Raw genomic sequence first — 72089 nt, forward strand, 5'->3', positions numbered from 1 at the left:
CTTCCGGCTGATGGTGCTGATGTAACATTCGCGTCAATCAATGAGAATTATTATTATTAGTTTTACTACATTTTCGGGTTTCGTATCTGAAAAAGAAAAACCGGAACCCTTATTACGGATCCATCAGTCTGTCTGTCTGTCAAGACCCTTTATCTCGGGAACGCGGGAAGCTATCGAGTTGAATATAAAACGATATACTTACTCAATTCCACAGTCACTTGAATCTGTGTAAAAATCAAACTTATATTAACGGCACTAAGTTTTTCAGTTACACCAAAACCGAGAGTGTCGTACGGCACACTATACACTCACCAAATTCTGACCCTTATTTTGCTTATAAGATGGTTTATTTTATATAATCTTATAGCTTGTTTCAATAGATACATTCACTCAAATCATCCTAATTTTAAGCAATCTATTAATACACGTAAAATAATATGCATTGAAAGAACGCTGCGCGCGCGCCGATCTGAAGCATAACGCGCGCGATCAGTATCCCGGAACGGAAAGGTTCATCAGCACATACCGAAACAGCGGTTTTTTTGTAAATCAATTAAAAAAATTGTAAATATAATTTCTAAATTTTATGATCATCGTGAAGTTTTGGGTCTACTACAAGTAATTCATACCACTTAAGCATAACTTTCAGGGAAACATTTGCAGATGCAGAAATCAATATTATTTTTTTTTACTTTGGGCCAAATTTGGTGCCGTTGAGAATAATATTATTTAAGAGTATATCAAAAATATAGTGTAACTTGTAGATAATTACTAAATGACAATAATCAGGAAAGAAATCGAACACAACTCTGTAAGAAATACAAGGACTCTCTAGGTGAAATAATTTAATCACAAAAGCATTGCAATTTAAATATGTTGATTACTATCTTATACAAGCAGTTAAGTAAATAAAGTCATGTACAATGATCATAATTAGTTATGGAACTGATAATCCCTGAAGAGTTTCGCCAGTAATTCCTGACGGGTTGGATGCACTGGGTGCTTGTTGCCTTTGTAACTATCATCGTTCCCACCTGAAAAAATATATTGAGATAATACACATCGTTTACCTTAATTGAAAGATAAGTTGTAACCAGTGGACAAGTTATGTTCTCTTGGGTCTCTCTCATGTTCTCATCTTAGATAATTAGATAACGTCTAGATCATAGGTTCTCAACGTGGGCGATAACGCCCCCTTGTGGGCGTTTGAGACTTTCGGGGGGGCAGTAGAAGACTTTAGACTTAGAAAAAATTAGGGGGCATTGAGATGGCGCAGATGGGGCGTGGGTATATTAATAAATATAGTCTAAAAAGGCAAAAAAATATACCTACGCTAATCACGTACTAAAGTAAAATAAATAAACATATTCTCAAAGTGGGCGGTGAGCAAAATAAGGTTGAGAAACTATGGCCTAGATTAACTATGACAGCTGTGAATAAATTGAGTTTAGAACTAACCTCTATTTTGAGCAATTCACGCACACAAACACAAAGTGTCATACAAATCGCGAGTGTACGACGTAGCTTGTCACGCACACTAAACTAATATTTCTGGCCTGTTTTTATCGGTTGTTTAACAGCACGAGAATATCTAGACGTATAAATTATCTGATCTTCTTATATTATGTTATATATTTCATCACCAGATATGTCCGATGCCTGGAATTCTAAATAAGAATAGAAATGTTGTCATAAATACATGCGGGACGATTATCGCTTACAGACATTTCCGACGGACAGACGCGACGCGGACGGTCCGGATATTGAGGAACTCGTGTATTTACGGATCCATTTAGAATCTCATAGCGAAATATGAACTTCAGATATCTTATTGAAAAATTAGCAGTTCATTAAAAAAAAGATTAACCGGTGAAGTGTAATAATTTTATTGGTATAGTTACTGTTTTAATTGCTATTTAGGTGGGTACATATCACTGCTTACTGATTTAGACTTTAATTATTGCAACTATGTATTAAGATTACAAGGCAATTGCAGTCATAGTAACAAATCTTATCGCCATTCGTATAACACTTATCATAGAGATATCGTCGTGGATATAGTCTCTTTATCAGTCTCGTACCATCAAATGATATTAATTGTGTTTGCGAATGCCTGATGATGATTTTTTGATTGAGATGTGTATTATACATATTATAATAATATTCACACACACTTAAGGTTTGACAATAGACAAACCTTCTATAAAAGCAGTCAGATATACTAAAAGAACGCTTAATGCCTTTCGCGTTCAGTACAACAATGGTTTCAGGTTGATGTTGGGGCTGCCCCGCTTTTGCCGTGCTTCGGCAATGTTCGTGGATGCGAGGGTGGACGGCTTCCATGCCATCCAACGCAAAAGAACCGTGTCTTTGCTGAGGAAGTTTCGGGGTAGCCCTAACATCATTCTGGAAACCATTGCTAGTCATTATGATGCGCCAATTATAAAGGCATTTATGCGGCTTCCTGTGCCTGTTTAGTTATAATTATACTAACATAATTTAGGACATTTTACTAACAATTATTATGGAATTTTTTTCTGAATTTAAATTATTATTATTAATTATTCTCTTTTTAAATGTGACATATCTGTAATTTATCTGTAATTTAATTAATATCAAATTAAACTCAACAGTGTTATGTAATTTAATTTAAGTTAAGATTGTTTGTATATCTATGGGTAATGGCTGAAAGTAAATGATTTATAATTATTTTTGAAAGCTCTTACAGGGTATATTAAATGAGGTTATAGTCGCAGTCTGATTTATCATTTTAATACCCGAACCCCACAGCAGCACAGCAATATAAATATATTTTTTTAATATTAAAGCCCTCTAAACTCCTCATGGGATCTTAAATTCTTTTTATATTAAAACAAAAATAAAAACGTAAAGATAAGGTAAATACCTCCCACTTGAATATTTTCGTAATATAAAACAAATAATGAATATTATTCCTTTTGTTTTGTTTGTCGCCATTGTTTGTTTAAGACCAAGGCTACTCAACATTCTTAAACTACGGTATCATTTTCTTTTATTTCGTCCGCAGTCGTTCTTTGTATGAGAACAAGCCCTTTGGTCTTCAATATTCTCGTGTACTGGCCTAACTTCTTGATTCATCAGTGGATCCAAATATAAGTTTATTTTGTAAGTAGCTTTGCTTATTGATTAGGTTAAGTCAGAGGTTTGATATTCGTAAAAAACACTATTATTTTACGTTATTTTAAAGTTACCTCCACTTCTTACTAAGATAAGGGGTCTGCAGTGACGGACTTACTGACAGATAGACAGAGGGCAGCACGGCACCCCAAATTATATTTATTATATAAATATGTTTTATGCGGTGGGGTATTTTGACCATATTCAGTAAAAGTCAAATTTTCAAAAAATTCATTTCGTTCAAGCAAATATAACCTTCACACAAGTTGGTAATCCAACACCTTTCGAAATCGGCAAGTGCCCCCGGACCGCGGTATGCCATAGCCTGTCAAAGCGGTCTATTTTACGTGAATGAATAGATTGCTTATAATTATGATGATTTGAGTGAATGTATAAGAAAGCTATTGAAACAAGCTATAAGACCATGCACAATAAACCATCTTAAAAACCAAACTATGGTCAGAACTTGGCCAGGGCGTAGTGTGCCGTACGGCATTTTCGATTTTGTTGTATCTGTAAAATCTAGTGCATTGCGGCACTTGCCGATTTCAGAAGGTAGCCAGCAACGCTCCTGTGAATCCTTTGGTATTTTGAAAGTGCAAGGAGACTCATGCGCTCATTTCTCCTCATTATCATATATATAATAAATAAAAAAAAAATACAAACCAGCAGCACTTAAAGGTCCAGTAGAGCAGCCTGCGTCCCACGGGTTAACACATCTCTTGCCAGGATTGAAGCCACCATTTAAATAATCATCATCGCCACCTATATAATTCACAAAAAAACATATTGTGTAACCAGTTTTGTTTGACGACTTTCGTAGTGAAGGGGAAACATTAGTGGGCGTTTTTCTATACAAACGCTCTCGACTGTTTTTCCTATTTTAAACTTAATATCATCATTATCCGTGTCTCTCTGTTTTGCTTTTCTACTACTTCAAAAAGGGCTAAATCATAAACAGAGATAAAATAAATATAAAGAGACAAATCCTACAAAATCAAAACAGTCTGACACAGAATATTTCCCTTTCATGTAGTTATCAAAATTTCATTAATATTGGTTAGTTTTTGGAGGAGTAAATTTCCGAGAAGGAAACCCTGATTTTTGAAGTGAAAACTTCATTAGCAGCGTTGTGATTTGAAAGTCGATGAAACGAATTAGCGAGACAGTAAAAAGAGACAGAACACATAAATTCATAAAATTTAACGTGGGTGAAAATGAGATGCGAAATATTATACAGTGTTTTGGTGCCAGGCGATCAAAGTTGAAGAAGAGATTGTCTTATGTATGACACGAGTATACCATAATATATTCTGACGTCATGTGCACGACATAGACACCAAGAGAACATAAATTTGGTAGCGGTGATAGTAAAGTCTTTCATAGCGGTTGAAATCATGTGTCATCCTAGCCACATGTACCAGGACTTCATATGCAGTTTAGAGGTTTAATGTAAATTTTGCTTCGGATACACCGATTCCGTTGATTGAATTTTTGGACGCCAATTTTATTTGAAATTGTGCAGCAGTCGCACTGTATCAACAACAAGATCAAAAACAGTAATTGACACAGTATTCCAATGATATTTTGACCATATTAAGACCAAAGTATTAATTTCATACTTTAGTTACCATAAGCCTCTTATATCATAATTGCACATTGCACACACGTCTTTATTTTATTCAGTTTTAGTCGGAGCCGCATTTGTCCTTTTATATGGCCTTATCGCACTCATGAGTGTCTCGACTGTGTTAGCACGACGGTATGTTATTTTAGAAATCTTATATCTGAGAAACGCCTCAGCTAATATTCGAACGAGAACGGTTGTATGGAAAACTTGCTGCTAATGTTTCCTATTAGGGAGTTCCTAGGTAAATATAATCAATCGAGATACTATTATATTGAATACATTTTTCCCTTAAACAGACAAACAGTGACAGCCCTGGTAAAATTTCTGTTATTAATACATCGAAGGATTGATAATAATATGATTAAATTATCTGTAATACAATAAAGTTGGTGCACTATACAGTGAAGACCGGATTACAGCCAGTCTGTTCAGTGCTCGATAAAAGTTTGAGATGAGAAGACGATATTTACAATTTGTGTGTTATAAAGTTCTTACCTGATCCAGGAAGTTGTCCATTATTACAGCCTTCGTCCCAGACGTTTACACACCATCTACCTAAGGTAAAATAATTATATTAATCATAATTCACAAGAGTTAAACGAAGCCAAAGTATATGAATCTCATCTTAAACTTATTGATTATTATTTTCAACCCGTGGTATTCGTAAAAAGTTTTCTTACTGAGGACTAGAGAAGTAATAAATAAACTAATACTATTTCCTTACTAACTATAATATAATGTCTCTAGTCTCAGTTTGCCTCATGGCAAAGGCTGCCTCTAACTCGTTACAATGAGTCTTGTCCCCTATTAGTTCTGTTCTGCTCGTCGCCAGTAAGCCCAATGTCTCCCTTATTTTGTCTTCCCACCTATTGGGTTCTCTACCTCCACTTCTAGTTGAGTTTCTAGGATACCAGTTTGTCACTATTTTGCTCCACTTTTCATCCGTAGTTCTCATCAGGCATATCTGTCCATTTCCATTCTAATATATCAACTCTTTTCAGTTTATCAGTTAAATTAGTTAGTTCTCTTATTTCAATATTTCTAACCTTATTACTTTTTCTAAGACCGAGGATACTTCTTTCTGCTACTAATTTGCTAATATTCTCGTCGCTTAGCTTTTTCATTTCGGTTTAGTCTAGGTATCCATTCCTTATGTACTTCTTTAAGTTCCCCTCCCGTTCGGGTGATATCATTATCATCACCATCATCAGCCGGAAAGATTTCCACGACGATCGGTCCTGCGCTGCACTTATCCAACGTATTCCGGCGATCTTGAACAGATCGTCGGTCCAACTTGTGAGGGGCCTACCAACACTACGTCTTCCGGTACGTGGTCGCCATTTGAGGATATTATTGCCCCAACGGCCATCTGTCCGTCTGCCACTCCAGTCTTGTAATCATTAGGGCTATGTCGGTGACTTTGGTTATCCTACGAATCTCCTCATTTCTGATTCGATCTCGCAGGGAAACTCCAAGCATAGCCCTCCCCATTGCCCATTTTTCGGGTGATACTATACTTTTTGAGAATCTTAAATGTTTTGGTTCTTCGATCTTTCCTGAGATTCTATTTAATCTAATTTTTATAATTTTACTGATTTTAATAACTGCAATATTGTTATTTAACGGTTTGTTTATTTTTGGTGGGAGAGCAATAAGTTCTTTGCTTATTTATTAATCGGAAAAAACATAAATAATTAATTTTAATTAGAATGTTGTAAAAACGTTGCGACAATTTTTGACTCTTGCGATTTCCTATCGCGTTTTCATTCATCAATGAGGGTTAATGTCCGGCTAGGTTGATTTGTGATGACAGCTATGTCTCTGTTATGTGTTGTGTTAGGTAACCCCTATAAAAACAGTATGCTCCTTCCGCCCCATAAACAAATATCAAATGTAATTAAAAAAAAAAAGTATTACCAGAATCTTGTTCTGCAGGATGGCACGATACAATACTGACCAGCAGCAAATAACTTAAGCCGAGAAATACTTTCATTTTAATGATAAATCTGGTTACTGGCTACACTTTTTCAGAATCTGTATCGCAGTAATAAATATTTGTCAAAGTTCGGCTTTATATAGTTAACGGTCAAGTATGGAAGTTAATAAAACTGATATCATCCACTTGAGATAGTTTGGGTTGGTTATTTTGAAGTGTTTACGAATTGAGGCGGACTTAATTAACATATATATGAATATTTTGATATATTAAAATCACGTGTTGTGTTCAGCTGCAATGGACGCCTGAATCACATCGAGTAGCGACAGTGGTTCCCAATTTATGAATTTATCAAAACCTACGAAAATGTCTATACCATGAAAAAAAATTTATTAAAAACTTATTTCTTAATTATTATCTTCAAAATTATCTACATTGTGCCTTGTAGCATTAATTTTAATTACGCACTATTTGTTCGTTGTGTCTAAGGTGTCTTTTTCTTTACAATAACGATATACTATATAAGCAGCTCTAGTAAAATAAAGTTTGTTTAAAACCGAGCAAAACTGTACATATTAACCCGAAATTGTAATATTAATGAAGCAAATAATAAAATATCCTTAATGTAATGGCGTTCCCCTAGTCCTCAAACATTTCCGGCAGGCAATAAACCTGTATTCAAAACTCGAACATGACGACCGTAAAAGATCAACATTCATCAAGTGTCTCAAACCTTGTCTTTTTTTTTTGAAAAAAAAAAACGACTCAACGATCAAGATATTTATTAATTAAATTAAATTTAAAATTAAATCAAAAATTATTCTTGAAAATCTCAAAGTAACATTTTATCGTTTGTGACAATTTCGGAAATTTTGATGTGGCAAATGTGTCTTTTAAATCAATATTTACTGCTTCACTATATTATTACAAATCCTTTATTTATACACAATCTCTGCAAAGTGGTGCAACAAAATCGTAAAACGTTTCAACATACTTGATTGATAATAAAAAATGAGAGTAGGTTAAACATAAAAAACTTCAAGAGTTCATGAGTTCAGTGGATGCATTAATTTATACACACTGTAGATAAATATAGGTATTATAGGAAAAATTTAAACTTTTTAAGAATTTAAAGAAAATAACTAAAACAAAGGCACGATTCTCGATGACAGGATCATCAGCCACAAGACGTAGGGCCCCTTCACGAGCATGGAGGCGTTTATCTAGGAATTTAATAAAATAGGTCGTGTCCTTTCCAAGACCATCGACAAAAGCTATTAAAGAGGTTTGGGCTGTCCACCTCCATATTACTCAGTACTTATTACGGCTACTCATTACAAAATCTTCTTATTTAATCGATCAATTGTTTTACCAAGCAGACAATCAATCGAAATGAAGTATAATTTATCTTAAATTAAAATGAAATGTTACATTGTTGATAACCTAGTTTATATAGTTTATACAGGAGGTTATCGTTAATTCAATTTACATCAATTCATTACTATGACAATAGAATATTGTCCCAAGTAAACAAAAGAACTATGTTAATGATTATTTACATTTAAAAGTACATTTGCCTTAAAATAGTACGCTTTGTAGCATACCGTCGCCAACATGATTTGATGAGTTTGCATGATTTTCGAATTATTGAACAATGACTGCTGGTATCAAACTACTACCCTTTAAAAACTACTATCAGCACACCGCGTCATGCATGCGGTAGAAAATGAGACATACCACATCTTTACGCAACTCCAAAGAATCAAATTGATCGGAGATTACTTGATTGTCGATGATTCGAGACGCTCTTCGTTGTATGCGGTTAAATCGAAGAATAGGGAGCGCCTTATGCAGTTGCGGTAGTTTGAAATGAAATGAAAGTTTGGCCTTCTCTTCAAAGTGACCACGGAACCGAACGTAGCTCTACATATAAATGCCGAATTTTTGTTTCGAGAGTCTAGATCCAAGTATTCTATGAGCAGGCTATTGATAATCTAATTCGCAGATAATCGAGGTAATGGCAATGCCGCGGTGGTTGAAAGGATTCGAGCTTTCCATCATTTTAGGACTATGCCTGAACAATAAGGACCGGTGCTAATGCTGGAGCACAATATGTCCGCATAAATAGAATGAATAGAATCAATATGTCGGTATAAATGAAATAAGTAGGTACGTTTTAGATACCATTATTGTTTAAAGTATAGAAGACGATGAAAAACATTGCGTATAATCTGGCACGGAACATGGTAGCGCCGCGCCAAGACGAGACATCAAACCGGAAATTACTCGAATTCGATTCGTTCTGGACAGCTCTAGAATAGTGTTCAGTGTCGAGTTAATAGATTGCTTATTATAAATAAATATGCCCAGTTTCGTCGGTGTGAATGCTAGAAATAGCACACAAAACATTAAAAAAAAATCTATACATTTGGGCAATATGGCGTACGCTGAGCGAATGACACAGACGCGCCGTATTCAGGTCTAATATACCATAAAGTTCGTAGCACAATAATATCGCGTACCGTACATTATTATGGACACGTTTACATTTCACTGTACGATGTATTATTGCCTTACTATACGCAATAAAATTAAGCGAGTTCATGCTGTGCTAGATCTTGAGCCGTCCTCTTCCTCCTTCTTCTATCTTCACAAATTTTGGAATCACCGTTCTCCTCTGAACTTTATATGATTTGATATCCATGCACTGGCATTTTTCTTCAAATACGGCATTATTATCATCGCTCGATGAACTTTCAAGACTATCCAGTATTAAATCAATTGTGTCGACCGTGTGCACACTCTACAAAGATCGCGGTCAACTGAGCTTGCCATATACTTGGGATAATATCGCGTTATGTCAACGATATGTCCTTATTTGGTATACTATATATCACAATAGTATCAAATTCAAATTCAAATATTTTTATTCAAAATAGGATCTATAATCACTTATTGAACGTCAAAATCTACCACCCATTCAAAAGAGACTGCCTCAGACCTGAGAAGAATGGGCGCAAGAAACTCAGCGGGCTTTGTTTTTTTTATATAAAATATGGATTACAATGTAATATCGTACAATAAACATTTATAATTAAAGAGCCTGAGGGTGTTCGCTTTAATCCCAGTCCGTGGTGTCATTAAGAAAATCGTTTATGCTATAATAACCTTTCCCTCACAAACCTTTTTTAACAATTCTTTTAAATTTCGTAACACATTTGTTTTGTACATTTTCTGGGATCATATTGTAGAAGCATATACATCGCCCAACAAAAGACTTACTAACTCTACCCAACCGAGTAGTTGGCATAACATGTTTGTTCCTCGTGTTAACATTATGAATGTCACAGTTATCACTATATATAGTCTGAGAAGAGCTTAAATGTTGATTGATACTTGAAATAAAAAGAAGTGAAGTGCAAGTCGATGGCGGAACGAAGGTTTCGTACAATCATACAAGATAAAACATTGCTAATTATATTGTTTGGTGGTGCTGTGGTGACATTCTATTGAAACGATTCAACAATACATCACTCACTGGCTTACACTTAAAAAGACAGTGGCGTCCATTAGAGACATTATTTTTTGTTGAGTATTAAATACGACTACGTTCGTTTCGAAGGCTAGCAGCTCTAGTACTCTATACTAATATGATAAAGCGGAAAGACTTGAGTGTTTGTTTGCATTTAATAGGTTCCAAAACTACTGAACCGATTTGTACAATTCTTTCACTGTTACACTAGTGTGACAAAAGCTATACTTATTGTATTGTCAAAAAAAGGGATCTTCATTAAAACTCCAATTATGTAACCCAAGGTGTAAAAGAAAACAGGTTGTACTCCGGGAGTGCCGGTGGAAGTCAAAACTTGAACATTAATGTTAATGTTAATGCATTTTTGAATATTTTGGAATGGTTAGGGAATAGTTTCGCACAATTCAGTATAAAAGTACTAGTTATTATTATTCTATTTTAAAAATTTTGTTGAAGTATCGCCACTACGTTTTTAGCCCCGTGTACGCGGACGAAGTCGCGCGGTAACAGCTAGTATACACAATGTTTAAATACCAGCTGTACAGCATGGCTACAGGAGCTATAAAGACTATGAAGTGTTTCTATTGTGGCTTATGAGTTACAGTAAACAATAAAGCTTTATTGAATAATAATACCCATATTCGCAAATTCGGCCTCACATGGTTCTCACCTCTGGGCGGGTGCTCCCCAGTACCAGCTTCTTCCATTTGACCGCATACAACGAAGAGCGGCTCGAATCATCGACGATCAAGTCATCTCCGATCGGCTTGATTCTCTAGCATTGCGTAGAGATGTGGGTTCTCTCTGCATCTTCTACCGCATTTATCACGGGGAGTGCTCAGAGGAGCTGTTCGGGTTGATTCCAGCGGCCGAATTCCACCATCGGACATTACGTGCAAAGTACCATCCGCATCACGTAGACGTCTGGCATTCCACAACCGCGCGTTTTCTTCGAAATTTCTTGCCTCGCACAGCCACTTTGTGGAATCAACTACCGGCAGCGGTCTTCCCGAACAGATACGACTTAGGGACCTTCAAGAAAAAAGCATACTCCCACCTTAAAGGCCGGCAACGCATTTCTTGACACACCTGTTGTTGCGGATGTCCATGGGCGGTTGCCTCACCTCTCCCCATCCCGTGAGCCTCTTGCCCGTTTGCCCCCTCTCATATAAAAAAAAAATTTCATGTGAGGTCCACAATTTATTTGATTTACAACAGAACTAAATGTGTTCCTATCATTTAATAATTCATATTATTTAATAGTGTTAGATATAAAATATATTTATTTATTACGAAGGCTTACCAACTAGGTATACAATTAATATAATGACTACTTATAATTTAAAATTTCTTATATTTAATACTTATATTATGTAACTAGGTATGCACAGCGTTGCGTTCAGTTATTACTGTAAGTTTAGCAGTACTACATCTATATATACGTTGTCTACCACTAAAACTGTAAGTTTATACCAAATTCAAATTCCAAATTAGAAGGGCTCAAAAGCGTATTTTTTAAAAACGCTTACGACAGTATATTAGATCAGCTACTTATGATTATTATTTTGAATTGATAACTTCGATAAAAGTCAACCGAAAAGTCAGTCAATCACTCCAAAAGGGTTAAATTGATGTGAAATTCTGAATTTTAAAGTGAAACTTTTATGACATCATCTCAAACTTTTTCGTCTGTGTGTGTGTCGCGTGACAGTCGGGCGGCGCCTATAATTCTCAAATTGGATGCAATTGCGATCGGGTGGAAAAGTAGGTTCAAACACCACTTGATAAAGGTTTTTTTTTTATGAAAATGTAAAGTATTATATATAAATTTGTTTTTTTTCTATGCTGATATTAATACCTAAGTTATTTTGTGAAAAAAAGTTTTACTTGCATCGTGGTTTCATAAAACCACACAATTGCTTTTTTATAGTTTTGTATTTTAGTATCGAAATGATTTGTAATATTTTCCTATATTTTATTTTCGCATAATGATGTATCTGTTATATTTTGTGACAAATAATTACGTTTTACTAATGAAATAGCCGTTTCAAGTTTGACACTGGGCATATCCCGTATAATGAATTGTATGGCCTCTGGGAGATTAATTGATTTTATTTGATTGATTATACAAGAAATACAACAACTATGTTAGCAAATGCTTTCAATATCATTAAAATATAAAAGAATGTTCTTTGCGGTTAATACAAGAGTTTAACTTTCAAATACCAATTGCAGCGTTTGAAAGTTTACGTATGATCCTAGTTCAACAAACAATAATCTTGACATGAAGGGAATAGGGCTGCCCTAGCTTTATACAAACAGCTGTAAAAGTGAATAATTTATTTTACAGGAACTACACCAATAAAATTTGAAAACAAAATTTTATGAACGATGCGGGACTCGAACCGATGCGTTCCGTGCCAGTGCTCTGCCAACTGAGCTAACCTTTCGAGTGAATAATACACAAATAAAATTTGAAAAAAAATTGTTTTCAAATTTTATTTGTGTATTATTCCTAGAAGTGAGGGTTATCTCAAGTCAATTTCCTAATATGCAAATGTTGGGGTTGAGCTGGATATCAACAGTAATGCAGTTCCTGTAGATGAAACCATAACCTGAGAGTTGAATAAAGCATACAAGATTGTATGACGATAAGTCACTCGAACGGTTAGCTCAGTTGGCACTGGCACGGAGCACTGGCCAGAGGTCGTGGGTTCGAGAGCGTTTATTTGTGTATTATTTCTAGAAGTGAGGGTCACTTTAAAAACATAACAAATTGTTTACAGGAACTATGCTGAAGATCCTTGTGACTGCAGTTCTACTGTTTGACATCAGTGTTGGCTACAGAGTGTTATTGGTATTTCCGTTCCCGTACAGAAGCCACGGAATCCTTGGAAGTGGATTCGTGAGGAATTTATTAGAGGCGGGACATGAGGTTTGTTTTTAAAGTTCGTCGTATTTCAAAAATAAAAATTCACTCTTATTGGATCTCTCTCCATTGCCGTGTGTGCGAACGAAATATTTAAACTTTATGTATTGTAGAAATTACGGGCAAATGAGACTTAACATCTTATGTCTCTATGTGACGATCGCAGTTGTAGTGCCGCTCAGACTTTTTGGGTTTTTCAAGAATCCTGAGCGGCACTGCATTGTTATGGGCAGTGTTTATCAAATACCATCAGCTGAACGAATGACAAAAAAAAATTTAAATGATTCTTTTGCCTTTTATCCATCGGATCCCTTCCAAAGGTGACAGCTCGGGTCCAGCTACAGGCCTATTGCTATCCTACCTCCCAGCTCTCCAAAATTATGGAAAGCATAATTAACCGCCAGGTCTTGGTAAACCTAAAGAGTCACTATTTGATTGACAAGCGATAGGACGGTTTTCGCCATGGTCTATTGTTTCACTTCTGGTATATCTAACACACAGATGGATGGTTGCTATCGAAAGCAAGAGAGAAGGCCTGAAAGTAAATCTGAATATGGCGAGGTATCGTGTATGGCACAAGGCGCTTCCCTTAAAATTTCCGTCCTTTGGGCTTACGAGAGTTTATGCAAGTGGACTACTAGCTTCCCCACTGGGCACAGCATACAAGTCTATAAATCGATGACGGATAGTGCTCGTACCCGAAGTAACGCGGTGTTCTCCCCAAAGCTGTGTGCTATCTTCTACATTGTTTCTTCTGCATATGTTGAGTCATAAAACGTGCCTCCAGTAGGTATGAATTTTAATGCTGATAACATACTACTGGAGATATCTTTTATATCTGATACCTGTCATGCAGGGATCTCTCAGAAATAGTCATCCAGTGCCGTAAGATACGCCACATACGCATATGGAACTAACTAAAAGGCCAGCACCACTCCTGTGATTCATCTCATCTCATGGAATACATGAGAGAATCGTTGACAGCGACTACTTCCCATCAAGTATACGGTAACCCGTAACCTAATTCATATACTTCCTTAAAAAAATAACCAGACTTATAAGGTCCTTAATTCCTGTTACAGGTGACTTATATTACTCCATTTCCTTTATTGGAGCAGAGTCCAAAATTGCATCAAGTTCAAGTTGGCAATTCTGGAGTATTAGGTATGTTTCAATAATTTTTCTAAAAACAGAAATAGATCGAAAAATAAATAGAAAAATCCTTTGCGTGACAGTCATTCTCGAGAAGAAAACTATATTTATACTTTATAAGAATTTATGGAATAAAGATACATGTTTTTTCATCTATCAATATGGGCAAACGGACAATCAATACATGGAAAGTAAAAAACTGCCCATAGACATCTGCAATACCATGTAATAGATGAGTTGGTGAGGTCAAGATAAGTTTACCCGTCTTTGAGGTGGAAGTATGCTTTCAACTTGAAGATCCCTAATACGTAGGGATCTATCTGTTTACAGCATCCGGCAAAATGTAAGAAACATTTTTTGTCAAACAGCCGGTTGTGGAACATCAGTCGTCTTGAAGCGTGTAAAATTTCACATTTTAAGAGATGTCCGCTGGCAGATATTTGCTGCTGATATTAACGGAAACGATTTAATCACTTCATTTATAACTCACGATCCACAAAGTTTTCTGGATTGAAATCTAATCCAATTGTGTATCCAATCGTTGTCGGTCCTGAAGGATTATCAGAAAGACTAGATAAATTTAATAACGCATCACCTGTGTAGTTTAGATTGTCTTAACCTTTTCTATATATTATCTCGTATTCGAATTCTTCAAGCTTCATACACTAATGCTTCTCGGATCAGTATGATTATATAGCCAGTTCGAAGGACGATCAATAGTTAGTATAATAAACTTTCGTCCAAACATATTGTATGGTCTGAATGTTTTGCAACAACACAATGGCTAAAAGCTCTTTCCTAATAGTGCTATAATTTACCTCATACTTATTAAGTGTTCTTGATACATAGGCAATCTTTTCCAACAGAACCTTGTGAAAGAACAGCAAATATGGCATAATTGGATACGTCATATGTAAAGTTAAAAGGAATTGCATATTCTGGATAGATAAGTACTGGAGACGTTACGACCTCTAAGCATACATACCATACACATATTAATAAACTACGTTATTATATTTGAAAATACGAATTCGCTCAGAGAAGTCTGGGCACATCCCAGGAATGTTCTGAACTTAGAAAATTCATTAAATTAGGCGTTATTTTACGGAAATCCATAAACGTACAATTAATGTTATGAGTTTTCTTGAGTGTAAATTCGCGCTAAGAAAAAGCGAAGATTCCGCTTCTTAGTGGAATTTACACTTACTTTAGTTTTATTGAGTGTAAATTCGCGCTAAGAAAAAGTGAAGATTCCGCTTCTTAGCGGAATTCACACTTAGTTAGTTACTAAGTTTTCTTGAGTATAAATTCGCGCTAAGAAGAAGTGAAGATTACTCTTCTTAGCGGGATTTACACTTAGTTACAATAGTTTTCTTGAGTGTAAATTCTCACTAAGAAGAAGTGAAGATTCCGCTTCTTAGTGGAACTCTCAATTATTACACTCAAGAAAACTCACTAAACTTCACACTCTGAATTTAAGCAAGAAGCTGAGCCTGAAGTGACGAATTTATACGAATTAATGCAATTGGAATGTTAAGACCATGTTTTAAAATTATCCTCCATGTAAACATGTGTTTATTCATTTCAGATGCAACGTTTAATATAAAAATGTTACTCGAAGGAAATTTGAGAAGTGATCCTTCGAAGATATTTAATCTGATGGTGAACGTCGCTCGTGACGTACTGGCTGACAGAAAAGTGCAAAAACTTCTCAATAATACAAATCAGAATTACGATGTAGTTATTACTGAATGGATGAACACAGAGATTTATAGCGGGTAAGTCATGATTTATATAAAAATCGTAAGCATTTCTATAGGTCCTATTAAAAAAACGTAAAAATTCTTAAGTAAATCAAGAATAAAAATAGTTTTTCCACTAACTGAATTAACGATAAATACAATTAATTTAATTTATTCAAACAAAACAAATATTATAGCTATATTTACAATATAATATTAAAACTATCATTATGTGGATGCGTACCAAGAATACTGGCAGCATTTCCGCGTTGGATAGCTAGGCTGATCCATTGACTGAAACAGCTGCCAGCGCTTGGGTTTTCAGTAGCCTTATAAAGGCGCGAAGATAGTAGTTTGAACATTCTACGCGCCTCTTGGCCCCACGGGCCAAGTGTCTCTACACCAAACGGCATAAAGATGTATGACTCACTGAAACCGACATATTTTTGACGCTTGCTGTCTTCGGCAGCCGAAGCAGCGGTTCCAGCATCAACTGACGTAACTTGGACATGAGGAGCCAGAGTGTCGACGCAAGTCGCGTCCCAAACCAGCCCCTTTCTCGTGCCCAAGCCACCAGCGTCATTCCATCAGGACGCTTGCCATCGCGGCGGGTAATAAATACCATTTGGCTCTAAAACAGCTGGTATATTAAGAGCGGCAAATGCCCTGCGGATGACTTCATTAAATTTTTTTTAAAGATAAATTGTATTAAAGATTTTGTCTTAGAAAATGAATAGAACACCTAAAAACATGTCGCGTATTGGAAATTATTGTCATTTTTTACAATTGAGCAACCTTAGATTAAGGATTGGTCTCCTTTGCGCTACAACTAGATACCTTTTTATTACGGTACCTTTATATTGTAGGGTATATTGGCTGTTTGTAAAGACTAAAGATGCTTAAGTGCGTGGTGGCATCTTGACACTCAATGGCATCTTTCAAATAACAGTAATATTTTATATTGAAATTAATAAAATACAAAATACTTACTGATGATATGTGGTCCCAGTGTTTTTCTTATTTTTTGTAGTATTACTTTTACAAAGTTTTACTTAGCAACCCGGCATTTTAGTTTCACTTATTATTAGCAAAGTTTAACAGAAACATGTGGCACGTCAACGTCCCACATTGTTCTAGACTGGCTCGAGTACGCCCACTAAATCCACTTGGGCGTAGTTTTAGTTGCCGCACTTTGCAACTACGCCTGAGATATCTAGTGGGAGCGCAGCGGAGACCAATTCTTAATCTGAGCGAGCAACATTTTATTTTATTTTATTCGGGAAACAAACAGTACAACTTAATACACTTAAAAAATAAAACTTACAATATAAATCACTCACCAATAAAAGTTTCCACAGTTAAATAGTACATAGAAAAATGCGAGCAAATTAATTACATTTTAAAAGTACTTATTTGTAATGAAAATAATAAATATTAATTAAATATATTGAATTGAAAATAATAAAATATTTATAGAAAATTATAGATGGTTTTAGTAATAATATTAATAATAATAGCATACATTTTTAAGTTAATAAAGAGATGCAATATTATTTAATACTAATGAGAATGAATTAAAACTAAGACATTTTCTTAATTTGTTCAATCAACTTCTGTATCGACCCTGAAAAGCAATCAATAGAACAGAATTCTTTGTTGTATAAAGAGAAACTACACACTAACTGTCTTACTAATAAACGCAGTGTAAAGTCATGTAATTCTGTATGAGGACAAAAAGTTTCAAACTTGGAGTAACTTTACTTCAACTTTATAAGCAACGCATGTAAAGTTCTGTGGCCATATACATCTTTTTATACCTACACACACAACAACAGGAACACAATGATAATTACAAAATTACTTTATTATTGTAATCTATATATATATAAAATGAATTGCTGTTCGTTAATCTCGCTAAAACTCGAGAACGGCTGGACCGATTTGTCTAACTTTGGTATTGAATTATTTGGGAAAGTCCAGGGAAGGTTTAAAAGGTGAATAAATATGAAAGTGTTCGGTATTAAATAAAAACAACAATTTTGATTTTTCCTTTCATGTGTCCGCCATTGTCCCATATTTGTTTTGTATGGACATATTTTCTATGAGAGAATTTATTGACGCACGGTTTGACAGTTCTACTGCGAAACAATTTCATTACAATTTACAACAACAGGATGCGTATTTTATGAAATAATTCTTGCTGATATGAAATATTATTGGTAAATTAATAAAAAACATTATTTTATTTATTACTGGCTGACCCGACAGACGTTGTTCTGTATATAATAAATAAAATAATATTTTTATATGAATTGGTCAATAATATATCATGACATCAAAAATTACTTCGTAAAATATGCTCCCTGCTGTCGTAATGAAATTGTTTCACAGCAGAACTGTCAAACCGTGCGTCAGTAAATTCTCTCATAGAAATTATGTATGGACACATCAAAGGAAAAACAAATTTGTTGTTTTTATTTAATTTAGCAGCATTTTCCTATTTATTCACCTTTTAAACCTCCTCTGGACTTCCACAAATAATTCAAGACCAAAATTAGCCAAATTGGTCCAGCCGTTCTCGAGTTTTAGCGAGACTAACGAACAGCAATTCATTTTTATATATATAGATACATATACCAATGTCTGTCGGGTCAACTAGTTATTTAATAAATAAGAAGTTCAAAATCCGATCGTCCTCAGCTCCACGGCTTCTCCAGTTTTACTATTATCGCGAATATATTTATACCAGTGGGAGGCTCCTTTGCAGAGGATGCCGGCTAGATTATGGGCACCACAACGGCGCCTATTTCTGCCGTGATGCAGTAATGTCTAAGAATTACTGTGTTTCGAAGTGGTGTGGTCTGAAGGGTGCCGTAGCTAGTAAAATTACTGGGCAAATGAGACTTAACATCTTATGTCTCAAGGTGACGAGCGCAGTTGTTGTGGCGCTATTATTATTATATTATTCTATGCTTTAAGCGCCACGATAGTTGCAATAAAATAATGTAAAGGTATTTTCCATTTTTTTTTACTAACCGACTTCAAAAAGGAGGAGGTTATCATTTGGAACGGTATTTATTTTGTTATGTATGTACACCGATTACTCTGAGATTTATGATCCGATTTACGTAATCCTTCTTCTTTTGTTTGATGCGAAATAGATGCCATTTGGTCCCATAAAAATTTTACATAGTTTGGCCCCGTAGTTTTCATTTTATGAACATTTATATGAAAATTTTCGACTACCTGGATGATATTTTCTGTGTACGGCTTTTTTTGGAGTTTTCATTCAGGTTGATTATATATTATTATTAACTGAACGTTTAAATCTACCGACTTCAAAAACTGAAAAGTATCAAATAACTAAAAATTTAATTTAATACAGCTCTCATGCAAAAAATGCTTTACCTTTAATATTAATAAAATACTATTATTTGTATGTGCTACATATTGATAGCTTTGAAGTCGGTGCCAAGCCAAATGTAATAAAGGTACCTACGCTCGCCACGCGTGACTTTGAGCCGGATTGCTTCGTCTAGAACAAAACAATCCAAGCGGACAGACACGCGTGGCCAGACAACCTTAATTAATTCAGTTAGTTAAGTAAGCTGTGTATAATATTAAGTTTTATTTTGTTTAGGGCTTGGCACTGACTTAAAACCTATCAATATGTAGCACATATAAATAATAGTATTTTATTAATATTAAAGGTAAAGGTTTGCATAAGAGGTGTATTAAATAAAACTTTTAGTTATTTAATACTTTTCAGTTTTTGAAGTCGGTTTTTTAAACGTAGTTTATTTTAAAATATTCTTTATTTTCAGATTCTCCGCTGTATTTGACTGCCCATTCATCTGGTTCTTCCCTTTTGACCAGTATTTGGAAATTTTTCGAATAATGCATACGCCTGCCCATCCAGCGTATACTCCTAATATACGAACTAGGAATATACCGCCATTTAATTTCAGACAACGGTTGCAGGAATTATGGTATCAAATGATTACTTTGTACACACGGAATTTGTAAGTGTTTTATTAATTTCAATGTCTCGACATTCTATATGATAAATAAAATAAAATAACTGGAGAAAGGGATTAACTATATAAAGATTAAAAATATTTTTCGTCTGTTCATCCGTTTGTTTGTATGTCAATGCCCTTAGCAAGTGAAAGCCACTCACTGCGATCAAAAAATTATCTATATGTATAAAAATTAATTGCTGTGCGTTAGTCTCGCTAAAAGTCAATAACGGCTTGACTCATTTGGATATTTTTTTTGTTTCGTTCGTAATGGATCAATAATGTTTTTAAAAATAAGAAAAAAATATATATATACTAGCGGACCCGACAGACGTTGTCCTGTACATACGTATTAAATTTGAACAGTCGGTCCAGACGTTCGGAGATCACTAACATACGTAGGAGGATTATATGTAGGCTGTATTTAGAATCTAAACAAATCTCATATTCACTGCAACACTAAAAAAATCATCAAAATCGGTCCAGCCATTTAGGAGTTAGTTCACTGTTAACACACGTACAGAAGACTTATATATATATTATATATAAATAAATCCCTATTTCACTTTGTCACGCCATCACGCGAGAACGGCTGGACCGATTCCGCTATTTCTTTTTTTGTTGTGTTTCTTATTGTCAAGAGAAGGTTCTTATGAAAGAGAGAAGTACCCATTGGTTCGCCAACACAAGATTGCCTATTACTCTTTGATAGAAGTTGTGGCACTGGTGAAATTTATTTCTTAGATGCTCCTGGAGCAACTGGAAATTTTGGAATTATCGTTAAACGTGCAAATCAACGAGACAACTTGCCACATCGCTAAAAATAGGGCAATGGCAAAAATGTTACAGGTGTGTAAGCTTATTATATGGGACGAATGTATGATCGCCCGCAAGAGGTCACCAGAGACACTAGATATAACTTTAAAAGATCTTCGTAATAACGAAAATATTTTTGGTTGAGCTATGATTCTGTTGTCCGGTGATTTCCGTCAGACTCTTCCCATTATTCCACGATCAACTGCAGCTGATGAACCAAACGCGTGTTTGAAATCATCTAATTTGTCGCGATCTGTAAAGACACTTAGATTGACAGCTAATATGCGTGTACTTTTACAACAAGATCAAAGTGCAGTGCTTCAAAACAATTGTTAGATATTGGTATTCCGATGATTCCAACAGACTTGTCGTTCGAGTTCAAGCGACTACAGTTCCCCGTGCCCCTGGCTTTAGCAATGACCATAAACGAATCGCAAGGCCAATCATTGCAGGTTTTCGGAATTCGTTTAGAATTTCCGTGTTTTCGTTCGCATGGTCACGTATGTGGCATGCTCGCGTAGACAAACCAACTTCTCTATTTGTTTATACTCCAAAAAACGAAACCAAAAATATAGTTTACAAACAAGCTTTAAATGAAATTCCCCGTGCGCCTCGATCATTGGAGATTTGCAGAATTCATTTAGAATTTCCGTCTTTTTTGCATGGATGTGGCATGCTCGCGTGTAGTTAAACCATCATCTCAATTTATTTATGAAACTTCGAAAAGCGAAACCAAAAATATAGTGTCCAAACAAGCTTTAAATTAAATAGATATATTTTGTCTATTACTAAAACATATTAAATATTTTGAATGAATGTATTATTTCTATTCATACAACACTCAAATTATTGGATTTTTTTTAACATGAACAGATTCGGTAACTAAACATTTTTAACGTACATAGTGCAACCAGTCATCACGAATCAAAAGTTGTAAATAACGACATAGGTGATACGACGGCTAGTTACTGATTAAATAGGTATGAGCTTTATTTTGAATGATATTTCGCTTTTAAATCATCAAAATCAATTCACAGAATCTTCAGATAATTTTATGAGTTAAAAGTCATGTAGGATGAACGATCTAGTGGATTTGCTATTGCCATTTTGCATACTAAAGGTATCCTAAAAGGACTAATATTCCTATAAACTCGTCCTAAAATTGAAATTTCTTTACAGCAAGTTCTCCCCGATCGAAGAGAAGGCCTATAGGCAGTATTTTGAAGATGCTGTAAAGAGAAGAGGACGAAAATTACCAGATTATAATGAAATAAAATACAATGCATCTTTAGCTTTTAGTAATTCACATATAAGTTTGAGAGATGTGCCAGAACTACCTCTTGCATTGAAGATGATCGGGGGATTCCACATTGAAACACATATAAAACCACTGCCAAATGTAAGAAAGATTAGTTATACTTACTTTATGATATTTTTAAATACAAATGGGACTTAAAGCACGAGCATTCATCCTAGAGTAACATTATCAAATCATTATCAACAGAAGAGGATTCATATTACCGGGACATCAGCTGGCAGTCGTCAGTTTTTAAGAGGCACTTTTAATTAAAGGTCACAAAAATAGTTAACTCTTTTGAAATTGAAAGTTCGAGAATTCTTTTTGATTTTTAATAAATTATTTCCTCCTCTTTGGAAACAAATGACACTCCCAGAGAAATGAAAAGGCGGAAAAAGCTCTGACAGCAATCTTTTTGTATTCTTAATAAATAATTCCAGTCTGCCTTATCGTCAAAATAATCTGTAGAGTAATAAAATTTACTGTATAACCATTAAAAAAAACTTTTAAATTTATTTATGCCATACGTATTAACATGATCTTTGATGATATTTTTGAAGTGCCTGCTTGGACCCGACGCCACTACGACGCAAGTTTGAAACTTGCGCCGAGGTAGGAACCTCGGCTTGCGGGGATTATAGCCCTTGGGCACAGTTCTGACATTCTCTTCCCAAAAGTACCAACACATTAAGCTTTCTTATTTTTATCTAATGATAAGTGGTCTCCGTCGCCGATTCTTTCTTGCAATACACCGCCACTTACAATCTAATTTAAAGTTTTATCATAAAATTTTTGCTAAACGGTAACACTTATAGGAGAACATTCTGACGCTGTACTAATGATAATCTGTTAAATATTCGAATAATAATTCTATAAGAATAAGGATTTTTTTAAGTGTTAATTTTTTATTGCTTTAGCTATTTTTCTAGAACCTTCAAGTGATAATGAACAAAAGTACGAATGGCGTAATATTGTTTAGCATGGGAACGCAATTAACCACGGGCGGAATGCCGTCGGAGTTGACAAATGAATTGTTAAAAGCTTTCGGTGACTTGCCTTATACCGTCCTGTGGCGATTTGATGATGACCAGCTCAAAGATATACCTGATAATATTATTGTGCAGTCTTGGATTCCGCAGCTAAGCATTCTGGGTAAATAAATGAATGTTTTGATAATTATTTAGCTTGTGATTGCCCTTCAGTTAAATATAGCACGTGCTGTTTTTACCAAAAAGTTGCAAACATTACAATATAATCTGATTACCGATAAGTATATTATATCCGATATCTCGACTGTGTTCTAACAAACTTGTAAATTCTTGAATCAAGGACTTTATTGTAAATATCCCCTATATTTTTACTGCTACAAATATTTATGATAATCATAAAGCAATTTTATCAATTAAAAGTCCTTTTCTCAAGATCTTGATTACTGGGATCATCATGATCCATCAGAAAATGGCGTAGAAATTCCATGAATTTGTTTTTGGTTTGATTTTCTTTGTTAATTCTCAAGTTCGATTTTGCACTTATTATTAATTTGAAATTATTTTTAGGATATACATTCCTTTCTGTTTTTACTCTAGACGTAAACTTTTACGTAACTTGTACGTGACCTTTTTCAGCTCATCCAAACTGTGTACTATTTATAACGCACGGCGGTCTACTGTCACTCACTGAGAGTATTCACACTGGAGTTCCAATAATTGGAATTCCGGTGTTTGCTGACCAGTTCCTGAACGTGGACACCGCTGTGAAGAACGGCTATGGAAGAAGAGTAGAGTTGTCGTTTACCATGTCTCATGTGTTACGAGAAGAGATACACGAAGTCATAAATAATCCACAGTAAGCAAACTGTTCATGTTTTAAAAACAAGTTTTGTGAGAATATACGTACTGACGAGTCTATTATTTTAAGCAATTTTAAAATGGCTGATAAGAAATTTATAATAAAAGATATAATTTTTCATATTTTTAATGCTACTTCTGCCTTTATAAAAAGACAACAGATACTACGTTATCTTTGACATTTCAATACACACCAATAAAGAGGTAAAGTTTATACGATGGATGGAGTAGGTAATATTATTTGTAACAAATTACCCGTTTTAAAAATGGCCCATCAATTTTTAAATCATCCGGTTCGAATAAATATTTAAATAGAGAGAAATATCACAACAGTGGGAGGATTTATGCACAAGATCCCGGCTAGGTGGGTAGCTCGGCCGCGTTTTATTCTGCCGTCAAGCAGTAATGTGCAAGCGTTTCTACTTTCTGTGTTTCAGTTTGAATGGTGCCGTAGCTAGTGAAGTTATTGGGCTCATGACTTACCATCTTATGTGTCAAAACGGAGCGCAATCGTGATGCCGCTCAGATTGTATTTAACTAAGAACCCTGCTGCACTGCACTGTAATTGGCAGGGCATATGACTCACGACAGGGGAACGTACTGCGCCTCTCGTCACAGAGCCAATATTATTTAGGAACAGTTTGTTTCTACTTGGGCAAATATGATTTGTAAATTGTACGCTACCAATTCTACCATAACATTAATATTGGGGTGTTTTCAGATATTCTAGAAAGGCAAAAGAGTTGTCGTTGATATACCACGACAGGCTTGTACCTCCTGGAGTAGAGCTGGTGCACTGGGTGGAGCACGTGGTGAAGACACGGGGCGCACATCACCTGCGATCACCAGCTCTTCATCTGCCGCTCTACCAGAAGTTGTATTTTGATCTGCTTGCTTTCGCGATTCTGATTCTTTTTTTATTTTTTATATTGTACAGATATATTGTCATAAAGCTATCTTATCTCAAACGAAAAATTAAAATTACGTAGTTATGCTGCGTTTCATTATGATTATCTTTAGTTATTACTAGTTATTGAATTATTTTATGATTAAATGAAATATTTGGCTGTCCATGATAAATCTAACAATTATTCAGATTTTACAGAAAATGTCTGTTTTTATTATATAAGACAGGGAAAGATCACATAATGGGAAGTGGCAATCACCCGTGGATATTCACAATACCAGAGATGCCAGATATTATTTGCCGGCCTTTAAGTTAGGAGTATGCTATAAGCTTGAAGAGGAAGAAGAATATAAAGGTCCCTAAGTCGTATCGGTTCAGAGTAACTTCAGGCGGTAATTGATTTTACAAAGTGGCTGTATAGACGCAAGAAGATCCTAGTCAAACACGCGGTTTTAGAAGGCCAGACGTGAACATGATGTGGGTGGAGTACTGCATTTTGATAAATATCCGGTGGTGGAATTCGGCTGCTGTTATCAAACCGAACAACTCCTCAGAGCCCAAGTAGTAGTCCCAAAACAGACATAGCTGATAAATTGTATGAACCGAACAATATTCATATTTATATATAGCTTAAAAATAGAATAATAAGTTACAGGAAACAAACATTTATACATCATACGAACGAACATATCGGTTTAAGAGATCAAACTCGAATTCGGGTTAAGAGTTTTATCATCGTCCACTGCTGGACGAAGGACTCCTCCGAATATCTCCGCGACGATCGGTCCTGCGCTGCCCTCATCCAAACTATTCCGGCGATCTTTTATGCTTTAAAAATTTGATCTTCTGGACTGGAGCCGACCGAGCATCAATATCCACGGCAAAAACATCACTGATTACGACATATATATCGTAATTTTCGGCGTTTCATTACAGTTCTAATTTGAGAAAGGAAATTGTTTTAAACATGTAATCAATATAAAGAAAATTATTTCCTATCAACTTGGTATTCGTTGATAAGCAAGCGACAGAAAACTTCTATCTTGCCTTTTTTTGCTTTTCTTTTCCCTTTAACGAGCATCGCCAACAACAACCGTCCACGATGGAGGGTGATAAATTAAAATCTTTTTTGTTAATGCAAATGGGTTTCTTTATTCAAGGTTAGTATAAATATTTCATATATGGCATTATTTCTGCCTTCTTTCTACTAAGAATATTTTTATAATATGTTGAGCTTTGTTTCAGATGCTTACAGTGATTTAAATATTAATAATATTGATAACAAGATTGTAGGGGGCGTTATAGCCAGTATTGAGGACGCTCCTTATTATGTAATGGTGATTGCAGAAAGAAGTAGACGTCAAAATCTTTGTGGAGGATCTATACTTACTGAAAAACATGTTCTTACTACTGCGACCTGTGTCAGAGGGTATGACATCCTTTTAGTGTAACTTTTAAAAAATTTTTAAATCTAAACTATTTATTACAACAAATTAAAGGTATAGTGCGACAAGGAACTTTTGGCAGTCGCATGATATTAACAGGGATGCGTTACTATAGTATCAGTGTTGTCAGTTACGAAAATCTTCTTACGTCTTTGTATAGACTATATTCATGTAGAATAATAAAGAAAGTTTTGTGGTAATTCCACGATAGTGCTGTGATCTAATTAATTGATTCTCCGTTAAACTTAATGCACTTTTCCATTCGTGCAAACCAATCGTTAAAACAGTAATTCCAGTCTGACAACTTCAGACATATTAACAAAATGGCTGATTTGTACGCTTCCACAGCTGCTTCGGGGTCTTCAAACCGTTGACCGCGTAATAAATCTTTCATTCTAGCGAATGTAAAGAAATCGTTTGAGCTCAGGTCAGTACTGTACGTATGATGGCCCATCAGCTCAACGTTTTCCTGCTTCAAAAAAATTATTTGTCTACGAGCCGTATTTTAATATAGCCGATAAATATAATTATAATAATAGCCGAGCTCGCATTTTCGTGATGCAAGATGATGCGACGTTTCGGGTTATTTTTTCGGAGTTCGGCTATTATTTCTTGCAAACAAACCGTGATATACCACTCAGCGGTAGCCGTTCTATGATCCTGTAAAGGAATTCTAGCAACATGCCCCTTTTTCGAGACAAACGTAGCGAACATTTTCTTTGACACGCTGCGGGAGCGAACCTCTTTCGTTGGTTAGACCTCGTCTTCGAAGACCCAAACTTCTGACTGATGTTTTCTTTCAGGTTCGTATGAATAAATCCATGATTAGTCACATGAGAAGATATTATAAGCGGCATTTGACTTCCCTTCGTTGAAGCGTTGCAGAGTATTCCGGCACCAATCTACACGAGCCGCCTTTTGCTCTTTGTTGTCTTTGACAAATTGTTTGGTACCCATCGGGAGACTAGCTTTCTTACATAAAGTTCATTATTTAATATCGACTGAATTGCACTCATTCCGATACTGATAACACCCTGAATCTGCTCGTATGTCACATGACGGTCAACTAATACAATAGTTCGCACAGCTGCGACTTTTTCAGGCGTGACCGCTGTTCTTGGTCGACCTGCAGAAGAAACAGTGCTGAGCGACACACGACCGCGTCGGAACTCGGCATACCAGCGGTATATTGTCGTTTGACTCGGTGCTTCAACATTATAAATCGAAACAAGTTCGCTGAGACATTTATCTTGAGATAAGCCGCGACTAAAATTGAGATAAAATACGGCACGGAAATGTTCACGCGTGAGCTCCATTTCTGTCAACGACGTCAACTTTAAACCAACATAGTTTTTGTTTTTTTTTTTTAATTGTATAATAGTCATTAAGGTTCTAAGAGGCCAGTATTCAAATTCTAAAAAAGGTTTTATTGTAACTCAATCGAAAATATTCTATTCCCGATCATTTCAGTGTGCCCCTCGTAAATAATTTCATCTATTGTTGCTGATTTGAGACCAGTGTACTTTATATTATTGTACGATACGACTAGCATTTTGTCCTATTGTTATAAAGATTTGAGAAGAAAATGTTTAAAACCTGGCAAATATGACTTCAATTTTATATCTCTATCATTTAGTCTAGTGGGTACAGACAGACAATTTATTCGGCTCTACATTCGATAAAGTTTGTTTTCACAAATCGAGAACTTATGATAGTATGGCGCCTTCATTATCTATTATTGATGTCATAATGTGTTTTATAGATTAATATAATTTTTTATTTAATGGTGGAGTCACAAAATTTAATGCAGCCTATTTTGTTTATTGCCTATTTTAATTACTTTCCATATTTATGCTAGGGTAAGTTTTCAAAATTATAAAACTGCATTAGATTTAAAGTTTAGAGAATTATATATTACGCACCAAGGGAGAAAAGTAGGTCATTCTCACTCGCTGAATATATGACAATCGCGGGTGGCAATGTCCTACTTATCTCACGTGGTGCGAATACTTTTTTTTTTTCCCATCTGGATGAAATGCTCGCTTATAGACCCTGGCACGAGGGACAAAAGTCATCTTGCCGGGAGAGAATCGGCCACTTTTCTCCCTCGTACCAGGGACTAAAAGACAACTTTTTACCGAGGTGGGAACAAAACACATATTTTGACAGGTTGCAACAGTGTAGAGAGCCTTTTTATTCTTTGTGTTTTTTAGCGCAGTAACCATTTAAAAGCCCAACGATAAATTATTTCCATTCAGGCATGGATTTATGTATGATTTGCATTTCGTGCATTATTTGTTGCGCAAAAACTTCCTTGCGCAAATTCTTAGAAATTCGACGCTATTAAAGATTATAGAAGTACACTTAGCGTTGGTTACATCTTCTGGTAATTATCGAATTCAATCCCCAACATGCCCAATCAAAAATATAGTTTGTATTTATCTTATATTTAGGGTAAATTACCGAGATAGATTTTAGTCGACGGTGAAAAGTGGAGGACACAGTTAAAACTATTATATATGTATCGCTTATCAAACTGTATTAAATATAAATATTTTCTTTTGAGGGAGGTCAATTAATGTACGTACGTGTCACGGGAATTACAAGAGTGTTGTTGGGCTTTTAATGGTTACTGCGCTAAAAACACAAAGAATAAAAAGACTCTCTACACTGCAACTGTTGCAACCTGTCAAAATATCTGTTTTTTTCCCAACTCGGTGAAAAGCTGTATTTTAGTCCCTGGAGGTCTCGGAAAATCGACAACGATATATTCGGAGCGATACGATAATATTCCGAATATATCGCACTTACCCTACTCTAACAAATGTTCGTATTCCATATCGTTTATCGTAACAACATCGTAACCATAGACTAATATTTTGATTTTTTTTATGATGTTAGAGTGAATGAATTATGCGCAAACCTTAAAAAACGAAATATTATCTGTGCTATGTCGCTGTTAAGTGTCAAAAGTCAAAACATAGCCTAGGGGCTAAAGACCATGCCAGACTCTACACCACCAATTTGATGTACCTACGTGTTTTTTTGTTAAAGGAACAACTACGACATGCTTTATTTTTCCAGTTATTTAGCTGTTAAGGTGAGACCGGGTATATCAAGTAGAAATGAATCGGAAAAGGTATGTTTCTAAGGAATATTTTAATGACTTATATAGGGTATGTTCCGATATGCACTGCGAGCACTGCACAGTGCTATCACTATAGAAATATTCGTTCCGTTATGGAATGCCAGTATACTGCCGCAGTACCCTAGGGAAATGTATGACGTCATAAATCGCCGCCATATTCTACTGTGAGCACTGGCGTTTTCGAGGTAAGATACTCGCAGTACTTTGATCACGTGATCGGTCAAAACCACTCGAGGACACCTATTTTTTTATAAGCAATACCTACAGTTTAATACGAAAATTATTAAGTTCTGTAATTAGTATGGATAATAATAATAAAACGATGGAAGAAATGCAAAAATTAACCTTATTAGACTGTCTTAAAAATGTTCAATACTAGCTGAAAGTTACGCAGGAATTTTTCATCGTGCAAAGATCGTGAAAAATGACTTACTTTTATTATGTTACAAATTCAATTTACAATTAATATTATCTAAAATATTTTTATTTTGACAGTACTCCAACAACAGTTTTTTTTTTATGAACTAGACAACTTTAGTACACTCATTTGAATGCTGCGTCAAAAAATGTGGCGTTCCGTTTTAAATAGTAACCAGTATATAAAGGAAGGGCTTCACAGTATAATAAATTGACGTCACACTATACAGTGGTCGCAGTGCATATCGGAACATACCCATAATGTTTTTGTCTTATTTATCTTTATCGTCTAGCCATAACTAATGGTTATGGAAAGAGTATTCATAGCAATCATTTAAACGTTGAGGCTAGTTTTTAATTGAAATACCCGCTATCTCTATGAGATCTTTCACTTCCAATTATGTAGATTGTTTTAGAAACTCTAAATTATTATAGCGTTTGAAGGATAGGTGTGTTGTGCCAATTGGATTAGGTGACGGCATGTCTTTAACCAATGAAGTCTAAATCATTCTATCGTGGATGAATGGGGTAAAAGAAAATTTTAAAATTAGCAATTTTCACCTGTTTTACAATATAAAAGAAAAACTATTGACTTGATTCCTCTGTTACAGGACAAACCATTCATAAATGGAACCTATATCTATCATGATAAATATAAAAGTTTTAATATGGACTATGATATCGCACTTATTCTATTAAATATTTCAATTGTATTTGGAGCCACACAACAACCTATTAAGGTCATAGAAGCTGGAACTGAACTTCCTGCAGGCACGAACGTTAGAGCGTTTGGATTTGGATATAGAAAGGTATATTTTTAGCTGACAACCGAATAGGACGGTGATATCTGATCGATGGCAACCGCAGGAGACAAGTGCTTATTCGATGTTCAATGATGTTTTATAGTCCGTGTTTTGATGTAACGAACAATTGCGGTAAAAATCTAGCGAAAGAACACGAAAGGTACACATAGAAAGTTCGCCCATTTTCTTGTATGGGCAAAAAAATCGAATGGTCGAATATGTTCTGGCGATTGGGCGTGCTGCCGGCTCAGGGTCTCTAGATTGAGGGTTTTTCGCCTAGTCTTCTTTGCGTTGCGATTTTTCTTTGCGTTAATTTAGGGAAATGGCGTCACTTGGTTTTTACTAATGCTCAGTCAATCTGCTTGCCAAAACATATCACATCTTAAATGCTACATTATAATAAAAACGAGCCATATAAAGGATCATCACTGATTTGTCAACTTATGAAAGAGGAGATTAAAAAAGAATTGATACCCGTCTCTTGAAGGTATGTGTGAGAAATTTGCCGTAATAAAAAAGCTATTGCAATACTATTGTTCTTAGGTAGTGCGATATCTAGTTGGAGCGCAGCGGAGAACAATCCTTAATACAAGGTTCTAATATTAATGTTAAAATATTAATAAACTTATTACTATTTAAGTAATTAAACATTGAGAACTCGCCCACAAGACAATCATTATTTGATATATAGGTAATGTACCTATATAAATACTAGCTGACCCAGCAAACGTTGTATTGCCGATATTAAAATCGCGATAGAAAAGTAACTGTTGATCGTAGATGGGTGAAGTTGTATGTATTTTTTAATGATGACTCATAATCAAACAAATTTAAAAAGAATGTCAAAAAAATTAAAAAAAAAAATCGTGTGGACCACCCTTAACATTTAGGGGGATGAAAAATAGATGTTGTCCGATTCTCAGACCTACCCAATATGCACTCAAAATTTCATGAGAATCGGTCAAGCCGTTTCGGAGGAGTTCAAAGTTTAACACCATGACACGAGAATTTTATATATTAGGTTCTAAAAAATGTTTGATATAAAGGTAGTGTATGTACTTCAGTAGTTAATGTACTTCATTTCTTTTCTATTTCCCGCTATTAGCATTTCAATAACCGATCTATGATAGATGTCATTATTAAATTACTCTAAAGCTGCGGTGATCTGTTACAATTTCAATACATTTATGGGAAAATTATTAAGCATTGTATGATTTGTATTACGAGTGTCACTGCAGATTAACTGGGAGTGCAGATTTTGGATGGAATCACAGATGATATCATCATCTGGATCAATACGGTCATTAAAGTCAACAAGCAGTAGGTATGAAGTATCATAAGTCATAAAGCCAAAATTAAAAATATATTCATAGCAGTTTTTTTTAGGAAGATGGTCCTCCCAGTGATCACTTATGGTCAGCTTACATGAAAATATCTTCTTATGAAGACTGTCACCGAAAATATCGCGCAGCTTTCGCCCCCACAGCGAGGCAGTACTGTGCTGGTAATGAAAATGGCAGTAACAGTACTTGCCGGGTAAATATTATTAATTACTAGCTGACCCGACAGACGTTGTTCTGTATATAATAAATAAAATAATGTTTTTATATGAATTTGTCAATAATATATCATAACATCAATAATTACTTCGTAAAATATGCACCCTGCTGTCGTAATGAAATTGTTTCACAGCAGAACTGTCAAACCGTGCGTCAATAAATTCTCTCATAGAAATTATGTATGGACACATCAAAGGAAAAACAAATTTGTTGTTTTTATTTAATTTAGCAGCATTTTTCTATTTATTCACCTTTTAAACCTTCTCTGGACTTGCACAAATAATTCAAGACCCAAATTAGCCAAATCGGTCCAGCCGTTCTCGAGTTTTAGCGAGACTAACGAACAGCAATTCATTTTTATATATATAGATAGATAGATTATTTACTTACGTGATTTTTACGTGGAAAATAAATTTCTTCCCACGAAAATAAGTCTTTAGAGAGTTTATTGAGTGCAGGTCCTCAGAGGAAGGCATAAATTATCTTCTCGTGCGATGGCAGATATGTATAGATAACAGAAGTAAATACTTTGATGATATATATATTTCATCTTACCGACAGTGTTTCGTGTTTGATCCTTTAACCTTTTATATAATAAAAACCCTAATACCTTAGTTCACTTATATATTTCTCCTAGCTGACCCGGCAAACGTTGTTTTGCCATTAAAATTATTTTTAGAGTTCGACCGTTTCTTGGACATTGCAACATTACCTTCTTTTTCTAAAATAAAAGAATGTTTCTATAACAAACGTAGCCTGAGTTACTCCTTATTACATCAGCTACCTGCCAATAGAAGTCCTGTCAAAATCGGTCCAGCCATTTCAGAGATTAGCCGGAACAAACAGACAGACAGACAGACAAAAATTGTAAAAAAATATATTTAGGTGTAAGTACCGTATATATATTCATATACATGTAGTAAAAAACGGTTATTTCAATATTACAAACAGACATTCCAATTTTAATTAAATGTATAGATTATAAAATCAAAAACGCGAACTCATGCAAACGATCAAGATGAGGAAAGTCGCGTATTTGTGGCGCGTGCTAGGGTTACTATGGATGCGAGTTCTGACGAAAATTTGTTCTGACGAGTTCTGACGGATTCGTCAGAAGAAACAAACGCCTGGTATCCAATGACAGTGTTTACACTGGCAACGACGAACGCGTCAGAACCACTCGAGCGTTCAAACGAGTTTGATTTTTTCGCATCTGCGAATTTCGAGTGATTTGGTTTCCACCATGGATAACGATAAATTGATCAGTCTCGTGTACGAGAACAGGTGTTTGTGGGCTTTGAGAGACAAAAAATATCACAATAGATAATATATTTCTCGGCAAAAGTGGGAGAAAGTTGCTACAGAACTCAACACTCTACATTTGGAACTCTCCTTTGTCGTCTCTCATAGAAAATTACTAGTTGACATGCTCTGTCTTTTCACCATTTAACAATAATAATTTAAATAATGGACTTTCAAGAAAATCAAATTCATCAAATTCGTCCATCTTCGCTGGACGGCAGAAACGAACTGACTATCAGAATAATAGAAAACGCGCACAGTGTAAACGCCTAACGAGTACGTCCGAAATCCTCGTCAGAACAAATTTTCGTCAGAACCCGCATCCATAGTAACCCTAGCCTTAGGCACGAGGAGTACGAACTCCTACAACACATTATGATGCGAAAAGTTGCCGGAAGAAGGCGTACCTCGCAGAAAAAAGTCTTGGCTGCGCATCCGAGAGTGGACAGGAACCGCGAACAGCGGCAGAACTATTTCGCCTTGCGAAGGACAAAAAATAAAATTACAAAGCTGACTGCCAACCTTCGCTAGTCGGAGAGGCACACGAAGAAGAGGATTATTAATTTTGATTTTGTTATATTTTGATATGTTTTATAATATTATATTATAATGCTCATACGAGCGATGTATATATTTTAGCTACATCCTATCTTGATCAAGCGTAAGATTTTACCCAGTTTTCACGCAACGGATCTTTAAGATTTATATCTCTTTCTTTTTATTTTTTAGATACTGTATCTAGTCAACTTTTTTTTATGGATTAGCAAACCCGATAATCTTAGATTACGGATTGGTCACTAAGTTGTAATTGGTGACTAAGGTTGTGATAGTGTTCAAATACTGAAATACAGTATTAGAACTCTGATTGCATATATAATTTTTATAAACCTCGGGGGTTATGCAATATTATTATCTACTTACTTCTGGATTTCAATTCTACAGGGCGATTTCGGCGGTCCTCTAGTATTAACCTCGTCACAAGAACTGATCGGAATGCCGAGCGGTACTGTCTATTGTGAAAAAAAATTGGCACTTTCACTCTATACCAACTTGGCGAATACAGAATTGAATGATTGGATAACACAACATACAAGTGACATTAAATAATACCTTAGAAATATGTACGTGTACACATTAATTATTGTTTTATGAAGGCATTAAATATTAATGTTAACGAATATAAATTGTGCGTAAAATAACTGTGACAATTTTTTTAAAAATATCCTTATTAGTAAAATTTAGTAATATTATAAAATTTAATAGGAAAACGACAAAAATGATGATGAAAAAACGTACATGATGTATAAAACAAAATTAACGAATATTTATTCAAACAAAACAAATCTTATAACTATTTTTACAATACTACGACTGCTTAAAATTAATACTACCATTACGGGGAAGCGTTCCAACAAAACTGGCAGGATATCTCCGTTGGATAGCTAGGATGATCCGTTGACCTAAATAGCTGCTAGCACTTGGGTTTCCAGTACCTTATTAAGGCGCGAAGATAGTACTTTGTACATTCTCCGCGCCTCTGGGCCCCACGGGCCAATGTCTCGACACTAAACGGCACAAAGATGCAACGCAGAGCAGCTCGAATTGTCGGGGACCTAGCGCTCTGTGAACGGCTGGATCACTTGGCGTTGCGTAGAGACGTCGCTTCATTGTGTGTCTTCTACCGCATTTATCACGGGGAGTGTACCGAAGAGCTGTTTAACCTGATTCCTGCCGCCGAATTCCACCTTCGCACGACACGCCACAAGTTAGGATAACATCTCCACCATCTGGATGTGTGACGGTCCTCCACAGTGGGGTTTTCAAGGAGCTTTCTTCCTCGTACTACGAAGCTGTGGAATGAGCTTCCTTGTGCGGTGTTTCCGGGACGATACGACATGGGTACCTTCAAAAAAAGCGCGCACACCTTCCTTAAAGGCCGGCAACGCTCTTGTGATTCCTCTGGTGTTGCAAGAGAAAGTGGGCGGCAGTGATCACTTAACTCCAGGTGACCCGTACGCTCGTTTGTCCTCCTATTCCATAAAAAAAAAGATGTATGAGTCTCTGAAACCGACATATTTGCGACGCTTGCTGTTTTCGGCAGTCAAAACAGCAGCCCCAGTACCAACTGACGTAACTTGGATATGAGAATGAGCTAGAGTGTCGTCGCAAGTCCCAGACCCACGCCCTTTCAAATGCCCAAGCCACCAGCGTCATTTTATCAGGACGCTTGCCATCGCGGCGGGTAACACCATTTGGCTCTAAAACAGCTGGTATATTAAGAGCGACAAATGCTCTGCGGATGACTTTATTAATGTTGACGTGACGACTGATACAGCCTGCCGATTTTTGGCAGGATAACCCGTGACGCCCAAGAGCATCTACATGAACACCACATCCAGATTGATGTGGGTGATTCAGTTTTATACCTAGCCGGAGTGATACGCATATTGACAATTTTATCGTAATGTCAAGTAGCGTTACAATCGGCGCAGATGCGAAGGCTTGTGAAGAAAAACCCGACTCATTTTGTGTCACGACAGACGTCTCCAAAGACGAGCACTCTCTGCTCTGTCAGTAGATGTGGTCAAAAGATCATCAAAGGCAGACTTACATAGAAATGCGTCCCATGCTTTTTGACACCTTAATTAGCCTGGAAAATTTTGAATATTTGCATTATTACGTATATTAAACGTCCTTGTGTTTTATATATTCATCACTCTACCTCCCGAGCATTGAACCAACGAGTATTACCGGCGAGTATTATATAAATAATCTCATAGTACATAAAACAAGCTGTAACATAAATGTACAAGCCTACGTGTCCTAGGACAGCAAAATTATATTGAAACCCATAGTGATAAATCATTTTAGGTATTTGTTATTTGATAAAGCCTTCAAACCTCTTGTATTTTTGATGAAGAACAACAATAACGTCGCTGATGCTGTGTTGCTTGACAAAATAGCTAACGGTGCAAATCTATTAGCTAAGTTATGATATTGACCTCTTTAATACAAGTGTTACTCAGGTCAGGCATGTGCTTAGCAGTAGCTTTTTTGAACTACCAGATTTTTTGGGTTTTTTTAATGAAAAAAAGTGACGAAACGATCAAGACGTTCAGCCGTTGGTAAATGATATGGTAAATGACTGTCATGCGGAGTTGCAATCGCGTGCGGAGCTAGTCCGCGTTCCGATGCATAAAAGAATAGGTCGTCCGCACGCGGATAAAATTTCGCGTGACAGGAAAACTGCCCCTACAATAAAGTGCCGCTCAGGACACTTGATAAGCCCAAAATTCTGAGCAGCATCTCCGTCGGGTTCATCAAATTGAGACATTAAAATTACACTGATGTGTCATTTTGTTGCACTGCCGACTACTGACTTACGTATAGTATACGTACGTTACTGTGAAGACCTTCTGATACATCAATAAAGTGTTATTTATTTAGACGCATTCAAATAAAATAGGTGGGCACCCTAACTGGTCACACATCACCAAACATGCACCTTTTCATAAACGGCGTAACGGACAAACCTAAGTGCAGAGGTCGTCTAGACGAGGACGAAGTCACTCACGTAATCCTGGAATGTGCGTGGGTTTACAACCAACGGGAAAGACCTTAGTGAATACGAGGTCGCTCCAAGAAGTCCATGAACACCCCCGGAATGTTCTGAACTTCAGGAAGGAGATGGGCTGGTTGGAGTAAATCAAATCAAATCAAAATCACTTTATTGTTAAGCCTTCCCTCGCCCTCGTGAACTCGTGTGTTCTGATCAATCGCCAAGGCTGTCCAAGGAAATTTCTGCCAGCCTGTCATTCCGCCAAAACTCGACTCTGGCCAAGGTGCACCACCACCGATGGCATGTCCCTGATAGTACTGCAAATATGTGAGTTAGCGCCGGTGTTTATCCGTCCTTTCCGGCTCTCCTACTTATCATGTGTAGGAAATTATGGAAGGTACCTTTATTGCACCTGATCCCCAAGAAAGGTGTACGCTCGGATCGATGGAAGAGGCTTTGGCAGAGGGTTTTCACATAGCGAAGGTCTTCGATCGGGTGGCACAAAGCACTTCTTGCTTCCCGAGAGCTTGAGCAAAAGGGCACTTGTTGTATTAGGTATTTACACTGCCAGTAGGTAGAGTGACGCTTTCATGAAAGTAAGTTTACTATGGTTGACTACGTGCACATCCAGAAGAGTTTCAAATTTTTGATGAGCTTCATAATGGCATGAAAGAGAAAATAAAATAGAGGCTATAAAATATGGCTTTGAAAAATTTATTAAATCGAAAAAACAAATTCTTATTGGGACCGAATGAAGTCTGTTTGGTTAACTAGTTTTGAATAATGTGTATCAAACAAAAGTGATATATTATGGGTATTCGATACGTATTGGTGAACAATTAATTAATATGTATTATGTTATCGACGTTCCGGTACAGTTTGTAATTAAAGAAAGGAAATTGTTTCCAAAAATGTAATTAATGCCAAAGCAAATTATTTTGACTAGACCATTGAATAGAACAGGCTACTGAAAACTATAAACTGGGCATTTCTTAAGCTTTTAAGACCAATGCGAACCACTAAAGGCACGATAACAATCGTTCGTCATGAAGGGTGCTAAATTAAAATCTTTTTTGTTAATACAAATGGCTTTCATTGTTCAAGGTTCGTATAAATATTCCTCATATGATATTCTTACTGCTCTCTACTAACTAAGAATTAGTGTTTATGTTGAGTTTGTTTCAGATGTTTACAGTGACGTAAATAATAACGTTGGTGACAAGATTGTGGGAGGCTCGTTAGCCAATATTACGAACGCTCCCTATTATGTACTGATGTCTATATCAGGTCCAAAGGGACAATTCTCTTGTGGAGGAACTATAATTTCTAAGAAACATGTTCTTACTGCTGCACATTGTGTCAAAGGGTATGAATGTTACTTTATTCCAATATTTTAAATAGAATAAACATAAACTGACTTGTTAATACTCGTATGTCTAACGAATTAATTCACCGGAAAACGAAGCATATTAATTCTTGTCATCAATGACCTTCTGTCATTGCTTGTCACTTTTAACTTGCTATTTAGCATTTAACAATACAGTTGTAACATCTCTTTAAACTATTCTGTGGGCGTTTTGTTCTGTGGTTGTAACTATACATACTTAAACTCTTTTTAAATTGTTTTTTTTGCAATAAATTGATGTTGACGTGCAATCGGCGACGATTAAAAATGGTATTCATTATTTTTCCAGTTTCTCAACTGTTAAAGTGAGACCGAGAATATCAAGTAAAAAGGAATCTTTAAAGGTATATAATATATAACTGAGAAATATTTTAATAAGTTCATATTAGAATGTGTTATCTTTCTTATTTATCTATGCCTAGTCTAGCCATTAATATTGTTATTAGTAAAAGTTCTTTTTTTTTTTCTATTGCATAAAACATAAGAGCATTGAATAACTTTGAACCTTTTTAAACTGATCTCCCAATAACCGTTGAGGCCAAAAGAACCACGTACTTTCTCCGTGGGATATTTCATTACTTACATCAATGTTATGGATTGATTTAGGAACTCCAGATTTATTTCCACATTCAAAGCGCTTAAAGAATCTTCATTATCGAGTTACAGAGACCGTACTAAAAGACGACCCGACTTTCACTCTCTTAAAGAAAAAAGCGTTCATTTCCGACCACGTTTGTGTGATCAAGGTTTATGAGCCAATGGTGGATGGAACACTATAGTGCTAAGACTCTTTACCACCTTCTCAATTGTACTTTGATACAATTGTGCCGATGGTTCGACACCTTTCTCACAAAAATTTACTCGGTTAGTTTTTGATAGCTAACATCCCACCAAACCATCTCTGTCGCATACTGCTCACTTTGTATTCAGCTGACTAACTGAGAAGCTTATTCAGGGCTTTTAGCATAAATTGGTCATTTTATTTTAAAGGATACATATTCTGACAATTTCTTCCGGCCATAGGCTTCGAATAAATCTTTGATGTGTAGAAGAAACTGTGTAGTAAATAGCACACAGCCTTGGAGAACTCTAGCGTTCACGGGCTTTGTATACGAATATTTGTCGACAATTTATTTGCTGCACCCAGTTAGGAAACAGATGGTCCACTTAAATATACTCTTAAAAAACCCATAATGATGCAATTTCTTAGAGAAACGGCTTGTGCCATACACAATCGCCTTTGCTGTATCCAAACCAACTGGTAGGACTTCTCCCTTGCTTTCGATAGCGGCCGCCCATCTATGTGCTAGTTATACCAGCATCAACTTTTAATTAGCCATTCAATTCCGAAGCAATTCAATTTAGATACCTAAACTGAATCGCTTAGATTCGTACCATGAAGTGCCTATAACTAACTGGCGTTTGAATCGCACATGTAAATAAGGATGAACGAAAGAAATTTGTCTGTCGTCCGCGGTGTGAGAAGAGATGACGCTGTATAATCGTTGACTCGTTGCATATGTACGAGTAGTCATATGTCTCTTTTACTCGGACCTAAAGCGTTGCGTTTCGAAACCTTGTATTGATATGATTTTATCGGTTTAATTGCGTAAAAATTACATCAAGTACATTTTAAAATTGCGCTATAGCGTCAAATTATAAACCATTAAACCCTTTTTAATACTTGTTAAATAAAAGTAATAGAATATATAGCCTTATATACCTAGCCTTCCCATAAATACTGAAACAAAAAAATCTATGGCATATAACATTTATTACTTTTACAGTGTGTTAGTTAAATACATAAATTAAACACAATTTAAAATATAAAAAACTTATTCGAAGTGGTCTCGACCGAATTTTATCACCAGGCGCCGAGTCTTGCTGGAAGGATTATTCTTGGTTATTGAACATGGGGTTGTTAAGGGGCTTCGCTACCTTCTCAAGAATGGTATCTCGATACACTTCTGCCGATGTTTTGATACCTTTTTCAAAAATGTATGGCTCAGTCACTCCACCAAACCATCACTAAAGTCGCAGTGTGCCCACGTTGGACTCGACTAATTGGGAAGCTTCCTTAGAGCCTTGAGCGGTACGGTCATATTGTTTTTTTAAAATGTTGCTCAGTTGTAAAAAAAATCTCATTCATAAACAGAATTTTTCAGTGACCTCCCTTTGCGTACCGCTTCAGTAGTTGTTTAGATTTTACCAACCTATTCTTATTTAAATTATCAGTTAAGAAATGATCTCTTATAGGCTGCAAGTCCTAAGTCATCTTTTAAAATTTATGCGACATGCTCCCGAGATAAAATTTTTTGCTTTCGGATAGGACTTCTTCGAATTCTTTCCCTTAATGCTTTGACTACCTTTTTCGTACGAGGGCTACGTGGACGGCCAGACTTTTACTGTCACAAACAGAGGAGGTCTCATTGTACCTATTAATACCCCGGTACACAAACATTTTACTAATACCAAGCGTATGGAGAGTTTTAAAAATTCCATTTGGCTCCATACCTACTCTATGTAATGCAATTACAGCAAATCGGTTCTCTTTATCACCCCACTACATTTTAATATCACAAAATATAGTACTTACAATATATTGGCGCCAAAATATGGAAACTCAATGAACAATCATATAAAAATGACTCATTCCAAATTCAAACGTTTAACTTTGGTAAAATAATTGGTTATATGAATAATGGCCTCAGCTCATCACACAATTCATATAACAATTATAATATAAGTTTATTTTAGTTTTTAGTTTATTGATTAGACAACCGATATCACTTTATAAATTCGGTATCTTCCAAATCAATTAGGTCAGATTTTTCCCGTGTTATACATCTTTTTCTCCGCCGTGTTGTTTTTATTTCGTTATCATTTGCCATGAATTCAAGAAGAACTAATTCGTTAGTCATCTCTACATTTGCAAAAACCCCCAAATCTCTTTCTCTCTCTCTCTCTTTTACCTCAACACGTGAAACACTAAATATTCAATTTAAAAATACCTTGAATTATGTATGTTATATTGAGCTTTAGTTATCTTGTAATATAAAATTAATGATGAAACTCCGAGATAAAGCATTTATTAGAGCCCAAAAGAACAACATTGAAGCCCACTTAGCTTATTACAAAAGTCTCCGAAACACAGTTTACACTGCTATAAAAAATGTAAAAAAGGCATACTATAACACACACACAAATAAAAACATACGAAATCCTCAATTCCTTTGGCAACACATAAAAAATAATTTAACGTTAATAGTAAAATGAGTGATTTTATATTGTCTGATAACTTAAAAGACCCCAATCTAATTAATAACCATTTTTTTACAGTGCCTGGTAATAAAAATGTAACTGAAAAATATATAAACTTTTACAAGAATCACAAATTTAGGGACTCCATGTTCAGTTTGAAAACTGTCACAGAGCTTGATATCTATAAGCTTATTAAATCACTTACCTCAAACAAAACTGGACATGATGGTATTTCACTTGAAATGGTTTTAGCTACACTAGATTACACCTTGCAAACAATAACCAAAATAGTGAACACGTCAATTTTAACTAGTACTTTTCCAAGCAAGTGACGTCAGGCCATCATCAAGCCTATCCCAAAAACTAATAACCCGAATAACCTTAAGGACATACGCCTATCTGCATAATACCATGCCTGTCTAAAATATTACAAAAAGTAGTTTCTGAACAACTGAGAGTATATCTGGAATCAAATAACATCTTACCAGATCTGCAGACCGGGTTTAGGAAACAGAGAGGTACCGCGACTTAATGTAGTTAAGGACATTTTGACTGCTCAGGACAAAGGAGAGGGTTCTATGTTAGTGCTTCTGGACTATACTAGGGCATTCGACTGTTTAAATGTATCGTTGCTTCTGTCCAAGCTATCATATTATGGTTTTTCCACAGCAACATTATTATGGTTCGAAAGTTATATGAAAAATCGTATGCAAGTAGTAGACGTAAGACATGAGAACGGCAACGTAGATCAGTCAGAGTGTAGTGAGCTTGAAAGAGGTGTTCCGCAAGGATCTATATTAGGCCCTATCTTATTTATTATTTACACTGCGGATATCATAAAGGAAATAAAACACTGCAATTATCATATATACGCAGATGATATACAATTATATATTTCATTTAAGCCAGAAAATACACGTTCAGCTATGGTAGAACTAAATAACGACTTAGAAGTGCCTAATCCTAAATTCGAGTAAAACAAAATTCATGATACTTGGTACCGAACGGCAAATAAAGGCAATATCACACTACGATCCTGTCATACAAATAAAGGGAGAGCGTATACGAGTTACCGAGGCGAGCAATCTGGAGGTTCTAATGGATGAAAGGCTTCGTTTCGAGAAACACGTTATATATATTTATCAGAATTGCTTCTACCGTTTAAAGATTCTTTATCGCATAAGAGATTTTATTTTACCGGTAGTGCGCATTAAGCTATGCGAAGCCCTGGTCTTATCCAAGTTTAATTATGCTGATACAGTAGTAGGGCCACGCTTACTTGCACATACTAAGAATTAAATACAACGTGTGCAAAACGCATGTGCACGCTATTGCTTCGACATTCCACGGCGTGCTCACGTAACACCTTATTTAAATAATAATAAAATATAAAAAATGGATTATCGTATGTATTTACACTTTGTTTCGCTTCTTTTCAATATAATAAAGTATAAAATGCCGTAAGTAGTAGGTAAGGTAAGGTAGTAAATTACATTGGTTGAAAGATAATACGTCACAAGAGCATCTATGTATAGATTACAAATGCTGTTACACAGGAGTGTAGCTTTCCGGAGTAGTTTCAAGTTTACAGCCACTAAATGGTGAAATGACTTGCCACCTCCTCTTTATGACCTGAAACAACTTCGAGTTTCAAATTAAAATATAAGACTCTTTTATTTCAGAAACAAATAAGCAATCAATATCACATAAGTCTTAGAAAAAACAGTAACTTGAATTTATAATACATAAAGTAGCATCACTTGAAAAACTCTGGATCTTTACAAATTTAATTTATAATATTATACTCCCATGCATCTTGTATCATATTGTATAACCGACTATTATTGTTTAAAATTATTCTGAAAATATTTGAAATTAAATTAATGTTACCTTTTTGTTATGGCCAAATAGCGTGTCTATTATCAATTTATTTTTCTTTCTTCTTATTCTCTAATTTTACATTTTTCAACAATAAACTATGACTGTAGCTGTGTTATAAAAATCAGAAGTGTCATATTTTATTCATTTTCCTAATATAGTTATAAAGTTTTGCTTATAGTGTAGAAATATGTATTTAAATTGTATTTGTAGATGTAGGTAGTATTTGTATACCGCAGTAGCTGTCCGTGCTGCGAAACACGGTGCCTACTGAAAATCATTGTCGAGTTTTTTTTTTTTTTGAGAGGAGGAAATACTGTTACTTATTTACGCCCCGGAACGGGGCGTAACATGTCGGACTCACCCCATACCGAATAAAACATCCTCTATGCTGTTAGCCCTGGCTTATACAGCGAAGTAGGACGTGGGCCGTGGTGGCCGCAAAGACTAAGCAAACAACAACAGTCGCGGGGTGTCTCCTAAGGAGACTCGAACCTCGGACCGGCTGTGTGCTTGTGGGAAGGAGAGAGAATGATGATGAAGATGAAAAGATGAGAAGAACACAGTCGCCGGCGAGTGTGTTGATGTTTTGTGTAATGTATGTAAGTGTGTATGTATGTGTTTATGATTCTGTGGTACCTGGTAGATGGGGAACGTCCGCCATGTCGACCACTCGATGACCCCCGTCTCGGACGCGACAGCCTTTCCAATTTACTAGCCAATAGCTCTACCTGTCTGCTTAGCGCTGCAACTTGGTTTAATAAAGGGTCTGTCACAACACTCGAAGAAGTTGACGAGCGCACGGCTGCCACATTGGGACTGTATGGCACCACGTCATGGATTCTATCAGCCAGCTCCGCCGCTTCATCCAGGGATACTTTCAATTGTGATGCTATTAAGGTTTGCGTACCACTAGGAAGGCGACATGACCAAATAGTCTATAAAAAATCTAATAATATTAGCAGAGAGTATTCAATCGTATTATTCATCAATGATCCCACGATTGAGGGAAGAGCTCACACGTTACAATAATTTTAAAGTTGATTCAAACAAAACAAATCTTATAACAATATTTACAATACTATGACTACATAAAATTAAAACTATCATTACGTGTTACGCGTACCAAAAACTGGCAGCATTTCCGCGTTGGATAGCTAGGCTGATCCATTGAACGAGATAGCTGCCAGCGCTTGGGTTTCCAGTAGCCTTATTGAGGCGCGAAGATAGTATTTTGAACATTCTCCGCGCCTCTGGGCCCCACGGGCCAAGTGTCTCGACACCAAAGGGCACAAAGATGTATGATTAACTGAGACCAACATATTTGCGACGCTTGCCGTCTTCGGCAGTCGAAGCAGCAGCCCCAGCACCAACTGACGTATCTTGGACATGAGAATACATAGCCGGAGCGATACGCATATTGACAATGTCATATTGTAAAGTAGCGTTCCAATCGGCGCAGAAGGCAAGGCTTGTAACCAAAAGTCCGACTCATTTTGTATCACAGCCAAAAGACGAGCACGCTTGTTCTGTCAGTAGATGAGATAAAAAGATCATCAAAGCCTGACTTACAAAGAAGTGCGTCCCATGCTTTTTGACAGTTTAAATCGTCTGGAAAATTTTGAATACTTGCAATATTTAGCCAGGCATTGTTAGCTTCGTTCAAATACGCAATCTCTGAGTTACCTGGTACATGATTTACAATTCTAGTAACCAAAGGCTGCGCACTATGAACAGAAGATAGAAATGCTAGTAAAGCAACGCCCGAAACTTTGCGAGTACCCAAACCACCAAATTGTATCGGTAAAGAGGCTTGAGACCATGCACGATCTGTAAACGCGCAATTCAAAACGGTTTCTAAAATATTTTTAAGTGAAATATCAATTATATCAAGTATATTTGGAAATTTCCATAACGGCCTAGACCTTAAGAGGTACGTAAATTTTGGAACAAATAAACAAGACCGAATAATAGTGATTTATTTATTATTTATTTACATATGATTTAATAATTAATAACACTGTATATATAAAAAATAATAAAATAAAAACTTAAGTAATCTAATAAAATTAAATAATAGTTTAGAGAATTAATTTTAAATAATCTGTCCGAAACGTTTTTAAATTTTTTAATGTAATCATCTAAGATCGTTGGAATTGAAACAGGAAATAATGGAGCGCCAAGAAGGTGAAGTGAATTCTTATCTAAAAATTTAATATTGGGGGCCAGAACATTAAATTTATTGGTAATATCAACCCGGTCTGAAATTTGGAATTTTTCGACGATAAAAAGTACGCATTTCGAAAAATTTAACTCAAGGCCAATTGAGCTAAAACTTTCTGTTACAACTTTCAAAACATCTAAAACAGTGTCCACTTCACCACCCAAAGTGCCATCATCTAAGTACCAAACATTATATTTTGATTTTAGTTTTGATATGGCGGAATGAATGGCAAGGCTAAATATATATTGCTGGACCAAGAGGGTCGTCTTGCTGACAGCCAACGGAAGACCAAATATTATGATTTTTGAATAATAATTTGGATGGTTTACTATAACATTGCCAAATATAATGATAATAGATTTAAGGAAATGAATTTTTAACTTCTCTCAGCAGAGCCCCCTTATCAACAGAGCTAAAAGCATTTTTGATATCTAATTTTAGAGAGACATCATCAGAGTTACTCTCCAAAAAAGTACGCGCAGCGTGGACTGCAGCACTATATATATTTATATTTTGTATATTTTACTGGACTGTGCTTTTTAAAAACATTCGCTTTGCAAAGTGACAAAGGAGGAGTATTGTAATTTACAAATACAGTTTTTCTTACTTTAATTCGAGGCTTTTCATACCTAAGCTGTGAGCCACATAATTTTATATTTTTCTGCATATTATTTGGACGAATGGTTAAAGAGATAATTGTTACGATAGGTATTATAGAACCGCGACGGTGACGTAATCTATTACGTAATTATTTTATTAGAAGGTTTTTCCATACACGTCAATCGTTTTCGAAATAAATTACTTTATCGCCAAGGAAATTAAATGTTTAATCTGAATGAAGTTTGTTTTACACAGTGTGTTTTTTAATTGCATAAATTATTGATTATTGGTAAAAGTAAGAAAATCTGAAAAATGGGCGTTACGTCTTCAGGGATTGCCGCAAATCTATTAAATGATGGGAAAACAGCACAGTCCACCTTTCAGCTAACACTGACAGTATCAATGGAACAACAGTCAGTATCCAGCTCCATAAAGGTAAATTAGACTGTTGGGGAAACTTTTACATGGGACATTATTAATTATATGGGGCGAAAGTACTATGAGTCAAAGAGGTCATGTTTACGAAACGCTGAATGACATCATACATTCAAATGCTGATAATAATAATTAATATTATAATAATTATGCCCATAAGGGTTACTTTCGCCTTTGCGGGCGATTTTCGACATTTTAGCCTTTTGGCAGTCAGGAAATAAATCATAGCACTCAGTACTTACCGCACCATACTCATAATTTTATCACAATCAAAAATATTTATCGCCCAACGAAGTGGACACCGCTTAGTTAGTAGTAAATACAGTCAAATTTGTCCACTTCCAACTGGTACTATTATTTTAAGTCCAAAATATTTATACACTCCTTTGCAAAAAACGGACCTAATACACACACGTAACCCTAAGGAATCCGAGACAGACTGTCTGGGACACCTATAACTAACCTAAGGTGGATCCTCAAATCAATTTTGTAGAGAGTCTTGATCTAGCTGTGTCAGGTATTATATAACTTGCGTCAGAGTCGATAAAGCAAGCTGTCCACTAGAAACAAAGACTTTTTAATCGAGAAGTATCGTGGTGGAATTCTAAGCAAGATAAGCTGAAAAAGAAAATCCGCACATTATTAAGAAATTAGGACCGCCTGTAGAGCATCATGGAGTAATCTATGTCGTATAACGTCATGAGTACGACTCAAGGTGCATGACATCACAAAACGCTTGAACCATCTGGGGATTCTTAAAAGACCAGACCTTGGACCTTCACATCGAATGAAAAGGAAACCTTGGAACTTCTAGTTTTAACCCTATTCCCTGGGGCGCTCAACTTTGAGGTTGAGGAACCTGAGGCGAATACATCAAATAGAAATCGTAGGGAGGACTGGTGTATATCCGCCAAAGTCATAAGCCAAGCACGGGTGGAATGGGTTATTAAATCATTCCAACCCTATTAATCAAGTGGGGAAGATGGCATTCTTCCTGTTCTTCTGCAGAAAGGAATTGAAATTCTCCCACCATATTTACTCAGAATCTACAGAGCGATCTTCGCAGGCGGACATATCTAAGAACAGTGGACTAAGGTCAAGGTAATGTTTATTCCAAAGGCTCGCAGAAAAGACTACAAAATTCCAAAGTCCTTCCAACTAATCAGCCTTACTTCATCATTATTGAATGGTATCGAAAAGGTGATAGACAGGTGCATCAAAGATAAGGTTCTACTTAATAACCCTATCCACCTTACTCAACATGCATATTGTAGAGGTAAATCTACTGAAACCTAGACTATTACAGCCTGTGGACTTGGTTGAAAGGGCACTTGAGGACAAACAAATTGCAATTTGCGCATTCTTCGACATTGAAGGATCATATTTTGATAAAATAGTTAGTTTAGGCTTTAACCGATAAGATTCCCGACTCTGCTACGATCAGATGAGTCGAGTCGATGCTCCGGAGTACGATTGTAAGATTGAAGCTACATAGGGTCTCTCTTGATATAATTACCACTAAGGAGTACCCACAAGGAGGCGTAATCTCGCCTCTCCTATGGACCCTTTTCATTGAGGAGCCGGATGAACTTTGTATCGACACTCAAAGTTATGCTGATGATCTAGTGATAATGATTCGAGTCGACAGCCAAAGTATTATCTCGTACCTTAAACAGAAAGCTCTCAATATCGTATATTCTCGGTAAATTAAAAAAAAAGTTATTGATGTCATCTTACTTATTAGCTAACTTTCTATCGAAATAATCGCCTGGTCCCGCTAAACGATTTAATCCTGTATTACAGATAACAATTCAAGATGCACGAAATAATTTAATTCTAAGTAGAGAAAAATGCAAATGTGTTCATGATTAAAATATGAACAATATATCTTATTATAGGGTACAGAAAATATTGATATATTTATATTTATATTGTCTCACTTTCATTTGAAAGTGAGATAAAACAATTAGACCCTTTATATGTATAACCATATTTTGATGTTGTAGAAGATTTGCAAGTTAATATAAAGATTACGAAAAATAAGAAACATGAAACAGTTCATTAAAATAGGAAAAGTTATTTTATCTTGTTATATTATATAACCTTAAAAAATGAAATTGACGTTGAAATTTCTATTATTATTGCCCCGAAGGATTAAAAGAAGCGCAAAACAAACAAATTCACAGTACAAAAATAATATACTACTTTACTAAATTGTGTAACTATTGTAGAAAAAATTCATACATACTGAAACTTTTACGTTTTTTTACCTACTTACTTAATATTCTATTATCTGTGAATTACAATTTGGATAATTGCGGGCGTCATACAGTATCATATTTTATAATTACCTACTATAGTTTGCCAACTTTGTAGTATTAATAGGCATGCACAAGTTCATACCTTTTTTTATGGAATAGGAGGACTAACGAGCGTACGGGTCACCTGTTGTTAAGTGATCACCGGCGCCCACATTCTCTTGCAACACCAGAGGAATCACAAGAGCGTTGCCGGCCTTTAAGGAAGGTGTACGCGCTTTTTTTGAAAGTACCCATGTCATATCGTCCCGGAAACACCGCACAACGAAGCTCATTCCACAGCTTTGTAGTACGTGGAAGAAAACTCCTTGAAAACCGCACTGTGGAGGACCGTCACACATCCAGATGGTGGGGATGATATCCTAACTTGTGGCGTGTCGTGCGAAGGTGGAATTCGGCGGCTGGAATCAGGTTAGACAGCTCTTCGGAACACTCCCCGTGATAAATGCGGTAGAAGACACACAATGAAGCGAATACCTAATGTTTTATTCTCATTGGAGTCGACCTCTTACATTATTAGAAAATATATACCTATATGTTGAATTTAAATTTTGTCTTAAATTTATTTTACGGATTAGAATCAATGTATGATTATGAAGTGACAATTTTTATGTATGCAAGACCTTTAACCTACATTTAATAACTTCTTACGGCAAACCATCAATATATTGTTTTATTATTATTATAATGATTAATAACAACTTAAAAATTTATCAAAACTGTGGTGGAATAAGTTCAAATCTGGCTGAAATTCTATTAAACATTTATAACACAAGCTATCATATAATAATATTAACAGAGACATGGTTACATCCGCAATTTTTGATTTCGAGATATTAGATACGGACTTATATATAATTTATCGGAGAGATCTAGACTTAAGTAACAACAAGAAAACAGACGGAGGAGGTGTATTACTTGCGGTTAAAAATATTTCTACTTGTATATTGACACAGTATCAGTCACCCTATTAAGAACAAATATTTATTTTATTATCATCTAATAATATTAATTTATAAATAATTTTGAAATTACGTTAAATGATGAGCCAATTACGCAGAATAAACCTATTAAATCATATAATTTTTCTGAATCTAACTATGACCTCATTGCACAAGAGCTTGAACAAATAAACTGAGTAAACGAATTATAGACCAAGCATGCAGAAGAAGCGGTTGAACACTTTTATAAAATTGTATACTATTTCATTGAAGGTACTATATATTTATATAATATTGTTTTTTTAATATTTATAATATAAATAATGAAAATACAATATATACAATTAAACGTAAACAGAAACTATTAGCAAAGTGCAAAATATATGGTTCACTACAAGATTATAGACAAATTACTCTTCTGCGGACGCGTACCAAAATTGAAATAGTGTTTTAGAAACTACGTTAGTAACATAGAAAACTCACTTAAAAATAATATTAATTCTTTTTTGACTTATGTTTCATCATTAAAATCTTCTAAAACTAATTATCCCGCTACAATGACATATGAAACTGAATAGGCAATATAGCCATCAGACATCGCAGAATTATTCCCAAATTTTTCAGTAGTGTGTACTAAAAAGCCCGTGATATGAATACATTAGATCTGGATAACCTATCTGTCTCTTCTAACCTACTTATTAAAATTATATTAACAAAACATGATATAGAATTGAAACTAAAATCACTGGATTGCACAAAAAGAGCGTTGCCGGCCGGTGTATGCGATTGTTTTGAAGGCACCCATGTCGTATCGTCCCGGAAACTCCGCACAAGGAAGTTCATTCCACAGCTTTATAGTACGTGGAACAAAGCTCCTTGAAAACCGCACTGTGGAGGACCTAACATACAGATGTTGGGGATGATAACCTAACTTGCGGCGTGTCGTGCGAAGGTGGGATTCGGCGGCAGGAATCAGGAGAAACAGCTCCTCGGAACACTCCTCGTGAAGCATGCGGTAGAAGACACACAATGAAACGACGTCCCTACTCAACGCCAAGTGATCCAGCCGTTCACAGAGCCCTGACAATCCGAGCTGCTTTTCGTTCAAATGCACGCGGTCAAATGGATCGAGATGATCGATGGTGTCGCCGGACCTGCGCTTTGTAGGGTGCTAGAATATGTGCTGGCTTGAAGTATTGCCGTGCTTTATTAATGATGTCCAGCGTCTTCCCTCATCAGCCCTCCAGATGGCCACGGAATTGGCAATCGTTTGAGATTCCGAGACCCAGTATTCCGATACTGGGCGAGGATTTTAAGGAAGTGTTGTCGAAAAACGGCGATATGACAAATGGAGTTTTTTTTTGTGGTAAACGCGCAAACTTGAGTCTTCTGGGGGTTAAATTGGACAAGGTTCAATTCACCCCATCCCGCGACCTTCTCAAGAGAGGACTCGATAGAAGACACAAGTTTCTCCCGACTCTGGTCGAGATGCTGTATGCATGGCCCGTGCATACAGCATCACCCGTGCTGTCGTCTGCATAGCAATGTATGTTGGAGATGTCCAACATATCATTGATAATCAGAAGACCGTCGACAATGATCTGTATGCTGCGCCCAGTGAGGAAGCTGGAGGTCCACTTGCATAAGCTCTCGGGAAGCCCAAATGATGGATGTTTTGAGAGGAGCGCCTTGTACCATACACGATCAAAGGAGTTCGCTATATCCAGGCTAACTGCCAGGCCTTTCCCTTTGCTTTCGTTAGCCGCCGCCCATCTATGTATTAGGTATACCAGAAGATCACCTGACGTCCGACATGGCGAAAGCCGTTCTGTCGGTCGTTGATCAGCTGGTGTCCTTCTAGGTATATCGAGAGCTGACGGTTAATTATACTCTCCATGATTTTGGAGAGCAGGGAGGTACGAGTAATAGCAACAGTTAGCCGGATCCGAACTGTCTTCTTTTTTATGGATTGGATGGACGAGGGCTGACTTCCACGAGTCAGGGACTACGACTTTTGAATAGGAGTGCCGGAATCAACGCGTTAGCACCGGCGTCAACAACGGGCACACGTTTTAAGGACGATTGGAGAAATACCATCCGGATTGACGTCCAACGAAAACAGAGCTCGCCGAACAGTTTTCTGCCTGAACTGTACTTCAGGCATAGAGCTCTGACACCGCGAGATGGTCGGCGGTCTTTTTCGTAGTCGTCAAGAGTCGAGTTGGAGGCGAAACGATCGCACAGAAGATCGGCTTTCTCTTTTGCATTTTAAAACACTAAATATGCAGTTATTGGTTTCTTATCAATCGAAGGTATGACTCCCTTCACAACTTTACTCTAAGTCTCATAGTTTCCCCACTTGGCCATCACTATTCTCAAAAAACCACCCTGTATTATGGGTATGGATAGGTATTTGTTAATTAATTAATATTACGTTTATCGCCGCTATCGAACAGTTTGTAATTAAAGAAAGGAAATTGTTTTAAAATTTATTAATGCCAAAGTCAATTATTTTGTCTAACCTATTCAAAAAACTGTCTACAGAAAACTATAAATTGAGCATTTCTTCTGCTTTTAGGATCAATGCGAATCAGTAAAAGCACGACAACAATCGATCGTCATGAAGGGTGCTAAATTAAATTATTTTTTGTTAATGCAAATGGCTTTCATTGTTCAAGGTTCGTATAAATATTCCTCATATGGTATTCTAACTGCTATCTCTTTACTAACTAACAATTAGTTTATATGTTGAGTATTGTTTCAGATATTTACAGTGACGCAAATAATAACGACGATACCAAGATTGTGGGAGGCTCGATAACCAATATTACGAATGCTCCCTATTATGTAATGGTGTTAGCACTAAAAAAAGGAACAACAATCCAAACATGCTCTTACTGCTGCACACTGTGTCAAAGGGTATGAATGTTCCTTTATTTTAATATTTCAAATAAAAAATAAAAAAAACATAAAACTGATATAAATATAAGATATATCAATACGTGATATAAATATAATATAAACTGACATGTTAAATACTCGTATGTCTAAATTATGTAAACGAAGAATTATCTGGCTTTAAGTATGAGAAAACATTTTATTAAGTATGAGTATCTTATTAAATACCACATTACAAAGTATGAAGTAGGTACATCACGTAAATAATAATAACAATTGATTCGTTTGGTGAATTTTAAAAGAATAAATTATTTGTCGAAGTTTAGAGAAGGTTTAAAAGGTGAATAAATATGAAAATACTCGGAATTAAAAAACACAACAATTTGTTTTTCTTTTGAAGTGTCCCCCGTCGTTCAGAAATCAAATTGAAAGAATAGCTTATAATGATATTTATGATAATTATAACTTTTTTAACTTTTTCAGGAGGTAAAAAATAAACTTAATTTTAGCTAACTATAGTTGGTAGATTTACTACAATTGTTAATTATCTATCACATTATTTTTATGTAGATTGATAAATCTTAAGTTTTGTCACAAATTAAAATTAATAAAAATCATTATTTTATTTATTATATACAGAACAACGTCTGTCGGGTCAGCGAGTTAAGTAATAAAGTTACATGAAAGTTGTGAAAAGTGAACTTGAAAAATTAAAGTAAAAAGTTTAATTTACTGAGTGCCTGATTCGTAGGAATTTCTCTGACTTATGTCAACGACAGATTATACTTTTTTTTTTAAATGTCCGAAGGTACTACTAAATACAAACAGTCCCATATGGAATAGATTATCGTATTGGTTGTCATGGTAATAGATCACCACCACATACCTTCTTGCTACACCAGAAAAATGAGAGTAGGACAACGTGCTTCTTTTAAGTTGACCATTGAATGTAGCATTCGTTATTTTGTTTTCAGTTACTCAGCTGTTAAAGTGAGACCGAGAATATCAAGTATAAAGGAATCGTTAAAGGTATATTTCTGAGAAATATTTAAATAAGTTCGTTTTATAATGCGTTAATCTTTCTTAGTTATCTTGGCCTTGTCTAGTCAATAATATTATTATAATTAAAAGATCTTTTTTTACTTATAACAATATTATTATTTTTTCTTTTTTTATTGCATTAAATTGTTGAGTCCGAAAAAGCCACGCACTTTCTCCGAGGGAAAATTCATCACTGTCAATGATATGGATTGATTTAGGGACTCCAAATTATCAAAGCGTTTAGAGAATAACTATAAAAATTATTATCCAGTGACACTGATTTGACGGCCAGACTTCAACTCAAAAAAGGCATTTGTTTGTGTGGATCAAGCTTTATGATCTGATGGTGGATAGAACACGATATAGCTAAGACGATTAACAACCTTCTCAAAAATTGTATTTGGATACACTTGTGCCGACGATTTAACACCTTTCTTACAAAAATTTATCTCAGTTAGTGCTTGTATCTTAATATCAGCAAACCATCACTGTCGGATAATGCTCACTTTGTACTCAGCTGACTCACTGAAAAGCTTCATTAGGGCTTTGAGCATAAATTGGTTTTTCTGCTCAATAAATGAAACGGTAAAAATATTTCTGTGATCTTCCTATGCTCACCATGAAGTTCTTTAAAGTAATTGATGAACTTTACCACCTTATTTACTTTAAATTATCAAATTATCGGTTAAATAATGACCAGTGCGTAAGCTTGTAAGCTCCGAGTTCTAAATCGTCTTTTAAATTACACGATTCAGATTAGGTTAGGTTAGGTTTTTTTTTTTTTTTTTTCCTACTCGACCTACCCCCCAACACTCGTGGTGCGGGTCGTTGATCTAGCTACGCATACATCTTTCTGGCATTCGTCTCAAATAAATACAGTTTTATTTATTTGTAGGTATGGTATGATGATGTTACATACATTACAATAACTTACATGGCTGAGATACATCAGTTCTATCTTGCAATTTATGCGACTAATTTATAATTCATTTTGCATTTTGAAGTTTGTTGCGTGCCCCGCGAGGCAAATTTTTCCCACTTCACCGGCAATATTCTTCATTAATATTTATGGGGGAGTGGGATCCCGAAGTCTCGCGGGACCCGCCCCACCCTCACTTTTGTTTCTTTCTTTTACATATTTTACTATCTTTTCGCAGTATTTCTCCAGATGCGACCTGGAATTGAACAATATTATAGGCAGATTTGTGCGGGTTATCCTTTTGCCTACCTCGAATTCCAGATCGCACCTGGAAGATGCGAAGATCGGGCAGTCAATTATTAGGTGTTCCACCGTTTGGTCGCTGTCATTGTCACAGTTGCAGGTTGGGTCCGTTTTAATTTTGAATCTGTTTAAGTATTGCGCAAATGCCCCGTGTCCTGTCAGAATTTGCGTCATCTGGGGTGTGAAGCGCCTGTCCTTAATTAATTTATATGCAGTCTTTATGTCTCTAATAAACATCTTGGTTACTTGTCCTGTTTCACTTTCCAGATAACGTTCGTTCCATTTGTGCAAGGAGTTTGTTCTTGCCTGTCTTTTTAGGTATGACAACGGGTACGCGTCGTATTCCATGCGAGTCTTCATTTTTTCTGCTGCCTCCTTTGCGAGCGTGTCCGCTCTCTCATTCCCCGGAGTGCCAATATGTGCCTTCACCCAGAATAGTTCTACTTCAATTCCGCTTCTTCGGCATTCTTCTAGGTTACGGCGAATCTTTGCTACTTGAGGATTGAGCGATCTTCCACCCGCTATGGCTTCTAATGATGACATGGAATCGCTGTATATCCGCGCGTTCCGCTTTTTATTTGTGACATACGCTACTGCGCTTCGAATAGCCGTCATCAGTTCAGCTTGGAAGACGGTGCAGTACAATGCTAGCTTCAGTTTCTTGCTTGTGACCTCTGTTCCGCCTTTCCATTCTGACCAGGCTGCCCCCACCCCTGTTTCTGTTTTGCTACCGTCTGTAAATATTTGTACCCCTCCGTGATCGTCTATTTCCCCGGGATCATTTACAATCGAGTAACTTAATGTTAGTTGTTTTGCTGGGTGTGGGAGATCAGTGAAAGGAGTTTTCAGCTCTATATCCGTGTCCTCCGGTACTATGGGGGATATCCCTCTCCTTGCCTCGTACATTTCCGCGGCTTCCTTGACGCGTAAATCGAGGGGCAGAATACCCGCTAATAGAGAGGCGGCGTTCAAGGAAACCGTCCGATATGTTCTGGAGATCTTCTGCGCAAAACTTCGCTGTATTCTGCTGAGATGTGTTTGCATGCAGACCTTTTTCGCAGCTGGAGCCCATACAGCTGCAGCGTACAATATAATTGGCTCGATTACAGCGGTGTAGATTGTGGCGATTATCTCCGAGTTTAATCCCCAGTTTATTTTCGCCGCCTTGGATACCTGCTTATATATATTAATAGCTTTTTGACATTGAGCTTTTATATGTCTGTTAAAAGTAAGTCCCGCATCAATGTCCACTCCCAGTATTTTGATGTGGTCTTCCATAGTTATGGGAGTCTTGTCCATTAATAAATGTGGAGTGTCAAATTTAAGCTTTCGTGTAACAACCATGGCTTTTGTTTTGTGTGGTGCAAATTTCAATTTATTAGACACTCCCCATCGATGAACGCGAGCTAGGATGTCATTAGCTTTTTTCTGGACCTTCTGTCCCGTCTCCCCATTGAAGATCAGCATGACATCATTCGCAAAGGCTTGCACGTATGCTCCGGTACTTTCTAAATCTTTTAGTAGTGGGTCTAATATCAAATTCCACATCATTGGTCCGCCTACGGATCCTTGCACACAGCCTTTTGTGGTTGCTTTTTCTATTGTTTGCCCCGCATAATTTAATTTGATCTTCCTTTTGTCTATCTATGACTTTTCTTAGGTTTAGCGGACATTACTCCTCTGCCAAACGGGTTCTGATTTTAGGCCACCAGGCGTTATCGAAGGCGCCCTCTATGTCGAGTGATACGATCGTAATTATCTTTTTCTCTTTCAGCTTTCGGCGTATGTGTTCAACTGCGGCATAGAGGGCGTCCTCTGCACTGCGCTGTGGCATGAAACCGTATTGTTGCTTACTGGTTCGTGGCACGAGGTGCCACTTCAGTCGACCTACTACAATCTTTTCATACACCTTCCCCAACAAGGATAATAGCCCAATCGGCCTGTATGCCTTGGGGTCGGTGTAGTCGGGCTTTCCTGGTTTTCTTATTACTACGACTGAGGCCGTCTTCCATCTTTCCGGGAAATATCCTAGATCCAGGCATTTATTCACTATCGCCAGGTATATGTGTGGAGCCGCTTTTATTGCTTTCACACATATATCGGCTGTGAAGCCGTCTTCCCCGGGGGCCTTTTTCGGGTGAAAACTGAGAGCTGCATTTTGGACTTCTGACATGGTTATAGGGGGGTCGCAATCTATATTGTAATCCTCACTATTTACCTCTTCGGCCATTTTCCTCACTGTTCTGTGCTCTTCAGTTTCACCTTTTTCGTCGTCATCTGGGAAGAATGTTCTAGCCAGTATTTCGGCGGACTCTCTTTCGTCGCTGAACTTTCCATCTACCCGTAGTGGTAGGTCTTCCTTCCTTTTTTCCGTTTTTCTGATGATTCTATTTAGTTTGTCCCACATCATTTCTTTTTCCTGCTGGGTGCAAAACTCCTTCCAACTTGCAGTCTGTGCATCTCTGGCTTCTTTTTCATACTTTTCTTTTAATTTCAAGTATTCTCCTATGACCTTTGGTTTCCTGCTGTCTGCTGCACACCGTATTCTGCGTTTCCATGTGGCAACTTGTCTTTTTAGCTTGTCTAGCTCCTCTGTCCACCATGCTATTTTTGTTTTTGAGTTATTTCCGATCTTTGGTATTGATGTGTCGCAAGCTCGTGTGACAGCGTCTGTGAATTTTGCTACTGTTTGTTCTAGTTTTTCTGTGTTTGTGATATTCTCAATGTTTTCTAATGTAATTTCTTTCTCAGTTAATTGTTCTATGATCTTTTCCTTAAATATTTGCCAATTTGCTTTCTTCGTATTGTATTTTCTTATTATTCCTAATACTTTTTTGCTGTCAGGCTTAGCTAATTTTATTTTAAACTCAATAGCACTATGGTCAGAGGAGATCTGAGCTGGATTGACTTTTCAATCCTTTACATGTGCAAGGAGGTCCTCTGTACAAAGTGTGACGTCAATATGGCTAGTGATTCTCTTTCCACTTCTGACTGTGTCGAATGTTGGCTCCTGTCCATTATTCATAATGTGCAGGCCAAGCTGATTGATTTTAGCTTCGAGAATCTCCCCTCTTTCGTCTACAATAGAGCCTCCCCACCATGGGCTTTAAGCATTAGGGTCCCCTCCCAAGATTACTCTGTTTCGTGAAGTCTCAAGAATATCTTCCATCCGGCCAAGGTGCGAGCTTATGTCTCTCTGGTTTGGTTCTATATAGAATGAAACCAGAGAGATGTCCCATTTTGTCGTCTTGAGTCGTACCGGCACTACATCTGTCGTGGTTTGTGCGGGGTATTGAGTGATAACAATGCTCTCATCAAAAACCATTATGGCCGCTCTGACGACATCCTCTGCCGGTGGATTGACACACTGTATTATTTTCACTCCTCTGTAATCTTTCATTTTTCCTATTGCCCCTATGTAGGGCTCCTGCACTATTGCTACTGCAATATTTTTTGCACGAGCCTCTATTATTAGCTCTGTTGTTGCCAATTCCTTCTTTTGCAGGTTAATTTGAATTATTTTATAGGATTTGCTTTGTCGAACCGCATTTGTTGCTGTTACATCCGCTTGTGAAACCTCAGCAGTACGCTATCTTGCTCCTCGCCAGAGCGTCCCACCTTTTTCGTATAGGGCAGTCTTCATCAAACGCTCCATGGTCTTGTCGTTCGATGTTTGATTTTTTACAATTTATGCAGGAGGGTTTTTCTGCCGCTTTGTATTTGGGGCAGTCCTCCCGCATGTGCCTTTCCCCGCAGTGGGCGCATGCACTGGGCAGATCTTCGCTTTCTTTACAATGCTTCCGTCCGTGGCCGTAACCTAGGCATTTCGTGCACTGTATTAACGGCGACTGATCCTGCACCATCACCCTCTGTAAATCAATGTGGATCCTGCCGGCTCTAGTAAGCACCTGCCACAGTTTTGGGGTAGTTTGGGGCACTATGTGGTTTAGGTGAGGATTCCGCGCTTTTTTCCTGTATCTTACCTTAGCTGTTATTTCTTCTAATTTTAGGTCTTTGAGCAACTGTTTATTCTGAGTTTTTATGGCCTCTATTATGTCTGCGTCTGTGTTCGCTGTTAAGACGTCTTTTAATTTTATAAGGGGATCCTTGTTATTTGCGCTACTTATCGTCAGTCCATCTTCTCTTCTAAGTCTTTCAGCTATTTGTTCAATCTGTTCCTTTGACGTGCTGCCCATTATAACTTTTTGGTTACTAGCTTTTCTTATTCTGTCTATGTTCATGCCTGTCTTTTTTGCGTCTAATGCTGTTCGTACTCTCTCCAAGATTTCACCGCTTGTCTCGCTCTTTGACGAGGAGATGATTATTGAATGCGTTGTTTTTCTTTCTCTAGTATCCTCTTGGTGTGTTAATATGGTTTTTGTGTTCGTCTCTCTTACCAGAACTTTGGCGTAGGTCATTTTCTCCATTCCATCTTCCATTCTTTTGATGCCCGCTGTACTGTTTCTTGTTTCCTTTTGAAGGTCTTCAAGCTTTGTGCTGATTTCTTTCAGCCTCTTAGAATTTTCTTCTAGGAGGGCAGTCTGCTGATCTATCTTGTTCAGGAGGGGTGGGGGAATTAATATTTTATCATCCACTTTTCCTTCGTCTTTTGGTGTTATATCTAACCCTTTTGCATTTTTGAGTTCTTCCTCGCTTTCTTTCACAAGTCGGTATAAGCGCTTGACAGCAGTTGTAACTCCGGTTTTTATCTCCGCCTTCATGTTTCTTGATTCGCCAAGGTGTGCCATAGCTTTGAGGAGGCAATTTTTTGCTTCTTTTTCCCTTGGCTCCTTCAGCTCGGTTGTTTTCCCTGTTGATGGCGAATCTTTTGTCATTGCTTGAGACTGTTGGGGGTCTTGGTTTAAGGCGAGTTCCCACTCGTTTATACTACGCCTGACACCCGCAATAATTTTTAGGTTCTCTGTGTCTGTTTTAGAGCCTTTGACTGGTGTTCTTATGCCAAACATTATTGTTTTTGAGATTTGTCAGATTTATATACGTAGGTAGGTCGAGTATCGTCAATAGTTAATTACGGTTCGGTTACAAATTAATTTGTAGGTTAAAATAGGGGTTGGGTACAACTACAGGATTTAGGGTTCCTTTTCAAGCCTGTAAAAAAATTTTATAATCCTAATTAGTATAATAATCCTATATTAAAGTGCCACTTAAGAATACACTGTTATGGGAGTTAGCAAAATTTTTGAGAATATTTGAAAAATTTTTTATTTTGAAAATATAAAAAGATATTAGTCAAAAATGGTCTAGGACGCACCGTTCCCGAGATATCCCGAGTTTTATTCCTTGATTCTTCCTGGTGGAATAACTTCGTGTAGGGTGCTCCGATTTCTTCGCTCTAAACGGCGTCAAGGTGAGATTGTGAGGCGCTTCCCGACACGATGTTGAAAAATTTGCTACTCCCTCGGGAACACCGACCACGCGTCACGTGGTTTTAAGGAAAAATCCCGATAAAATCGCCGCGCGCGGCCGGAAAAATCCGTGCGAGGTGTCAAACTCTTCGTCTTGATGAGACCTATCGCAGGAAGTAACACAATAAAGGTGTCACCGCTTTAGTTTTTAAGTAATTGTCGACACAATGATTAATTTTATGGGTTATTATAGTTTTTTAGGTCCAGAAAATTTTCCCCACTTTCAATATCTTTTTGCAATATGTCGTTAAGTAGAACTTTTTACGGCGCATCCAATGATATATCGCACTAGTTAGGGAAATAGCGTTTTCTGGTTGCACGTGCCACGCCCTATTGCACTTTCTTCTAAATTTCTCCGAAACGCGTGGCCAGAAAAATCCAGAAGTGGGCTCTGTGAGTGCAACTCGACGAGACACAACAACTGACACCAAGAAAATGGTGGGGAAAAGATTCCGTTTTCTCAGCGTTCGCACTTTTCCACTTAAGAAACGACGAAAACACGGTTTTTTAACACCTTTATACACTTTTTTACACCCGATCGAAGTGAAAATCGTACCGTTGCATTCGCGGTCACGAGACGCTTCCAAAAATGTATAGCACTCAAGTATACGCGAAAAATTTACCACTTCTACTATTTTTCTATTGCGGAGCAACGTGTTTTTACTGTTTACTCGTCCGTGATCAGACTGCGACTCGGTTAGGTTAGGTTAGGTTAGTTTAGGTTAGGTCAGGTTAGGTTAGGTTAGGTTAGGTTTTTTTTTTTTTGCCTAATAGCCTACCCCCCGGGCGAGGTTATCCCCGGGCCGTGGATTTCGAGCTAAAGTGAAACAACTTGTGGGGTTTTTATTGATCATCACAATGTTACTTATTCTAACTTACTTCTAATACATGTTTAGTTTTAATCAAAATAACAATATTTAAGAGTTTTATTTATTACAACATAATACTTAACTTCTTCTAACACACGTTTGATTCTTATCTTTATAACAATATTAAAGAGTCTTATTTTATACAATTGTTTCGACTAACTTCTTATACGAAGTTTTTATCCTAATTCTAATTACAATATTTAATAGTCTAATTTTAAATAAGTGGATAACAAGTATATTGATTACTTTATACTACATTAATTATTTATACTTATTCTAACTTATTTTAATACATGGTTTCGTTCCGATTTTTTTGAGCCGTTAGGGTGTTAGTGAATTATCTTGTTTTGTTTTTATTAATTACTTTTTTGGCTATACTTAAACAGAATTCTAGAAATATGGGCCTAGCTTTTTTGTCCGCCATGATATCGGCTATGGTATGTATTTCTAATTGTTTGTCTTTTAGTTTTTGCGTTAGCTCATGCCTCTCATAACCATATATCGGACAATCGATTAGTATGTGAGGCACGGACTCTTCATGATGCCCGCATGGGCATGTAGGAGTGCTTTTGCATTTAAACCTATACAAATATTCTGAGAAGCCCCCATGACCAGTGAGGACCTGCGTCAGAACGTAGTTAGGTTCAACGGTACTTAGGATTCTATATGCTGCAATTGCATCCGGAAGGAATATTTTTGTGATTTTACCTGTAGATGTGTTATTGTATCTGGTGTGCCACTTATGCAGTGTTCCTGCTCTTATGATGCGTTTGAGGTGCGACAGTGGGCAGCGATCATAGACCGGCCTTAACTTAACATTGCTGGCAGCTTTCTTTGCCAACTCGTCCGCTCGCTCATTTCCCTCCCTTCCCGCATGTGCTTTGACCCAGAAAAGCTTAATCTCCTTGTGAGGATTGGACCTCAACATGTCACGGATCTCTGTGGCGAGGGGATTGAGGGAGGGGGTTCCCGCTACCGCGTCAAGCGCAGACCTAGAGTCACTGTAAATGTTAAAGCCGGTCCCATTTCGCTTTGTTGCCAACTGCACTGCCTTGTTTAGAGCGACCAGCTCTGCTTGATAAACACTGCAGAAATGGGCAAGTGGTAATTTATGAGCTCCTAACTCGCATTGATTTCTCCAGAGCGTCACCGCCGCCCCCACACCGTCCAGTGTCTTACTGCCGTCTGTATATATATGGACAGTTTCGGGAGTTTCGCTGTCTGCTTCCAGCTCTTCGTTGCCCAGGATTCGATATGAAATTTTTGGTGCGTCTGCTGGGTGCGGGATATCTTTGAATGCAGTCTTGCGTTCAACCTCCGCGCCTTTCAGATCATCCCATTCTATGTGACCCTTTCTCAGCTGGTATAATAGTGCTTCCTCCTGAACGCGCAGATCGAGCGGGAGTAAACCCGCGATAATTCTCAATGAGTTGAGGGAGGTGGTGCGGTACGATCTGCTGATCTTAGCTGCGAATCCTCTCTGTACAGTATCGAGTCTCTGCTTAATGTATATTTTATTCGCAGCTGGAAACCATGAACTTGCAGCGTATAGCATAATTGGCTCAATTACAGCAGTATAAATGGTTCTAATAATTTTTGAGTCCAGTCCCCAACCCACCCTGGCTGTTTTTGCAACGCGTTTATAAATTTCTATGGCTTTTTTACTTACTGAGATAGTGTGTTTATTAAACGTTAATTTGTTATCAATTATTGATCCTAATATCTTTATGCTATCTGTGATTTCGATGAGTGAGCCTCCCATTACTAGTCTAGGTGTTTCATATTTTATCCGATTTGTGATTATCATTGCTTTTGTTTTGTTTGGAGCGAAATTTAGTTTGTTATGCATCCCCCAGCTTCGGACATGTTCCAGAGCTTTATTAGCTTTCAGTTCCGTTTCAAGAGAGCTGTTGGTTGTAAAAACGAGGGCTATATTGTCGGCGAAAGCCTGGGAATGAATGTTCATGGCGTCCAACTGCTTTAGGAGTGTAGTAAGTATAGCATATAGTGAGTATAGCACTCAAGTATACGCGAAAAATTTACCAGTTCTACTATTTTTCTATTGCGGAGCAACGTGTTTTTACTGTTTACTCGTCCGTGATCAGACTGCGACTCGGTTAGGTTAGGTTAGGTTAGGTTAGGTTAGGTCAGGTTGGAATTGCGCCGCGTGGGAAACGAGGCGTCAAGACCTGAGGACAGTGCTCGGCCAGGACCTCTCGCTGCCTGGCATGGTCAAGAGCATGCTGGACAGCGAGGAGTCCTGGAAGGCGGCTACCTCCTTCTGCGAGCACGTAATGCTACAGAAGGAGGAAGCCGAAAGAAACAGAGAGAGGGCATCAGTTGCCCTTCAGAGGGCAGCAGGGCGGGGCAGGAGGGGGAGAGGGGTCCAAGAAGACCTCTCAACCCCAGCCCCTAGCAGCCAGTAGAGGGCCACTGATGGCCTCTTCCCCGAGGTTCTCCGGTGAAATGCCCTGCAAAGATCCCGGAGAACCTCTCAAAAAGGGGAAGTCTCTGCTTTCGAGGAGGTTTTAGTGGGTATTACCAAACTTGGCCAACTTCTAGCTACGTAGAAGATGGTCTAAGTGGTTGAGTCCCACACTCCCTGTGCCACATAGTGCACAGGGGTAGTACGTAAATGTATTTCCTCCTCGTTAAAAAAAAAAAAAAAAGGTTAGGTCAGGTTAGGTTAGGTTAGGTTAGGTTAGGTTTTTTTTTTTGCCTAATAGCCTACCCCCCGGGCGAGGTTATCCCCGGGCCGTGGATTTCGAGCTAAAGTGAAACAACTTGTGGGGTTTTTATTGATCATCACAATGTTACTTATTCTAACTTACTTCTAATACATGTTTAGTTTTAATCAAAATAACAATATTTAAGAGTCTTATTTATTACAACATAATACTTAACTTCTTCTAACACACGTTTGATTCTTATCTTTATAACAATATTAAAGAGTCTTATTTTATACAATTGTTTCGACTAACTTCTTATACGAAGTTTTTATCCTAATTCTAATTACAATATTTAATAGTCTAATTTTAAATAAGTGGATAACAAGTATATTGATTACTTTATACTACATTAATTATTTATACTTATTCTAACTTATTTTAATACATGGTTTCGTTCCGATTTTTTTGAGCCGTTAGGGTGTTAGTGAATTATCTTGTTTTGTTTTTATTAATTACTTTTTTGGCTATACTTAAACAGAATTCTAGAAATATGGGCCTAGCTTTTTTGTCCGCCATGATATCGGCTATGGTATGTATTTCTAATTGTTTGTCTTTTAGTTTTTGCGTTAGCTCATGCCTCTCATAACCATATATCGGACAATCGATTAGTATGTGAGGCACGGACTCTTCATGATGCCCGCATGGGCATATAGGAGTGCTTTTGCATTTAAACCTATACAAATATTCTGAGAAGCCCCCATGACCAGTGAGGACCTGCGTCAGAACGTAGTTAGGTTCAACGGTACTTAGGATTCTATATGCTGCAATTGCATCCGGAAGGAATATTTTTGTGATTTTACCTGTAGATGTGTTATTGTATCTGGTGTGCCACTTATGCAGTGTTCCTGCTCTTATGATGCGTTTGAGGTGCGACAGTGGGCAGCGATCATAGACCGGCCTTAACATTGCTGGCAGCTTTCTTTGCCAACTCGTCCGCTCGCTCATTTCCCTCCCTTCCCGCATGTGCTTTGACCCAGAAAAGCTTAATCTTCTTGTGAGGATTGGACCTCAACATGTCACGGATCTCTGTGGCGAGGGGATTGAGGGAGCGGGTTCCCGCTACCGCGTCAAGCGCAGACCTAGAGTCACTGTAAATGTTAAAGCCGGTCCCATTTCGCTTTGTTGCCAACTGCACTGCCTTGTTTAGAGCGACCAGCTCTGCTTGATAAACACTGCAGAAATGGGCAAGTGGTAATTTATGAGCTCCTAACTCGCATTGATTTCTCCAGAGCGTCACCGCCGCCCCCACACCGTCCAGTGTCTTACTGCCGTCTGTATATATATGGACAGTTTCGGGTGTTTCGCTGTCTGCTTCCAGCTCTTCGTTGCCCAGGATTCGATATGAAATTTTTGGTGCGTCTGCTGGGTGCGGGATATCTTTGAATGCAGTCTTGCGTTCAACCTCCGCGCCTTTCAGATCATCCCATTCTATGTGACCCTTTCTCAGCTGGTATAATAGTGCTTCCTCCTGAACGCGCAGATCGAGCGGGAGTAAACCCGGGATAATTCTCAATGAGTTGAGGGAGGTGGTGCGGTACGATCTGCTGATCTTAGCTGCGAATCCTCTCTGTACAGTATCGAGTCTCTGCTTAATGTATATTTTATTCGCAGCTGGAAACCATGAACTTGCAGCGTATAGCATAATTGGCTCAATTACAGCAGTATAAATGGTTCTAATAATTTTTGAGTCCAGTCCCCAACCCACCCTGGCTGTTTTTGCAACGCGTTTATAAATTTCTATGGCTTTTTTACTTACTGAGATAGTGTGTTTATTAAACGTTAATTTGTTATCAATTATTGATCCTAATATCTTTATGCTATCTGTGATTTCGATGAGTGAGCCTCCCATTACTAGTCTAGGTGTTTCATATTTTATCCGATTTGTGATTATCATTGCTTTTGTTTTGTTTGGAGCGAAATTTAGTTTGTTATGCATCCCCCAGCTTCGGACATGTTCCAGAGCTTTATTAGCTTTCAGTTCCGTTTCAAGAGAGCTGTTGGTTGTAAAAACGAGGGCTATATCGTCGGCGAAGGCCTGGGAATGAATGTTCATGGCGTCCAACTGCTTTAGGAGTGTAGTAAGTATAGCATATAGTGAGTATAGCACTCAAGTATACGTGAAAAATTTACCACTTCTACTATTTTTCTATTGCGGAGCAACGTGTTTTTACTGTTTACTCGTCCGTGATCAGACTGCGACTCGGTTAGGTTAGGTTAGGTTAGGTTAGGTCAGGTTAGGTTAGGTTAGGTTTTTTTTTTTTTTTGCCTAATAGCCTACACCCCGGGCGAGGTTATCCCCGGGCCGTGGATTTCGAGCTAAAGTGAAACAACTTGTGGGGTTTTTATTGATCATCACAATGTTACTTATTCTAACTTACTTCTAATACATGTTTAGTTTTAATCAAAATAACAATATTTAAGAGTCTTATTTATTACAACATAATACTTAACTTCTTCTAACACACGTTTGATTCTTATCTTTATAACAATATTAAAGAGTCTTATTTTATACAATTGTTTCGACTAACTTCTTATACGAAGTTTTTATCCTAATTCTAATTACAATATTTAATAGTCTAATTTTAAATAAGTGGATAACAAGTATATTGATTACTTTATACTACATTAATTATTTATACTTATTCTAACTTATTTTAATACATGGTTTCGTTCCGATTTTTTTGAGCCGTTAGGGTGTTAGTGAATTATCTTGTTTTGTTTTTATTAATTACTTTTTTGGCTATACTTAAACAGAATTCTAGAAATATGGGCCTAGCTTTTTTGTCCGCCATGATATCGGCTATGGTATGTATTTCTAATTGTTTGTCTTTTAGTTTTTGCGTTAGCTCATGCCTCTCATAACCATATATCGGACAATCGATTAGTATGTGAGGCACGGACTCTTCATGATGCCCGCATGGGCATGTAGGAGTGCTTTTGCATTTAAACCTATACAAATATTCTGAGAAGCCCCCATGACCAGTGAGGACCTGCGTCAGAACGTAGTTAGGTTCAACGGTACTTAGGATTCTATATGCTGCAATTGCATCCGGAAGTAATATTTTTGTGATTTTACCTGTAGATGTGTTATTGTATCTGGTGTGCCACTTATGCAGTGTTCCTGCTCTTATGATGCGTTTGAGGTGCGACAGTGGGCAGCGATCATAGACCGGCCTTAACTTAACATTGCTGGCAGCTTTCTTTGCCAACTCGTCCGCTCGCTCATTTCCCTCCCTTCCCGCATGTGCTTTGACCCAGAAAAGCTTAATCTCCTTGTGAGGATTGGACCTCAACATGTCACGGATCTCTGTGGCGAGGGGATTGAGGGAGCGGGTTCCCGCTACCGCGTCAAGCGCAGACCTAGAGTCACTGTAAATGTTAAAGCCGGTCCCATTTCGCTTTGTTGCCAACTGCACTGCCTTGTTTAGAGCGACCAGCTCTGCTTGATAAACACTGCAGAAATGGGCAAGTAGTAATTTATGAGCTCCTAACTCGCATTGATTTCTCCAGAGCGTCACCGCCGCCCCCACACCGTCCAGTGTCTTACTGCCGTCTGTATATATATGGACAGTTTCGGGAGTTTCGCTGTCTGCTTCCAGCTCTTTGTTGCCCAGGATTCGATATGAAATTTTTGGTGCGTCTGCTGGGTGCGGGATATCTTTGAATGCAGTCTTGCGTTCAACCTCCGCGCCTTTCAGATCATCCCATTCTATGTGACCCTTTCTCAGCTGGTATAATAGTGCTTCCTCCTGAACGCGCAGATCGAGCGGGAGTAAACCCGCGATAATTCTCAATGAGTTGAGGGAGGTGGTGCGGTACGATCTGCTGATCTTAGCTGCGAATCCTCTCTGTACAGTATCGAGTCTCTGCTTAATGTATATTTTATTCGCAGCTGGAAACCATGAACTTGCAGCGTATAGCATAATTGGCTCAATTACAGCAGTATAAATGGTTCTAATAATTTTTGAGTCCAGTCCCCAACCCACCCTGGCTGTTTTTGCAACGCGTTTATAAATTACTATGGCTTTTTTACTTACTGAGATAGTGTGTTTATTAAACGTTAATTTGTTATCAATTATTGATCCTAATATCTTTATGCTATCTGTGATTTCGATGAGTGAGCCTCCCATTACTAGTCTAGGTGTTTCATATTTTATCCGATTTGTGATTATCATTGCTTTTATTTTGTTTGGAGCGAAATTTAGTTTGTTATGCATCCCCCAGCTTCGGACATGTTCCAGAGCTTTATTAGCTTTCAGTTCCGTTTCAAGAGAGCTGTTGGTTGTAAAAACGAGGGCTATATCGTCGGCGAAGGCCTGGGAATGAATGTTCATGGCGTCCAACTGCTTTAGGAGTGTAGTAAGTATAGCATATAGTGAGTATAGCACTCAAGTATACGCGAAAAATTTACCACTTCTACTATTTTTCTATTGCAGAGCAACGTGTTTTTACTGTTTACTCGTCCGTGATCAGACTGCGACTCGGTTAGGTTAGGTTAGGTTAGGTCAGGTTAGGTTAGGTTAGGTTAGGTTAGGTAAGGTTTTTTTTTTTTGCCTAATAGCCTACCCCCCGGGCGAGGTTATCCCCGGGCCGTGGATTTCGAGCTAAAGTGAAACAACTTGTGGGGTTTTTATTGATCATCACAATGTTACTTATTCTAACTTACTTCTAATACATGTTTAGTTTTAATCAAAATAACAATATTTAAGAGTCTTATTTATTACAACATAATACTTAACTTCTTCTAACACACGTTTGATTCTTATCTTTATAACAATATTAAAGAGTCTTATTTTATACAATTGTTTCGACTAACTTCTTATACGAAGTTTTTATCCTAATTCTAATTACAATATTTAATAGTCTAATTTTAAATAAGTGGATAACAAGTATATTGATTACTTTATACTACATTAATTATTTATACTTATTCTAACTTATTTTAATACATGGTTTCGTTCCGATTTTTTTGAGCCGTTAGGGTGTTAGTGAATTATCTTGTTTTGTTTTTATTAATTACTTTTTTGGCTATACTTAAACAGAATTCTAGAAATATGGGCCTAGCTTTTTTGTCCGCCATGATATCGGCTATGGTATGTATTTCTAATTGTTTGTCTTTTAGTTTTTGCGTTAGCTCATGCCTCTCATAACCATATATCGGACAATCGATTAGTATGTGAGGCACGGACTCTTCATGATGCCCGCATGGGCATGTAGGAGTGCTTTTGCATTTAAACCTATACAAATATTCTGAGAAGCCCCCATGACCAGTGAGGACCTGCGTCAGAACGTAGTTAGGTTCAACGGTACTTAGGATTCTATATGCTGCAATTGCATCCGGAAGGAATATTTTTGTGATTTTACCTGTAGATGTGTTATTGTATCTGGTGTGCCACTTATGCAGTGTTCCTGCTCTTATGATGCGTTTGAGGTGCGACAGTGGGCAGCGATCATAGACCGGCCTTAACTTAACATTGCTGGCAGCTTTCTTTGCCAACTCGTCCGCTCGCTCATTTCCCTCCCTTCCCGCATGTGCTTTGACCCAGAAAAGCTTAATCTTCTTGTGAGGATTGGACCTCAACATGTCACGGATCTCTGTGGCGAGGGGATTGAGGGAGCGGGTTCCCGCTACCGCGTCAAGCGCAGACCTAGAGTCACTGTAAATGTTAAAGCCGGTCCCATTTCGCTTTGTTGCCAACTGCACTGCCTTGTTTAGAGCGACCAGCTCTGCTTGATAAACACTGCAGAAATGGGCAAGTGGTAATTTATGAGCTCCTAACTCGCATTGATTTCTCCAGAGCGTCACCGCCGCCCCCACACCGTCCAGTGTCTTACTGCCGTCTGTATATATATGGACAGTTTCGGGAGTTTCGCTGTCTGCTTCCAGCTCTTCGTTGCCCAGGATTCGATATGAAATTTTTGGTGCGTCTGCTGGGTGCGGGATATCTTTGAATGCAGTCTTGCGTTCAACCTCCGCGCCTTTCAGATCATCCCATTCTATGTGACCCTTTCTCAGCTGGTATAATAGTGCTTCCTCCTGAACGCGCAGATCGAGCGGGAGTAAACCCGCGATAATTCTCAATGAGTTGAGGGAGGTGGTGCGGTACGATCTGCTGATCTTAGCTGCGAATCCTCTCTGTACAGTATCGAGTCTCTGCTTAATGTATATTTTATTCGCAGCTGGAAACCATGAACTTGCAGCGTATAGCATAATTGGCTCAATTACAGCAGTATAAATGGTTCTAATAATTTTTGAGTCCAGTCCCCAACCCACCCTGGCTGTTTTTGCAACGCGTTTATAAATTTCTATGGCTTTTTTACTTACTGAGATAGTGTGATTATTAAACGTTAATTTGTTATCAATTATTGATCCTAATATCTTTATGCTATCTGTGATTTCGATGAGTGAGCCTCCCATTACTAGTCTAGGTGTTTCATATTTTATCCGATTTGTGATTATCATTGCTTTTGTTTTGTTTGGAGCGAAATTTAGTTTGTTATGCATCCCCCAGCTTCGGACATGTTCCAGAGCTTTATTAGCTTTCAGTTCCGTTTCAAGAGAGCTGTTGGTTGTAAAAACGAGGGCTATATCGTCGGCGAAGGCCTGGGAATGAATGTTCATGGCGTCCAACTGCTTTAGGAGTGTAGTAAGTATAGCATATAGTGAGTATAGCACTCAAGTATACGCGAAAAATTTACCACTTCTACTATTTTTCTATTGCGGAGCAACGTGTTTTTACTGTTTACTCGTCCGTGATCAGACTGCGACTCGGTTAGGTTAGGTTAGGTTAGGTTAGGTTAGGTTAGGTCAGGTTAGGTTAGGTTAGGTTAGGTTAGATTAGGTTAGGTTTTTTTTTTTTTTTGCCTAATAGCCTACCCCCCGGGCGAGGTTATCCCCGGGCCGTGGATTTCGAGCTAAAGTGAAACAATTTGTGGGGTTTTTATTGATCATCACAATGTTACTTATTCTAACTTACTTCTAATACATGTTTAGTTTTAATCAAAATAACAATATTTAAGAGTCTTATTTATTACAACATAATACTTAACTTCTTCTAACACACGTTTGATTCTTATCTTTATAACAATATTAAAGAGTCTTATTTTATACAATTGTTTCGACTAACTTCTTATACGAAGTTTTTATCCTAATTCTAATTACAATATTTAATAGTCTAATTTTAAATAAGTGGATAACAAGTATATTGATTACTTTATACTACATTAATTATTTATACTTATTCTAACTTATTTTAATACATGGTTTCGTTCCGATTTTTTTGAGCCGTTAGGGTGTTAGTGAATTATCTTGTTTTGTTTTTATTAATTACTTTTTTGGCTATACTTAAACAGAATTCTAGAAATATGGGCCTAGCTTTTTTGTCCGCCATGATATCGGCTATGGTATGTATTTCTAATTGTTTGTCTTTTAGTTTTTGCGTTAGCTCATGCCTCTCATAACCATATATCGGACAATCGATTAGTATGTGAGGCACGGACTCTTCATGATGCCCGCATGGGCATGTAGGAGTGCTTTTGCATTTAAACCTATACAAATATTCTGAGAAGCCCCCATGACCAGTGAGGACCTGCGTCAGAACGTAGTTAGGTTCAACGGTACTTAGGATTCTATATGCTGCAATTGC

At 37.1% G+C, this 72089-nt stretch overlaps 1 protein-coding gene and 3 long non-coding RNA genes across 7 annotated transcripts; 3 read left to right on the forward strand and 1 right to left on the reverse strand.

Annotated features, from left to right (window-relative positions):
* Nucleotides 1–828: 828 nt before the first annotated feature.
* Nucleotides 829–1608, reverse strand: LOC126975652 (uncharacterized). The gene is made up of 2 exons (XR_007731771.1): nt 1459–1608; nt 829–1034 (listed from the first exon to the last, which is right to left on the reverse strand). It is a non-coding gene; the product is annotated as an uncharacterized LOC126975652 (long non-coding RNA).
* Nucleotides 1609–3055: 1447 nt separating this feature from the next.
* LOC126975618 (UDP-glycosyltransferase UGT5-like) lies at nt 3056–25048 on the forward strand. Of its 4 annotated transcripts, none has more exons than XM_050823604.1 (9): nt 3056–3144; nt 13041–13189; nt 14266–14347; nt 15924–16113; nt 19902–20099; nt 22092–22311; nt 23139–23361; nt 23835–24054; nt 24778–25048. In XM_050823604.1, exons 2-9 carry the CDS (start codon nt 13046–13048, stop codon nt 25043–25045), a joined length of 1545 nt encoding a protein of 514 aa, XP_050679561.1. In that variant the 5' UTR covers nt 3056–3144; nt 13041–13045; the 3' UTR covers nt 25046–25048. The 4 variants fall into 4 exon arrangements, with proteins under 4 accessions (XP_050679561.1, XP_050679560.1, XP_050679562.1 ...); XM_050823603.1 differs by lacking the exon at nt 3056–3144 and adding an exon at nt 5201–5346; XM_050823605.1 differs by lacking the exon at nt 3056–3144 and adding an exon at nt 14040–14191 and having other exon boundaries at nt 13065–13189.
* A 915-nt stretch (nt 25049–25963) lies between these two features.
* Nucleotides 25964–34837, forward strand: LOC126975647 (uncharacterized). The gene is made up of 6 exons (XR_007731766.1): nt 25964–26123; nt 26209–26392; nt 29493–29547; nt 30585–30782; nt 32163–32312; nt 34580–34837. It is a non-coding gene; the product is annotated as an uncharacterized LOC126975647 (long non-coding RNA).
* A 3313-nt stretch (nt 34838–38150) lies between these two features.
* LOC126975649 (uncharacterized) lies at nt 38151–54166 on the forward strand. The gene is made up of 4 exons (XR_007731768.1): nt 38151–38300; nt 38382–38562; nt 38891–38945; nt 54131–54166. It is a non-coding gene; the product is annotated as an uncharacterized LOC126975649 (long non-coding RNA).
* Nucleotides 54167–72089: the final 17923 nt, after the last annotated feature.

This window comes from Leptidea sinapis, chromosome 36, assembly GCF_905404315.1.
Source record: "Leptidea sinapis chromosome 36, ilLepSina1.1, whole genome shotgun sequence".
NCBI classification, from domain to species: domain Eukaryota; kingdom Metazoa; phylum Arthropoda; class Insecta; order Lepidoptera; family Pieridae; genus Leptidea; species Leptidea sinapis.

Bases quoted from the DNA above. Each gene is read 5' to 3' on its own strand.
- LOC126975618 (XM_050823604.1), top strand. From the start codon at position 13,046: ATGCTGAAGATCCTTGTGACTGCAGTTCTACTGTTTGACATCAGTGTT. The intron at 22,312-23,138 runs GTAAGAAAGATT...CTATTTTTCTAG, and splicing joins ATATAAAACCACTGCCAAAT to AACCTTCAAGTGATAATGAA. The intron at 23,362-23,834 runs GTAAATAAATGA...GACCTTTTTCAG, and splicing joins TCCGCAGCTAAGCATTCTGG to CTCATCCAAACTGTGTACTA.